The 72,089-nt window shown below is 32.6% G+C and overlaps 3 protein-coding genes and 1 long non-coding RNA gene across 7 annotated transcripts in view; 3 read left to right on the top strand and 1 right to left on the bottom strand.

Annotated features, from left to right (window-relative positions):
• LOC150032812 (uncharacterized) overlaps positions 1-600 on the top strand; it is a 1,709-nt gene extending 1,109 nt beyond the window's left edge. Inside the window, exon 2 of the long non-coding RNA XR_016524839.1 lies at positions 354-600. This is a non-coding gene — a long non-coding RNA (uncharacterized LOC150032812). The remainder of the gene's footprint in view (positions 1-353) is intronic.
• Positions 601-29,814: 29,214 nt separating this feature from the next.
• Positions 29,815-32,195, top strand: LOC120090453 (growth-regulating factor 3). Its single transcript, XM_039048127.2, has 4 exons — positions 29,815-30,059; positions 30,152-30,349; positions 30,799-31,150; positions 31,364-32,195. The coding sequence occupies exons 1-4, from the start codon at positions 29,855-29,857 to the stop codon at positions 31,857-31,859; spliced, it is 1,251 nt and encodes a 416-aa protein (XP_038904055.1). The 5' UTR covers positions 29,815-29,854; the 3' UTR covers positions 31,860-32,195.
• Positions 32,196-32,330: 135 nt separating this feature from the next.
• LOC120090452 (1,4-alpha-glucan-branching enzyme 2-2, chloroplastic/amyloplastic-like) lies at positions 32,331-59,384 on the bottom strand. 4 transcript variants are annotated; one of them, XR_005485545.2, is made up of 23 exons: positions 59,137-59,382; positions 58,637-58,797; positions 56,265-56,512; positions 53,583-53,681; positions 52,411-52,453; positions 49,237-49,296; positions 49,028-49,108; positions 47,091-47,207; positions 46,626-46,709; positions 45,750-45,871; positions 45,467-45,586; positions 44,482-44,611; positions 44,215-44,325; positions 43,778-43,906; positions 42,724-42,827; positions 42,422-42,566; positions 41,946-42,093; positions 41,717-41,817; positions 34,717-34,794; positions 33,984-34,139; positions 33,783-33,857; positions 33,428-33,700; positions 32,331-32,539 (listed from the first exon to the last, which is right to left on the bottom strand). XR_005485545.2 is itself a non-coding variant. In XM_039048125.2 (22 exons), the coding sequence occupies exons 1-22, from the start codon at positions 59,264-59,266 to the stop codon at positions 33,545-33,547; spliced, it is 2,598 nt and encodes an 865-aa protein (XP_038904053.1). In that variant the 5' UTR covers positions 59,267-59,384; the 3' UTR covers positions 33,162-33,544. The 4 variants fall into 4 exon arrangements, 2 of the variants coding, with proteins under 2 accessions (XP_038904053.1, XP_038904054.1); XR_016524436.1 differs by having other exon boundaries at positions 59,140-59,381; XM_039048125.2 differs by lacking the exon at positions 32,331-32,539 and having other exon boundaries at positions 33,162-33,700; positions 59,137-59,384.
• A 10,384-nt stretch (positions 59,385-69,768) lies between these two features.
• LOC150032811 (uncharacterized) lies at positions 69,769-70,389 on the top strand. Its single transcript, XM_090307030.1, has 2 exons — positions 69,769-70,021; positions 70,094-70,389. The coding sequence occupies exons 1-2, from the start codon at positions 69,769-69,771 to the stop codon at positions 70,387-70,389; spliced, it is 549 nt and encodes a 182-aa protein (XP_090163156.1).
• Positions 70,390-72,089: the final 1,700 nt, after the last annotated feature.

Raw genomic sequence — 72,089 nt, 5'->3', positions numbered from 1 at the left:
CTAATCTTTACCGGGCTTTTTTTAGCCACAATTCTATTAATGTTTTTTATCTTGACTTGATTGGAGCATTACCCTCTTTAGATTTTTAATATAACGTTTGTATTTTTGGTTGTTAATAGAGAGAATCAGCCCATATGCTATGATGACTACATAGCAAGATCGAGTTTGCACAAATCTTTTAATTGACATGTTTTAAATTTGGAAACACTTGCATGTTTAAATAGTTTATTTTCGAGTTTTCTTTAGGTAGACTTCAAAGATATGGTTTCCCTTGGTATAAATTTGTTTAATACTTAAAATCTTATCTTTTCCTATAAACAAATTTATTAATCTTTATCATTATTTATTTTCAGGATGATCTCCAAGAAATGATGGATCCAAGTCCATGAACTCAACCAAGCATCTTTCATATAATTTAGTATCTCCGTTGGTAGTTGTAAAGCAATGTAATATCTCAACAACTTAAATACTAATATTGTGTTTATGGTGTATATTTGAGATGACATTAGATATCTTATTTAAACATTCTTCTATTTGAATGCTTTTTGTATTTAAACTTTAAATATTATGGATACAATTTGGAGATATCCTTTTTTAGCATATATTTTGCATTACAAAACAATTATATATTTAATTTAATTTTGTGTAAAAAGTAATGGAATATATTAGCAATAATATTAAAAAAATTGATTCAGATAGCTTTGGAATCACTCCAAATGCCCGAGTAGATTGGAAGATCTTCTCGTTCAAAGTTGATACATTCCTCTAAACCCTCACTACCTTCTACTTTCTCTACGAAATTTATGATTTTTGTGTGATTTGAAAATGAAATCCCAACTTCCTATTTATAGGCGTTCAAATTGCTCGTAGGATTGACAGTACCTACTTAGTTGCATGGCTAAATGTTTAATCCTTCCTTTATCAACGTAAGCTGACTTCACCTTGGTTCAATGTGTTCTTCCAAAACACATCCAATACAATTACTTAGGGTTTAAGAATTTCTCTTAATCGGACACCTAAATTTTAATTGACGTTCGCCCTTACGTCTTTAAGCTTTGTTTGTATTCAAATTAGGGTTTCCAATGTATAATCTACAAGAACGCAGCCAAATTCAACGCATAAACACTTGCCTGGCCATTCGATGCATAGGCGAGGCATGGGCGTGACGTTCGAATTGGACAAAGCAAGGCTAATGCATAGGTGCTCTCGCTCTTTCCGCTCTCGGCAGTATCGTTCTCTCCTACTTTCTCGCTCAAAATCTTGCTCTCTCCAACCTTTTCTCCAACCTTCTCTCCTAGTTTCTCTTCAATCTCGGCAGTGTCGCTCTCTCCAACTTTCTCTCTCATTTTCTCTCCAATCTCGCTTTCTCCCAGTTTCTCTCCAACTTTTCTCTCCACTCTCGCTCTCTCCAACTTTTCTCTCCAATCTCGCTCTCTCCAGCTTTCTCTCCAACTTTCTCTCCAATCTCGCTCTCTTCAACTATCTTTCTTTTCAAATTTTCTTTCCAATCTCGCTCTCTCCATCTTTCTCTCCAACTTTTCTCTCCAATCTTTCTCTCCAAATTTTCTCTTCAATCTCGCTCTCTCCATCTTTCTCTCCAATTAAATCCTAAGTTAAGGGGAAGGAAATTTCTAAGTGTTAAGTAGATTTTCTTTGAATAAATTAAGTTGAGCTTTAATTGATAAAATTGTGATGAAATTTATATAATAAGTAGGATGATGAAACAGCTAGTATGGAATGGGGATTCGAAAAGAAAAATATGGAATTGAGTTGGGAAGTTGGGGAAAAATAATAAGTAGGTTGAGCTAGTGTGGAATAATATGGAAATTAAGTTTGAAAAATTTGGGGAAAATTCGGTTAAGTATGGAGAAATTAGGTGAAGTGCGTTATGGCTGAAGAACTGAGGAAAATATGGAAGTTATGTGAAATGCGTGTTGTGCACAAAGCACTGGAAAGCAAGTGACTAGTGGCACAATCGTGTAGAAATTGCACAGAGACAAACAATGTTCGCAGTAGCTAAGAGCGAGATCGTTGAGAGTGAGATCAGCGAGATCGTTGAGAGCGAGAACATTGAGAGCGAGAACATTGAGATCGAGACCAGCGAGATCATTGAGAGCAAGATTTTGAGCAAGAAAGATTGGAGAGAACAGTTGGAGAGAAAGATTGGAGAGAAAAGTTGGAGAGAAAGATGAAGAGAGCAAGATTGGAGAGAAAGTTTGGAGAGAAAGTTGGAGAGAGCGAGAGTGGAGAGAAAAGTTGGAGAGAAAGCTGGAGAAAGCGAGATTAAGGAGAAAATGGGAGAGAAAGTTGGAAAGAGCGACATTGTCGAGATTGAAGAGAAACTTGGAGAGAGCGAGATTTTGAGCGAGAAAGTGGGAGAGAGCGACACTGCCGAGAGTGGAGGGAGCGACACTGCCGAGAGCGGAAAGAGCGAGAGCACCTATGCGTTAGCCTTGCTTTGTTCGATTCAAACGTCACGCCCACGCCTCGCTTATGCATTGAACGGCCAAGCAAGCTTCTGGACGATGTATTTGGACGCGTTGGGATGAATTATGCATTTAAAAACCCTAATTTGAATACAAACAAAGCTTGAAGACGTAAAGGCAAACGTCAATTAAAATTTAGGTGTCCGATTAAGAGAAATTCTTAAACCCTAAGAAATTGTGTTAGATGCGTTTGGGAAGAACACATTGAACCAAGGTGAAGTCAGCTTACGTTGATAAAGAGAGGATTAAACATTTGGCCATGCAGCCAAGTAGGTGCTGTCAAATAACAATATATCTGTTGCAAATTATTTGAAAATTTGTTACTATAAATCTAAAAAGTGTTGCTATAGATTAAGATATTTGTTGTTATAAACCAACAAATTAAAAGTGCTACTATAGATTGAACCATTTGTTGTTATGAACCAAAAAAAATGTTGCAATAAATTAAAATGTTTGTTGCTACAAACAAAAAAAAAAAAAAAGTGTTGCTATAGACGAAGACATAGTAGCAGTTTACATTTTGATTCCAACACTTTTAAAAACCGTTGCAATTGAATTCTCAACACTACTTGTGAGACCATTGCTATAAATGTTGCAATGGTTATAAACCATTGCGATAGACTAAATAAACCGTTGCAATAGTTTGCTTTTCTTGTAGGGTTGGTGATCAATACAATATTTTATATTTTGTAGTATTTCCTATTCAATTCAAACATCATTTTTTTTATTTACATAAATATTCCAAAAGTGTTTATGACATAAAATAATAAAATAAAGAGAAAAAAATCAATTAGTGACTGAACTTGTCATGTTATATTGATGTCTATTCTATATTTTTAATTTCATCCAATAACACCATAGACTTGGCTACATATTATAATTTAAATCATCAATCCAATTATGCTAATTCGTTTGCTAATTTTAACAACAAAAATTTTGAGAATCAATGTAAACTTGCCGAGTTTGGTAGTATCAATTTTTTTTTTTTAACAAATTTAGATTTGGTTAATACATGAATTAACTATGTACTAACTTTTTCAGATTAAAATCTATGGAATTTAGAAGAAGAAAAAATAGCTTTAATGTTGTTTTCTTAGAAATATTATCAAGTTTGTATCATACGTGTGTTTTAAATTTTATTGAAAACACAAATACTTTCTTTATGAATTTTTAAATGAAAAATTTTTATGTAGGAAAAAGTTCCAAACATCATTTAAAGTTTAAGGTTAAGATGTTTTAATATACAATTTAACAAAATTAAAAGTTATTGATACAATTTAAGAAATGGATTTTATGTCTTGAAAATTCATGAGCCTAATAATATAATTGATCAAATTCCCTTAAAATAAATATGAAAAGGGAAAAAAAGTTCAAAGAAGATAAAAAAAGAAAATATAGTTACATTTACAAACTCATAAATAATAAGCGGACATGAATACAACTACAATAGTCAAGATATGTATTTTTTATGTATAGAAAAGGTCAAAAGCTATTAAAAAAAATCATGAATAAGAATTTTCTTTCCTGTGGTATTTAAAAAATTAATTATATAAAATTTGACCAATTATAAAGTGGAAAAGAAAAGAAAATGTGACAAAAAAAATGAACGGCCAAGATTAGGAGATGAAATTGAAAGCTGATCCCAGGAATCTCCTGGTGGGGCATAAAAACGGTTGTTGATTCTCAGCTTTAACGGCATGCGATTTGGTCATTATGATTTGATTATATCCATTTTTGGAAATTAATAATTATGCTTTTCTTTTTTTAGTACATTACTTTGAAATTTTGGTTAAACATACTTTGTATTATTTAAGTGAAATACGTACATTTTATCCAAGAAAAAAAAAAGGTGAAACTTACTTATTACATAAATATTTTTTTTTAAAAAAATAATTATGTCTGTAAAAACTTATTATTATCATGGTTGATAAAAGAAATTTAGGGTATATATGGATTGACCAGAGAAAAAAATATATTTTTTAAAAAAGTCATTTTTATTTAAACTCTTGTTTCAAAAGCTATTTTGAGAGGTAATCAAATATTTCATTTTAAAAAAAAAAAAAAAAGACTTATTTTCAAAACTAAACTTGTAAAGTTAAATCAAACACAACACTTGAAACATTAAACCATCCTTAGTTACTAAGGGTGAGATTGTAATGTTTGGGATGAATTGAATGAAGAGGATCAAGTCAGTAATAATTTTAGAGAGGTAAGAGAACAGAGAATTCATAGTGTTTTTAAGCATACCTCGAATGTCTTGAACCTTTATTATTATATAGAAACATAGTTTTGTAACAATCATTTGGCTAATTAATTAATTTGACCATTACTAAATTAATCTAATCGTTAAGAATTAATCAAAGCACATATAGTTGGCTTAATAGGCTAACACTTGATCATAATTTGTTTATAATGGGTTGACCTCTTTAAGATTCACGGCCGACTCTATGGGTCGACTTCCATAAGGCATTATTTCTCTCATGGTTGATCCTATGAATCGATCTTCATAAACTCTACCAGAGTAAACCTCTATGTCCTTAATTTCCATGGCCAATACTCTTATGATTGTTGTTGATCTTATGACGGGAATTGATCTCTCTGGCTCTAATGGTTGTATTTATGGGTCGGTCACCATACTTACCTAAATAAAATCCTTCTTTTGGAATGGTTTATTTGGTCATCCCTTATAGCTAAATACTTAGTCAAATTTTTTACCCACAACAATTGTTCCTAGCCTAAAATTTTTAGGTCCTTAATTGATGTTCCTTAATTCCTAAAATTTCCTTTTCTTCGTTTTGAAGACATTCCAAAGTCATTAGTATGGAGATTCGACCCTCTACCATCTAAAAAATAAAAACTAAAATTTTAAAATTGTTATAGTATTGAAAGCATCTTTTTAATATGAAATCATAAAACCAAAAAAAAAAAAAAAGTAAATTTTATCAATAAAAACTAGTAAACAAAATCATTATCAAAATGAATCTTAAAATACAAATGGCATCAACGTAATAATAGTTTTATTAATAGATGATGACCACTTAAGCAGATAAGAATAACACATATCAGAAAACATATTACGTTCAATAACACTAATTTTCACATGACATCAATGCAATAATAGTCTTTAAATTTTTTATTTTATGTCTAATAAATTTTTAAAATTTTTAATTTCATTTTTAATATGTACTTAAAAAGTTAAGACACAAGACTAAATGTTTAGATCCTATTTCACATAAATTTCAATTTAATTCTAAATAAAACTTATATTTGTTTTAAAAAATTGAATATGTAAAAAAATTATTAGATACTAAACTGAAAATTGGGAGTGTTACAAGATTTTTCTTAAGTTCATGAACATATACAAGATTAAAAGTTCAGACCCTTGTAGATAATTTTTAAAGTCCAATAACCTTTTTGACACAAGCTTGATAATTTTTTAAGTTTTATCGGTATATGCTTCTTCCTTTCTAATAGTACTTTCTATCAATCATTGACATCAAATCAATGCAATTTATTTTAGCAGGTACACCAGAACTTAGTATCTTTTATTTGAATATTATAGATTTGAAAACTTATTAGAAAAATATGGTTGTTTTAAAACAAGTAGAGAAATATGGTTGTTTGTCTGTTTGAGACTAGATGTCGAGGGTTGAGAATTCGACGAAGCTGGATGTCAAGGGTTGAGAACTCAATGAACTCGATGATGCTTTATTTGGAGACTTGTCGAATGTTGAACATTCGACCTACATAAGTCGAAAGTTCAACCCTCGACAAGCTGAGTCGTCCCATCTCTGCTGCTGACTGAATCTGGGCAGCTTTAATAAGTCTGTCATGCTGCCGTGCCTCTTCCCTAACCGCCGCTTTTAATTTCAACTTCCGTGGGTCGAGTGTTCAACACTCGATCTATGTCTTTTTAAACAGTCATTCTCATATCACATTTTCGTCTTCGCCTTTGCCCATTTTCGAAATCCTCTACCTTATTCCTCTACTAAATCCATCTCCTCCCATTTTTCTCACTTCTTTCCATTTCCATTTATTTCAAGCATATTTTATAATACTAAGTGGAGTAAAAATCCAAGTACGCACACGAGAAAATAAATAAATGGGCTGCAAGATCTAGTAAACATGAAGTACAATCATACGATTGGTATGAAGGTATGTTTCATGTGAAGACCGGACGTCATAGTCTCAATGCCAAAGAAGGAAACGTTCAAATATTGAGGCTAAACAGGTCCAAACGGTACTGTTCATATAACAAATGGCAAGCTTTTGGCATTCCATGCTCGCATTTTATAGCCGTTTGCTCACATTTTAACATGAACTACAAAGACTTTATTGATAACTACTATAAATTGTCAACTTATGCTGAATGTTACTCTCCTCAATTTCAACCTGTACCGCATGAAGATTACTGGATCACGTACCCTAATATGCCCGTCTTACATCCTAATCCATCGTTGTTGAAAAAACCTGATAGACCGAAAAGTTCACGTTATCACAACGAGATGGATTGGACAAAACCAGCCACTCGACGACGATGTGAATTTTGTAATCAATTATGCCATAATCGAAGGAAGTGTCCTTCGTTACTAAGACGGGCTCCAGATAGTTAGGGATTGAAAAATAAATATTTTATTATTATATATTCATTTTATTGTATATTCAATTTTTTTGTTATAATTTATTGTATATTCAATTTTTTTATTGTAATCTATAAAATTATACATTATTATTTTAATTGAGAAATAAATACTTCTTTTATCATATATATTTAATTAAGTGTACATACTTTTATTGTATATTCAATTTTTTTTTATTATAATTTATAAAGTTGTACATTATTCTTCTAATTGAGAAATAAATATTTTTTTTCTTTCAGATCATGGCTTTAAACCAGGACCTATTGATCCCAATGTTTTGTACGACCAGTCCATTTATCGATCATCTGTTGTATGGCGAGATCGTACTACTAGAGAAATATCTTGCAGACGTCAAGAGGCAGTTCTCCAGCGCACTATCCCACTCCACCCTCAAATACTACCGCTACTGCGCACATCTGGATTCTATGGGGTTGCCAAATTGGGATTTATTCAGTTGAACTAGCATCTGATCTCAGCCTTGGTCGAGAGATGGAGGTCTGAGACGCATACATTTCATATGTTTGTTGGAGAGTGCACTATCACTCTATAAGACATAGAAGTGTTGGTCATCGGAGTGATGTACGATGATTAGTCACAAGTTTGTCAACTGTACTTCGGTGTGACCCTATCTGCCGACAAAATTAAATTATCGAGGTTAAATTTGATATGGTTAGGAACAAAATTCCGGGAACTCACAGATGATGCAGACGAGGAAACCGTCATAAGATATGCGCGAGCATATATTCTACAAATGATGAGTGGAAGTATGTTTTCCGACAAATCAAGTCATTTTGTTTACTTGATGTTTCTACCACTATTAGCTAACCTCTATGATGCGGGGCGGTATTCGTGGGGTGGAGCATGTTTGGCATGATTATATAGACAACTATGCAAAGCAACAAGACCAGAGGTTCGAGAGATAGTTGGACCTCTCATATTTTTGCAACTATGGGCTTGGGAGCGATTTCCAACAATTGCTCCATAGCTACAATATGTTAATGATGCTCAGTTAGCTGGACGAGCTTACGGTTCTCGGTATGTTGTTTTAATTCAATTTAATTTTTATATCACTGATCTAGTTAATTTAGATTCTAAATTATCAATTTAAAAATTTAGGTGGAGAGACAAATTTTGTGTGACTAGGACAACCACACATGTAGTCAGCCAGTACAGATACATGTTTAAGTTGTTTCAACCTGATCAGTATATTACACTGAACCTAATTGATGATTTTATACACATTTTTATTGTATTTTTCTTTAATGTTCTCCAACATAATATTTTGTGTTTCAGGTTATTTGGGAGCCGTACAAAATTATTATGCATACTTTGCCCAATTTTTATACGAATGGTCAAAACATATGACGAACGATGAGTCCTCTCATATGTTTTCACATTGGTGGGTGGCATTTTCCTGACAGGGTGATGAGACAATTCGGTTTTGAGCAGGATGTCTCATCTCCTTGTAATATTGAACTCCGACTGCAGATATTGACTTAAGGACTGGAGATTGGTCCGAAAAAGTTACACATTTGATAGTGCGATGGTACTATCGTGCAAGGTTTATTGCAGTGAGGGTTTCTATTGAACAGTTTGACAGGGATGTTACTCGAGACTATATTCATTGGTATAATAATATCACTAGGCGCTACGTCACTCGTCTGGGAGCAGTTGTGGGTCATCTGGTAAATGAATGAATATAATCTAATTATTTTTAATTTAAATTTATTTTAAATATTATCTAATTATTTTATAATTCACAGATATCGAACAACAGACTCCGTGATGTTGAGAATGATCAAAACCAGGTTCTTGCTATATGTAGTAACAACCAAATCTATATGGAGGAGATACATTATATGTACGATATACCTATTGTTCCTCAACCAGCTTTTAGACGTAGAGGACCTGTACGAGAGGAGGATGAGTTTGATGAGGTTGCCCATATGTGGAAGAGTTTCCCCTGTGATGCAGACGCAGAGTCAACTGATTATGTTAGTCCGATGATGATGATGTCAGCATTTGGTTCAGGACATTATGCCTTAAAGGCTGGTCATTCGTCTTCATACGTGCATGGACATCGTCGGGGTCATGAAGAGCATAATGAGTCGACGACGACAACCAGCTCGAAATCGACGACGTCCGCCTTGTGGGACACATTGATTTTTGTAATTATTTTTATATAAATGAGATATTTTAATTTACACTTTTTTATTTTTATGAGATGTTATTATTTTTTAATTTATTCTTTTTAGAGTTTAAATAAAATAATAAAATATTTTTAGAAATTGTTTTTATAAAATGAAAATTTTTTTAAAAAAAAAAGAGAGAAAGAAAGAAAGAAAGAAGAAGGTCGAATGTCTAAAATATTAAAGGTCGAATTTTGAACACTCGACCTATTTAAAAAAAACAACAACAATATTTTTCTAAATAGTTTCAAAAGTACAATATTTTTCTAAATAGTTTTTAAAACTACCATATTTTTTTTAATTTTCCCCCACAACTAAACCCAAATAATAATAATAATTATTATTATTAATTAATTAATTAATTAATTGCACCATTTAAGGGTCATAAATATTAGCTTAAATGTTAGAATCATAGACTAAAAAAATCAAATGCATCCTTAGCTTAATAGTAATTAATCATTAATATAAGTTAAAATAAATTTAGTTAGATGGTAATTGACATGAATTCTTTTCTATGTCTTTACGGGACGGGCGTGTTTGAGACTTAGTCAAGGATCGGGCTGGGTGAAGCTCGGCAGAGAGTTCGAGAATAGTGTTGGATGTTCGATCTCTCATCTCCTCGATTACAAAAAAAAAAAATATCATATTGATATATATATGCTATCTCTTAAAGATGGAGGTTGATCTCTAAATTATAGTAAAAAATAATAATAAATAAAATGCTTAACCCAACAAATAGGCATTTGACTTATAGACAGAATGTTTGTTCAACCGAAAAAAAGTGATTGAAAATTAATTAACAAATATAGCACAAAAAGAAAAACCGAAAATGAATGAATAAATAAATAAATACAGCAACGTTTTAGTTCAACGGTAGGATTTGTTTGAGGCTAGAATCTCACCAATAAATTTTGTCCGTGTATCGTTCAACCGCCAAGACGTGTAACCGTGCAGCCTTTATTAAGTATGTTAAAAAATAATTAATCAATTCAACAAAAAAATAAAAATGCCGTCTCGGATGGGCCGTTGGGAAGTCAGATTGAACGGGCCAAGTGGGCCATACGGCCCATTATATGGTTCAGCTTTTTAGAACATAAATTGTCGTTGCACTTGTTTTCCAATAATACCCTCCTGCTTATATTATTTTCCCAATTATGCCCTTTCATTTGAACTTCAATTCTCCTTCCTTTTTTTTTCATAAAATATTAAATTAATAAATATGCCATATCATTTTTCGTTAGTCAACTAATGGTCCAAAGACCATTTATAACTATTTCTCAAGCCTCGGATTAATGGACTAAAATGTTTATTTTGAAAATAGACCAAATAGACATTAAGTGCAAACCTCATGGGGACCTAGTGGTGTTCAAATATACATATATTTATTTTTGTTTTATTTAATTTCATTAGTTTTTTTTTATATGATTTATTCTCCAGCAAATCTTAAAAATAATTTTTTAACACTTTGGAAAGAGAATTTACATTATATAAAATATGAAAATAGTTTAATCAAATTTTTATTTATTAACATTTTACTTCTTTTTAGAACAAAAATTTTAATAAATGACTCGAGTAACCCGAACCATCCCAACCCAAATGTTTCGCGGTTGGGTTGGGTTCATTCGAGGATTTTTTTAGGTTAAAAAAATTTACAATCTGAACAATTGTGGTTTGATCTAAAAAGTCATTCAACCTAATCCAACTTAGAACATCCTAATGGGATCAAAAGAATATTTTATCCTAAATTTAATGGTTGGAACGTGTGATATATCATTATCCAAAAAAATTTAATAAATTAGAATGTATATGAAAATAATTTTGGTAAACCCTAGCAGGTAACATATCTTTTTTAAATTATAAAAATTGTTCAAAATTAGAAAACAAAAGTTGTAAATAAGGGAGAAAAGTGACACATGAATTAATTGATGTCATAAAAAGATTATGAGACTTGTATAAGATGATACCGTCAAGGAATATTTGCATTAATTTATAGCCACCATTTGCATTTCTTTTTCTTATGGTCTATTTTAATCGAAACCTTAAGGTCAAATGTATTCGACTTGAGATAGTATTTCACAATTTTTTTGAAAATATGTGAAGAGGAAATAAAGCATTATAAATTATAAAACAGCCCACAACAAAGTTGGATCATGAATAGAATTAGTCTTGGGCCAATTTACTTTTTGATATGTTTAGAGATGTAGGAGTGTATAGCCGAAAAAAGGAATGTCAACTTACCGTAATTGTTTGTTTTCTTTTGGTAACTATTTTAGGCCCGTTTAATAACGTTCTCATTTTTTATTATGTTTTTTGTTTCCTCTTTTTCGGGAACAAGAAACATGAATATATTTGATAACTATTCATGTTTGAAAAAAAGAAACAAGAACAGAAATTCAAACTTACTTAGAAACAATAACAAAAACTTGTTTGATAAATATTTCTTATTTTACTTTTTTCTTTCTTCATATTTTATAGTTTAAATATAATCTATATATATATAGCATGCATTAAAATATAAAAAAAATATCAAATATTTAAATTATCATATACACATGAGTCCTGATGTAAAATTAATAACAATAATACAATTGTCTTATCATTCATATGTTGTTAGATTTTGGTTTACAATATTATTTCACATTCAAGTCATTTGTTTTAAATTTTGTCGTGGTTGTAAAAATATTAAAATGAATCTAAATGAATATCTTAGCAAACAAAATTTATGTATTGTACAATTATGACTGGGTTTCATATGTAAGAAAATTAGGGAAAATATATATATATATATATATATATATATATATGAAAATGCATGTCAAAAAATTTAAAATTTAAAATAAAAAACAAATATTTATATATATATTGAAAAGGAAAATTATTTTATATGACAAAACCGATGAAAATATTTACAAATAATAGCAAAATATCAAGTCTATCTACAATAGACTACTATATGTGTATCATGACACAAATAGACACTGATACTAGTCTATCGCAGTCTATCATAGATAGACAGTGAAATTTTGCTATGTCTTTAAATATTTTGGTTTAGTTTTCTATATTTGAAATAATTCTATTGAAATTTTAAATTTTAAAAAACAAGATAATATATAAATCCAAATATTTGAAATTCTAAATTCAAAATTAAATTTGCTATATTTGTAAATATTCTAGTTTATTAGATAAAAAAAAAATAAAGAAGAAAATATAAATAAAAGAAAGAAGACAGATATAAATAAAAGAAATATAAAAAAATTATAGAGAGAAATGAAATATAAAAGAAAGAAAGAAAAATAAAATAAGAAGTTTCACTAAAATTTCATCCCAAGACCATTAGATTAATGATTGTTTTAAGCATATGCTTGCTAACCAACTAACCAAGTCTACCTTTTGATACATTTTAGAAACAATTTTAAAAATAAAAATAAAATAGGAGAATATATTTTTTTGTAATTTCTCAATTTTGATCCAATTTTTATGAACGTTTCTCAAATTTTAGAAACAAGAAATAGAAATAGTTATCAAACATGTCAGCTTCTTAAAAAATGATAAACGGGAAATAAGAAATGAGAATGTTATCAAATGAGCCATTCATTTTTAGTTTTTGGTTTTTGAAAATTAAGCATATTTCCTTATTTCTTACCATAATCCACGTCTCTCTTAAGTACAATTGTTGAAATATTAATCAAATCTCAAAAACAAAAAGAAATTTTTAAAAGCTACTTAGTTTTCAAATTTTGGCTAGATTTTTTTTTTAAATCATAAGTAAAATGTAGATGACAAGAGAAGAAATTTCAAGATAAAGTAGTATTTATAAGCTCAAATTTCAAAAAACAAAAAATAATATGGTTAAAAAGTACGGCTTTAATTTTCCTTTTTCAATAAGTTTTTTCATGCTTATGGATCAAAAGATGTTGCTTTTGTTTCGGTTTGGATTTCACTCCAATAGATAAGCTTAATGTACAACGGAAGATGAGATAATAACAATTAGTATACCATCATTTTTTAATGCCTAATGTATTGGTGTCTATTGACTCTACATCAAAACATTTCACTGATCTTATTGCTTCAACTAATTAGATAATTAGTAGTTTAACTAATTAGCTCTTGAATTATCACGAGAAATATAGGGATTTGATAATAAGGATCTTAACTATACTTCTACCCTTAAATTTCTATGTTGTATAATCTACTTTCTCTTAATGGATTCAAAAACCAAATCATATTTTGAAAGCTATTTTTAGTTTTTAGATTTGTGTCTAAGAATTCAAATGTTGAGAAAAGTGAAAACCACGACAAAGAATTTGGGAAAAGATAAATATAAATTTTAAAATAGACCATTTTTAAAAATCCAACCTTCTTAAACAAGACTGTCCCTCTTTAAGAGGGTCAGAGGTTTTGGACTCGGCCCATTCTTCCCCGGGTTGTAAAGTTGGGCCAGCGAAAGCCCAATTTAATTGGGCCCAAAGCAGAATGGAAAATTGCTGCGTGGTCCAATCAGAAGCAGCCAGCTAAGTTGGTGTGAATGGAAGTGACTACAGAAAAGAGAAGCTCGAGCAGAATAGGCCTTAGGAGGAGCGTGAAAATAAAAATAAACAAAATAAACAACGTGAAGAAAAGTCACGTGGAGGCACGTGGATACCTCGCGTGCCGGCGTGCTTTTTATTTTTATTTTTTGGTCTCTCACATAAAAAATAAAATAAAATAAAAATAAAGGAAAAGGGAAAGGGACCCACGTGAGCAGCTGTGGGTTCTGACATGGTTTTTTGAATTTGTCTGAGCATTTTACTGACAGAATTTGACAGTGTCGTATGCCCCCTCTCTCCCTCATACATGTGACACCATCCCTTTCTATTTTTCTATTTACTTAGTGTTACATCTATTTCATCTCTCATTTTTTTAAATTCTATAATTTATATTTTCTTAAATCCGTTAATTTTAGGTTTGTGTCTACCAATTTCTTAACAAAATAAAATTGATAGAAATTGAAGGTATTAGATATATTCATAGTCAATTTTAGTTTGATTGAGGTCCAATTTGGTAACGATTTCTTTTTTATTTTTCTATTTTCGAAATTTTTGTTTCCACTTTCTCAATTTTTAATACTTGTAATCTTAGTCTAGCTCTTCAAAATAGAAAGTCCTCTTTTTTCTTTTTCAGTTTTAAAAACTTAGCTTGACATTTTTAAAATAATAGTAAAAATTCAATAACAAAACTTTTCTAAAGGAAAAATTGTAAAAATTACTCTTAAACCATGGTGATAGTTAGATTTATACTCTCAAACTTTTAATTGTAAAATTGAGTTTTCGAATTTATAACGTGTTAAAATTTGACCCTCAAACGAACATAATTGTAGAAATAAAAATCATTGTATTAATTAGAGCATACAACATTTGGGGCTCAATTTCTAACAATCGTAAGTTTGAGAGTCCAAATTTAATTTTGGTAGAAATTGGAAGCCCTGTTTTTTATAATTAAAAGTTTGAAGTTGTAGTTGCAATCATTAACATAATTCATGGCGATTTTTACAATTTATTTATAAAAGAGTTATAAATTAAAGTAATCAATAAGGGTGTTCACGAGCGAGGTTGAATTGGGTTGAAACATTTTTTAGACCTAATCCAACTTTCATTGAAACTTTATTCATCCCAAAATAACTCTTATTAAATAATAAACCCAACCCAACCCAACCATGAAATATATGGGTTGGGTTGTTTGGACTGCTCATGTCATTTATTTAAAAATTTATTCTAAAAATAACTCAAATGTTAATATATAAAAATATCACTTGAAAATAAGATTAAGAACCTAATCTCAATTTATATTATGAACTTTTTATCCGAAGTGCTAAAATTGATTTTTGGGAGTTGTTTTAGAATAAACTATCCAAAAATTATGAAATTAAGTCAAATTTAAAATTATCACAAGTAAAAAAAGACATACTTTTTAAAATTAATAATAAGTTTGAATTGATTCAAATTATTTTAAGTAAACCCATGAATCAATCTTTGATAAAAAATTTCATTTATTTAAATCGAACTCGATCCTAATAAATTTAGGAGCTAATTAAATCAACATTACAAATTAGATTAGGTTGATCGAATTTTTCAAACCAATTCCCAAACTTGGTTGGGGATTCATGAGAAGGAGAAAAATAATTTTGGATTCAGTAATGTGTGGGAGTGGGAAAAGAGAGGATAGAGACGAATTAGATGACGTGGAGGAAAATTGTGGGGCCCAATGAGGGATAGGGCTAGGGCCTACGGCATATAGGTGGGTGTGAAGAGCAGAGCAATGGATCCCAAGGTGTCTCTATGCTTCTAAGCCTCCCATTGGATTGCTTTACAACTTTTCGCCTTCACAAATATGCCCCTACAATTTACCATAATTCCCTTCTAAGTTCCCAACATTTTTTTTCTTTTTCTTTCAGACACAATTGGCTTCTTGAATTACAAGTTCTGCCCTTTGTCTTTAAAACAACTTTGTACTTTGTTTGACATTTATATCTATAATGTTTTTAACTTTAAAATGTCTACGGAATTTTAATTTTATGTAATTTGACATATTCAAAATTTTTAAAAATTAAATCATATATTGTTAGTTATAAAATTAATTTTTATGTATAATGCCACTAACAAATTTACTTTTTCGTAGGTCTGTAAGAAATATGTCATTATCTAGCATAAAATTGAAAGAATAAGAATCAATTAAATTCTTTCTTTTTCTTTCTTTCTTACTTTCTTTTTTTTTTTTTTTTTTTTTTTTAACAAATTCTATCCATTATAATTTATAGCAATAACTATACATATTTTTTTTTTCAACAAGAAAAACAAGAAAAACTATTTTATTTTGATTCACCATATTTCTAATGGATTGTTTTCCAGCTCCAACTTTCTTAAATATTTTGTTTTAATCTATGAATTTCAATTTTTTATTAGCTATTTTTTTTTAATAAAAAAAGGTAAAAATTGAAAGATTAAATCACAAGTTTAGCTATCTTAACTCTGAAGTTTTAGATTTATATTTGGTCTCTAAACTTCTAAAGTGTAATCATTTTTTAACTTTTAATTTTATGTCTTATTTGAATTTTATAAATTGCCTAATAGATTCGTAAAATTTCAATTTTATGTTCATTAAAGTCTTGTTGGGTAATCATTTTGCTTTTTTTTTTTTTTTTTTTTTTGAAAATTAAGTCTATTTCATCTATATTTCTTATAATGATTTGCATCTTTTTTAAGTACATAGTTAAATTCTTAGCCAAATTAGAAATTTCAAAAATAATTTTTTGGAAGCTACTTTTTTTAGTTCTAAAAAATTGGCTTGGCTTTTTAAACTATTTGTGAAAAATTAGATAACAAAGGAATAATTTTGGAGGTAAAAGTGGTGTACATATGCTTAATTTTCAAAACAAAAACAAAAAACAAAATGATTACCAAAGTATAAGTTGTTGATATTTAGAAAGAGTCTAATAAATCATTAAATTTTCAATTTTATGTTTAGTAGATCTCTATAATTTTAAATTTTGTATACAAAAAATTCTTGACGTATTAAACAAATTTTTTTAAATTCATGTATGTAAACATAAAATTAAAAATTTAGAATTCTAGTAGAAATAAAATTCACTTCTATATTTAATAGATCAATTATATATTTTTTTAACATATACTTAATTTGAACAAATGAGAGACCAATTAGATAAAAAAATTGAAAGTCTCGGTCCCTATTAAATACAAAATTTAAAGTTTAGGTGGATAATCTAAAAAGTTTATAGAAGTCAAATAGACATAAATTTAAAAGTTGAAAGACTAAACTTATAATAATTTTAATCAAATTGATTTTTTTTATAAAGTGGAAAATTAATAGCTAAAATAGACCTTTAAAAATTCGAGAACAAAAATGGAATAATAAAAGTTATGGTACCAAAATGAAATTTAAAATCAATAATGAAGGGTACTCGGTAGCATTTTGCAAATTTGCAATGAAGTTTACTGAGAAATGTCTTTTCCCCTTCATTTTTCCCTCTGATTTCCTCTATTGTATTTTGCTTTTGAAAATTATTATTATTATTGTTAGAGAATAAGTTAATATCAAATTCTAAAACAAGAGATAAATTAAAACCAGAAACTGATCTAACTGTAACCAAAATTGGGACTTAAATATCGTCAAACATCTACAATAGATTAATGGTAATAATGTTGCAACTTTTTAAAATACAGAAATAATTGCTAAACAAATTATAAAATTCATGAGTACTTTTGTAATTTAGTCTAAAAATATTGCAAAGCAAAAATTGAAAAATAATGTATAATTGTAAACGCAATATGATATGAATAGTTACAGAAATGGTATGATCGGTGAAATGACATATGCAAATATTGTCAAATAATTAGGAAGTAAAAATAAATTAAAACAACTTTTGTTTTGTATAATCAATAATATTCTACTTTTTGAAATATATATCTAATGAGTTCAAGATATTGAACTTTTAAGTTTGTGTGTAATAGATTCATGGAATTTATTTTTTAGTAGTTTGATATTCTAGTAATACACTAATTTGAATGTTCAATAACTTAATTATTAAATATAAAATAAACTAAATTTATTATTTAACAAAAAAAAAAATCAACAAAAGGAAAGTTAATCAAGTCCAACATAGAGGCGTAGAAATTTAAACAATCGTTCCTAAAAATAGATGTTAATTAGAGCTTAATTATACTATTTTAGTCATTTTCAATATAATTTAGGAGAAAATAGCCATCAAGAATTTAAAGTGTTTAAGATAGTTCTAGAATGATTTTAAAGTTAAACCATAAAGATGTTTTCTAAAAGAATCGACATAAAAAAAAATAAAATAAAAAATAAAAAACCACTTTTGAAAAGTTAGATTGATTTAATTTTTTTAATTACTTTTAAAATTTATTTTTCAACAAACATTTAAGAGAGATATTATGTATAAATGACTTAAAAAGGCATCAACTCTTTTTTTTTTCTCCAAAATTTATAGTGAGAAATATTTATAATTAATGGAAATCATATACTATAGTACATAAAAGTTATTGTTTAAAGCATCTTCTTATATATAAAAGATTTAAAAAATATTTTAAACAGATTAGGCTAATGATTTCAATCCATGTACAAGTTAAGTTTAGCACATGATTTTTTATATTATTGATGACAAAGAAACTTCATTGATTTTCATGATGTAAAATTATATGTTTTAATTTTGTAATTATTTAGTTCCAGTTTATTATTTTCATCAACGCACAAGTTGAGTCTACATCAAGTGTGACTACTAACATGAAAATAATTCACTCGTCAAAGACATTATTTTTCTCGATAATGGTAGAGAAATTATTGAACAAAAAATAAATAATGATAATTTATAGTTAAAATAGATAGCCAAGTTTTTCAGGGTTTTTTATTTAATTTAAATTTTTAAAAAAGAAAAATATTTTATTTTTGTAAAATTAGAAAACCAAAACGACACAATGATTGGAGTTGTTCTAATAAAGAAGGCAACAGATTCAGAAACTAAAATAATACAACAATGTACAAAAAAAAAACACACACACACAGAGTGACACACAACATAGAGAGAGAAAAATAGGTGGGTTTTATGTAATCTGAGTATTACTCTTCAAAACTTTATTTCTTTCCATTGGGGTTTGGACCCTGCATCAAAATACAAACCTTTTTTTTGCCCTTTTAAAATCTTTAATAATTTTCTATTAAACAAATGATATATTATTATATTTGGCAAGTTAAAGAGAATATCTCGATTCTTTTAAAATAATATATATATATATATAGACACGAACATTGGTATATAATTCATGCATTTAAAGAGAAATTAAATGTCAAAATAAGCATTTGAGAGTGGTAACAATCCTGAGTCATGAACAAATTAGCATAATTCAAAAGACACAATATTTATATTATCAAATTTTTAGTTTCAATTCTCACTCCATTTATTATTATATAAAAAGAGATTATATGGATGGAGTCAAATTGGTAAAATTGATTTTACCAAATTGATTTGATTAATTACTCTCTATTTATTTAACTTTGTGTAACTTTAAGTTGAAAAAAAAAATGTAGATTTGATTCGTTTGTGTTTTTGGGAAGCCAACATATTCTTGATGAGAACAATAATATTAGGGTGATCAATGATCGGTCCAAATTGATATTGTAGTGGCCAAGTCGATTTCAATGAGATAGGAAACTAATATTTATTTAAAGTATAACGAAGATCGAACTATTGAAAAAAAAACCTCTTATTACTATTGTACGGAAATAATTGAGAAATTAAAAAACAACAAAGTTAGGAAACACAATAATTTACCTAGAAAATTCAAAATTCGGATAAAAACTACCGGCCACAAGAAATAAATCTAATATGTGAAAAATTGTTAATCACACAAAATAATTTTTCCTCAATCTTAATTTCAAGAATGTTCTCTCAAAACTTTTGTATTATTCTCACAATATTTGATCCAATTATCAAACTAAAGAATACAGAAGAGAATTTAACTAGAGTTGATACAACCAAACTTTGTTACAAATTGAAATCAATTTGAAATTAAAACTATAGATTCCTTATATAGTGTTTGGAGTTCATTTATTTTCTCGAACATTTTCAAAATTCGACATGAAGCACCGTTAACTTGGTTAGTACCCTTTTCATTTTTTTAAATATTTTAAAAATAATAATAAATTCTGTTTTAAGTTTAAATGTATATAAACAATTAAAGATAAGTTGGTCGGTTCGATTGTTAGATCCCTTTCTAAGGCTTTCCCAACGATCAATCTCATATTGAAATGTCATAAAATCAGATAAATCAAAGTTGCTTCGACTGGTTTTGGTCAATCAACTCATTATTACTGGCTGTATTGGTGTTTGAATTGGGTTTTAAATCAATTTACAAGGAAATATATAATATATAGTATTTAAAAGGAGTTACGGGAGATAAACATTTGATTTTCCTTCTTAGTCAATGGTCATTGGGACATCTAATGTATATTCACGTTTAAATAAAAAAAAATCTCATTTTATTTCTAATATCTATTTTTTTAAAAAAGAAAAAAAATTAATTCTTTAATATCTAATTCAAGATTTTTTAAACTACATTTTATATTTAATAATTTTTACTTCCCTATAAATGAAGGATTTTTTTAAAAAAAGTATATATATATATATATATATATATATATATATATATATATATTATCCTCAAATATCTTATTCACCATTTTTTTTTATAAAAAAAATACATTTTATATGCAATATCGATAAATAAAAATAAAGAAAATTAAAACAAATCACATTATATTTTATTCTCGAATATCTTGCACATTGATAGAAGTCTATTCAGTATCTATCAACGTCTATAAATAATTCTAAAATTTTGTTATATCTTGTAAATATTTTCAACAATTTTACGATTTGAAATAATTTTCACACATTTTATCTCTAATAATCTCCACTTCACATTAAATAAAAGGAATCTTTAGAAAAAAAAATCAAACTATGATTTGATATCTAATTTTTTTTTTTTATAAATAACTCATTTCAACCTCTCATTTTCATCAGGTATCTTTATTTTTTTTTTTCATTTGGTTAACCGAGTCCTTTTTAAATTTTTTTTTTTTTTTTTTTTTTTTTTATAGAAATTTTCTCGTAGGCCTCTCTCTCACACTCTTTTTTTTATAATTTCGTTAATAACAACATGTTTTTCGATGTTTCTTTTCCTTCTTAGAAGTTTACTTTTTTTATTTTATTGTATTTTATTTTTAAGTAACTATTCTATTTTCTATAGAAAGATATCATTTTTTTTTTATTTAACATATGTCATCTTTTTCAATTTTGTAAAAACACATAGAATTACTCAATGTGACTTTTTTTTTATACGGTTTCATAGTTTTTTCTATACACGTAGTAGATTCACCTACACATTGAACATCGTGGAGAAAATGGAGAAAATACCTTGCTTTTAAGGTTCAAGAAATTTCTCAGAGTTCAAGTAATTTAGAGGTCGACAAAGTGATTGTTTTAATGCTTTTGTAGTTTCTTCAGGTTTTAATTTTTATAAATGCATATCAATGAGTTTAGGGTTTATAATACTTTTTACTGTTTTTTATATTTTTTTTCTCTTTACAAATTTGTTGTAAGTATCACACCAATTCATAAAAAATTGAAATAAAGTTTCAAATCAAGAAAAAGATCATTGCAAATAAAAAGAAATTAAGTTTTTAGGATTTTTGTTGCATAGAAAAAATTATATTCTTGTTGAAATTAAAATTAGGAGGATAATCAAATCATAAAAAATCAATGAAAATTTTAATCTGATACAATTATAACGAAAATAACAATAATATTTTGGTCTAAATTAAGATTATAAATTAGGAGAATAATCAAATCATCCAATCCAAAATAAATAAAATATTAGAAAAAGATTTAAGTTTAATTTAAAGTTTAGATTTAGGAGACTAATCAAATCATCCCATAAAAACAATAACTTTTTTAATTAAATAAGAAAAATGATCATGATATATATATTTGTTAAATCTTAGTTTAAATTAAAGTTTAAAATTAACGAGATAATCAAATGAGAATACAAAAAACTAACTTAGAGAATGTTATCATAGAATTTTATAAAAATAAAAAATAATTATTTTGGTTTAATTTGAAGTTTAAAAGTAAGATTCAAATCATCCAATAAAAAGTTTATTTTTTTAAAAAAAAAAGAATTATCAAAAAATCAAAAAAATCAAAATTTGAAATTAAGATGATAATCAAATAATCAAAATTAAAATTAAAAAAAATAATGAAGAGATAATTATCATAAAATTTACGAAGAAGTAGTACAAAATTAAGAGGATAACCAAAGAACCCAAATCCAAATATAAAATATATATTTTTTTATTAAGCGACCACAAATATTTTAAATAAATAATAATAATATTTTTGTTCATATTGACGCTCGAAATTAGGAAGATAATCAAATCATCCAGATTAAAATAAAACAAATCTTTTTACTCAAATGATAATTATCACATTTTTAAAATAGTGGTAAATATTTTAGTTCACATATTCTTTTATACATGTTTAATTTATATTTTCTTCTATAATATGAAAATAATATTTTAAATGAGAAAACTATTAAAAAATATTCACAAATAATCGCAAAATATCACCGTCTATTTGCGATAGACAAAAAATTTTGCTAAATATTTTAATTCGTTTTCCTATATTTGGAAACAACCCTATACTCAATTTAAAATAACCATTATTTTTTTCTTTTCTAATTTTCAAAACTTTTATAGATATTTTTTAGGAGTCTTTTTAAATATATAAAAAATATAAAAATATTTACACTTTATAGCAAAAGTTTCAAAAGTACAAGCACTGTTGAAATTTTTTATTATAAAATGTAAATATTTTTTAGACTTTTCTATTTGTAAGAATTTTCCTATTTTTTATGACTTATTTGATTGCTTTTGATCACGTAATAGGCCACAATCACATAGTAATTTGATTACTTTTGATCACGTTTATTTATAATTATGAATCTGTCACATTTTTCACTATCGTTACCGTTTAAATGGTAACAGCAAATGTAACGATATTGGTTAGTGAATCTAATGTAATTTTCCAATGCAGTCAAATAGATCACCATCTACACCTCAATTAGATTGCATTCTTCAATTACAGACTTGAGAGTGGGTCTCACATTTCATTACTATTACAAAACACTAATAAACAACCACAAATGTAATTAAATAGGATTCACTTTTCATATTACCATTAATTTATTACGTTTTCTTTGAAGTAAACGTGACCTAAAATAAAAATTCAAGAGAGTAGGGTGTAGAAGAACTAAAATTCCAAAAAGAGTAATTGAATTCAACAAAGCCATAATAATATATAATAGAGCTAATAGTATATATCTAAATTCAAGTGGAACTTTTATTTAAATATTGTAAATTGGAAAAGTATTAAGTAAAATAGGATAGTTTGAAAAGTATTTAGAAATTTATGGCAGTTTCAAAATTCCAAGGTGGAAAAAAAAACTTGTTGAGGGTTGAAATCTCGATATAGAGGAAAACAAGACGACCTAAATAAATATAAAAACTTGTCAAGGGTTCAAAACTCGACCTACATAGGTCGAGATTTCAACCCTCGACAACCATCTTGACTTGTCACTTCATGCCTTGCCGTTCCGGCCGTTTCCCATGCCCTGTCGCTTCCCCATGCCAGCCTTGACCGAATTTGAACGTCTGGCGGCAGTTTTATGAATTTCGCCCTTGGGTCGAGTTTTGGACACTCAACCTATGGTTTTAAAACTCCCTCTCCACTCCTTATTTTCATATCACAATTTTTTTGCTTGCTCTCTGTCATTCTTCATGCTCTCTTCCCCTTCGCGTTTCTTGTTGTCGTTCTCTTCTACTATTTCTTGCTCTGTGCCTTACTCTCTTCCTCTATTTCGTGTGGATGCTTTCTCCCAACACTTCACCCTTATCTGATCACAAACTATACAGATTTAATTAACTCTACTAGATTTATATTTTTTAAGAAAAAAATTATAAAATTTGTTTCTGTTCCTATATTATTATTATTTTTTATATATATAGTTTTTATTATTGTTCGAGAAACAGAAATTAAAAAAGAGTATATGATCGATCAACCGAAGTACTATCTTTTTATTAAAATTATAAGTTATAGGTTCTAGTATTATTTTATTATTATTATTATTATTATTTTATTTTTGTAGTTGTTGTTGTTGGATAACAAATAACAAAAAAAGAAAAAAAGAAAAAAAAAAAGAAAAAAGAAAAAAAGAAAAGTGAGCGTTATCACTTTGAAGGAAAAAAAAAAACTATTATTGGATTTGTGAGTTGAATTTCAACTTTTATTTTTTACTAGTTTTTTGGTTTTAATATTTGTTTATGCTAAATATATCATTTTAATTCCTTATATATTGGTGTTAATAATTTTTTTAATATTAGTTATATATTGATATTACGTTGAATTGAATAATATTTTAGATCACAATATTTTAGATCTATCATGTTTATGTTAGTATATCATGTTAATATTTTAGATCTACCATGTTAGTCTCAATTCAATAATAGTTTTTTAATAGTCTGAGCTCCCTAATATTGATATAATAATGTTAATAGTATATATATATTGAATAAGCAATGAACTTGATGTTCTCAATCATGATGTCACTCTCCAATCAGTGTGCATTTATATGTTAATGTGAGAAGGATAGGGTTGGATATAAACTCGAATGCACATTTTAGTCAATTTGAAGATCTGACTCGATGTATTGATCCTGATCCAAAATCAGTTCTACCACCATGTGATGATGAAAATAAATCAATATAAAGATTTTAGAACAGAAACGGACGACGAATTTAAAGAGTTGAATTTTGATGGCCGTGAACATAAGTTACCTTCAGATACATTCAACGATTCAAGTATGAATGTAAAGATAACATTCGTGAATACGACCCAATTGTAGCTCTTGTGGATGTTAACAATACCCAATTGTATAAGGAGATGATTTCTCAAAACAAAGAAATACTACAACACTCGGTCAGATGTTTTGCTATTAAGTGTCACGCACCATATGAGGTTGTGAAATTGACACCGACAATTTGGGCAATTCGTTGTAAAAAGTGGGAAGAAGGTTGCAAATGAAGACTTCGTGCAACAAAGAAAAAGTCACATGGCTTGTTTGAGATCACTAAGTATGTTTATCAACATATATGTTTTTACTCAAAACTTAGTCAAAGTCATGTGCAGTTAAATTCATCGATGATTGTACCATAGTTTTGTGATGCCGTAAAGAGAAAAACTATCTATCAATGTGACACAACCGCAATCTGACATAAAACAAAATTTGGATATCACGTTTTTTATCATAAGGTATGGTAAGACAAAAGAAAGGTGTAGGCTAAAGTGTTCGGTGACTGGGACGAGTCATATAAATTTTTACCTAGGTGGTTGTATATGGTTAAGCAGACCAATCTTGGAACATGTGTAGAGTGGAGACTGAAAGAAACGCTTACTAAAGGACATGTTATCCTAACTTCTGTATTTTAAGCATTTGGTTCTTGTATAGAAGCTTTTAATAGATGTCGGCCGGTAATTCTGATAGACAGTACCCAATTGTATGAAAAATATCGAGGAAAGTTATTGATTGCTACATCAGTTGATTCAAACGGGCATCTTCTTCCACTTGCATTCGCCGTTGCAGATGAGGAGTCTGCAGACTTATGGGGATAGTTCTTGAAACACTTGAAAGAAATTGTTACACAGGGAGAGATCGACATGCTAGCATTATCTTAGTCTAGCAAATGAATGGACGGGACCAAAACGTCACCATCGATTCTACTTACGACATATCGTCAACAACTTCAATAAAAAATACAAATTTAACACATTAAAGAATTACGTTTATCGTGTTGGATGTCAATTTCAAATTCAAAAGTTAGATAAAGCCATTGAGGACATCAAAGGAATAAATTGGAGTTGTCTAAGTTTTTTTTTTACAACATTGGTATAGAGCAATTGACTCAAGCACATAATGGAGAGTTTAGATACGAGTGGATGACGAAAAATCTATCAGAGTGCATAAATGACGTTTCAAAGGAGCTCGAATGTTGCCGATAAATGCTCTTGCTCAAATAACATACTTCAAATGCGTAAATTGTTTTGAAAAAAGAAGAGAAGAAGTAATAGTTGCTTTTGAGCGTCAAGATAAATACATCCAGTAATATTATTTTTTTTTATATATAATTAACAATTTGTTTCAAGTATATTTAAGAGTAAAAATTCAGATAAGCGCACGAAAAAATTAATAAATAGGCTGCAAGATCTAGTAAACATGAAGTACAGTCAAACGATTGATATGAAAGTGTGTTTCATGTGAAGATCAGACGTCACATCCTCGATGCTAAAGGAGGAAATGTTCAAATATTGAGACTAAATGGGTCCGAGTGGTACTGTTCATGTAACAAGTAACAAGCGTTTGACATTCCATACTTGCATTTTATGGCAGTTTTCTCATATTTCAATATGAACTACGAAGATTTTATTGAGAACTATTATAAACTCTCAATGTATGTTGCATGTTACTCTTCTCAATTTCATCCTATACTGCAGGAAGATTATTGAATCACGCACCATAATATGCATGTTTTACATGCTGGTCCATCGTTGTTGAGGAAACATGGTAGACCAAAGAGTTCACGATACTATAATGAGATGGATTAGGCATAACCAAGCGCTCGACTGTGATGTGGGTTTTTTAATCAGTTAGGTCATAATCGAAGGAAGTGTCATTCGTTACGAAGATAGGCTCCAGATAATTAGGGATTTTTATTATTAACATTTTTATCTTGTAAAACTATTTTTATTGTGTAAATAATATTGTTATCTTGTGAATACTATTTTTTTTGTGCAAATAATATTTTTTATTATAATTTATTAAGTTGTACATTAATTTTTTTTAAGTTGTACATTATTTACTCGAGAAATAAATATTTTTTTTCTTTTAGATCATGGCTTTAATTCCAGGACCTATTGATCTTGATGTTTTGTACGACCAATCGTTTCATCGATCATCAGTTGTATGGCAAGATCGTACTACTGGCGATATATCCTGTAGACGTCGAGAGGAAGTTGTACATCGTACTATTCCACTCCATCCTCGAATACTACCATTACTTCGTACGTTTTGATTTTATAAAGTTTCCAGATTGGGATTCATTGAGCTAGATTGGCATCTCATCACAACACTGGTCGAGAGATGGGGACTTGAGACACATACATTTTATATGCCTACCTGAAGAGTGTATTATCACTCTATATGACATAGAACTGTTGTTCGGATTACCTGTTGGCGGTAAGCCTGTCTCTAGAGTGATGTACGATGACTGGTTGCATATTTTTCAACTGTACCTTGGTGTGACCCCACCTATTGATAAAATTAAAGGATCGAGGTTAAGTTTGATATGATTAGGGACACGGTTCCATGAGCTCGTTGATGATGCCAACGAGGAAACCGTCATGAGATATACGCGAGCATATATACCGCAGATGATGGGTAAATGTTTATTTTCTGACAAATCAAGTCATATTGTTTACTTGATGTTCCTACCATTGTTAGCTAACCTCTATGATTTTAGACAATATTTTTGGAGTAGAGCATTTTTGGCATGATTGTATTGACAGATGTGCAAAGCAACAAAAACCTGAAGTTTGCGACATCATTGGGCCTCTAATACTTTTGCAGCTATGAGCTTGAGAATGATTTTCGACAATGTCTCCATAGCTCCAACATGTAAATGACGCTCAATTAGCTGGACGGGCCTATGATTCTCAATATGTTATTTTAATTAAATTTAATTTTTAAATGACTAATCTAGTTAATTCAAAATCTAATTTATTAATTTAAAAATTTAGGTGGAGAGACAATTTTTTTTGTGACTAGGATAACCACACATATACTTAGTCAGTACAGATACATGTTCGATCTGCTTTGATCAGATACATTAATACTGGACCAAATTGAATTTTTTATACAATTTTTTATTGTATTTGTCTTTAATATATTTTAATATAATATTTTGTGTTTCATATTATTTGTGAGCCTTACAAGTTTTTATGGACACTTTGCCCACTTTATGTAGAAACGGTCAAAACATATGACGGGCGATAAGTCCTTGTTTTGTCATATGTTTTCATATTGGTGAGTGGCATCTTCTTGAAAGTGTAATAAGACAATTCGGTTTTCACCAGGATGTCCCATCGTCTTGTAATACTGAACCCCTACTACATGACGTCAACTTAAGAACAGGAGATTGGTCCGAAAAAGTTGCACATTTGGTAGTGTGATACTATCGTGAAAGGTTTATTGCAAACAGGGTTTCTATTAGGCAGTTTGATAGGGATGTCACTCAAAACTACATCAACTGGTATAATAATATTACAAAGCACTAAGTTACTCGTTTGGGATCAGTTGTGGGTCATCTGGTACATAAATAAACATCGTTTAATTATTTTTAATTGAAATTTATTTTAAATATTATCTAATTGTTTTATAATTCACATAGATTGACAATAGTAGACTCCGTGATGTTGCAAATGATTCGAACTAGGTTTTTGTTATATGCAATAACAACAGAGCTATATGAAGGAGATATATTATATGTACGATATACCTATTTTTCCTTCATCAGTTCCTAGACATAGGAGACTTGTTCGAAAAGAAAAATATGAGTTGGTTGAGGTTGCCTACAATGTGGAAGAATTGCCCCCTACGATGCAGACGTATACCCAAACTGATTATGTTAGTCTGATGATGATGATACCAGCATTTGATTTAGGATATTATGATTCAGAGGCTGGTCCATCGTCTTCATATGTGCATGGGCAAGGTCACGATCGTAGAGAGCATAATGAATATTTATACTATGGTACGAGAGTAACATCAAGAGGAACCAGAACAACCTTAAGTTCGAAGTTGACGACGACAATTGGCTCGAAATTGACAACGTCCGCCTTGTGAGGCACATTGATTTTTTAAAATTATTTTTAAATGAATGAGATAATAGTTATATTAATATGAATACTTTAATTTACATTTTATTATTTTTAAATTATGAAAAAAAATGTGAATGAGATATTATTTTTCTATGATATTTCTTAGAATTAAGCTAATGGTTGAAGGTAATATATTATTATTAAAAACTAAGAAAATGAAAATAATAACATATGAAGGTTGGATATAATAATAATAAAATAAAAAAGTTGAGTGTTCAACACTCAATTTACCCTTGTCGAGTTTTGAACACTCGAATTCCTTTTATTGAGTTTTAAAAACTCGACATACTGAAAAAAAAAAAAAATAAAGTACTTTTTAAAATTGTTTTCATACTATAATATTTTTATAAAATAGTTTTAAAAACAACTATATTAGTCTAAATTTACTAATTCACCTCATCTTTCCCTTATCTCAAAAGAACAAAATATTCATTATGAATTACTATTAAGAAATGGATTTCCCAAAGCAAAACAAAGAGACAGAAAGACTGCACCTTCTTTCCTCTCGCTCTGTTTTGTTTCGGAGTTTATTACTTCTAAGTCCTAAAATCCTAATATTTTTATTTTTATATTTACTTTTTTTATTTTTATTTTTATTTGGTTCTCCTTTTTCTCTCAACTGTCTTGTCTGACTATCTTTTTCTCAAGTGCCCTAAACCCTAACCCCTTCCCTCCCTCCTCAAACAAACTTTGCAGCTTTCATTGTCAGGAACCTAACCCTTTATTATTATTATTTATTTTTTACATACTGCCAAAAAAAAAAAAAAAAACACATAATAGTCCACACAAGTCACTGGCAAAAGCTTTTCTTTTTCTGAAAATACCCAATGAAAAAATGAACCCACCAATATATATTAAAAACCCAAGAGAAGCACATACAGAGAGTAAAAATTGAAAATAATCTCTGGTTATTTGTTCTGTCAAATGGACTTTGATCTGAAGCAATGTAGAAAACAGAGGGAGTCAGAGGAACAACAACATTCTGCTAAGATTTCTAAGTTTTTTGTTGAACAGCCCCATCATCATCATCCTTCTTCTTCTGTTCTTCCTTTGTTTGTACCTGCTGATTCCTCCAAAACTTCCAACATCTTGTCAGCATTTCCTGATTCAACTTCTTCTACGTTACCCAGTGAGCCTTTTCACTTCTTTACTTCTCTGAATTAAATCATATTCTCTCAACCAGTTTCTCCTGATATATTTGTTTGTTTGATTATATTATAGGGATGTTGGGTTATTTCAGTGTGGCTCAAAGGCAAGAACTCGAGCTTCAAGCTCTCATTTTCCGGTATATGTTGGCCGGTGCCGCCGTCCCGCCGGAGCTTCTCCACCCTATTAAGAAAAGCCTTCTCTCTTCCTCTTCTACCACTCCTTTCTTTCTTCATCATCCTCTTCAACATTTCACTCACTACCCTACTTCTCGTAAGTTCCATTTATCACTTTGAGATTTTCTTAACCGTTCTATGTTTTGCTTCTAAACTCTTTTATTTATTTAATCTTTTCGTTTTTTTTTTTTTTTTTTTGCAAATACAGAGCAACCCATTTGAGAAAAATGAAAACTTGATTCTTGTGGCATGTTTGGAGTTGGAGTTTTGAAAGGGTTATAAATTAATTTACTTTTGCTCTTTTGATTAATTGAAATAAACTTTTATGATTAATTCAAAATGTGAGATGAAAGATTAGAATCATGTTTAATCATTGCTCTTTTCTCCGTTTCGTTCTGTTCTCTATATTGAACATTTTTTAAGAGTTCGATCAAGACTGAGATTATAATACATTAATCAATTGAACTATTTTTTTTAACTTTTTAATTATTTTTTTGGTTATGATTAAAGTGGTTTAGTTTAAAATGACTATGGATATTTATTCAGTGTTACAAGCAGGGTATTGGGGCAGAGCCGCCATGGATCCGGAGCCTGGCCGGTGCCGGAGAACCGACGGCAAAAAATGGCGTTGCTCAAGAGATGTGGTCGCCGGCCAGAAATACTGTGAGCGCCACATGCACCGTGGCCGTAACCGTTCAAGAAAGCCTGTGGAAACTACCACAACTAACCCCACCACTACCGCTTGCAGCGGCGGCGGCGGTGGGGGTGGCGGTTGTTCTCTTAGTTCCAACGCCGGCCGTGTTAATGGTGGTCGGCCTTTTTTGACTGTGGAAAGTGGAAATTATTTCTCTTTGTGTGGACAAACCCCATCCGTTGATCTCCTCCATCTCAATCAAGGGTCAGATTTCATTTGGGTCCCACTTCATAATTTTGTCTGTTTTAGCCTTTTTGATTCTTTGTTCGTACACACAACTATTTCCCCAACCATTAACTTTCTGCCTAATAATGCTTTCATTTCAATTTATTGTCCCTTTTTTTTTTTCCTTTTTCTCTAACTTTATTTATTCCTTTTTTTTATGCTGATAAAATGTTAATTCTTAATTCTTTGCAGTTCCTGCTCTAATTCCTTATTAGAGAACAAAAATTTCTATGAATCCCACAAAGAGCCTTCCGCCGGAGATGCTAAATCTGAGGGCCACATTTTGAGGCATTTTTTCGATGATTGGCCGCGGTCCGAAAACGGTGGCTGTGGGAATGACAACGACAATGTCAACCAACGAATGAACTCCACATCCGCTTCTGCAACATCCCTTTCGATTTCGATGCCCGGGAACCCTCCATCATCGTCTTCTGATGTGTCGTTGAAATTATCAACAGGAGGAAGTTTTGATCAAGGCAATGATCACCACATTCACCAAAATGGCAACGTTGACCGAGAGCATGTGCAGTTGAATTGGGCTACTGGATGGGCCGCAACGCAGATGGCGTCAATGGGTGGACCGCTGGCGGAGGCGCTGCGGTCAGCAAATAACAACTCGTTGCCGACCAGTGTGCTGCATCAGTTGCAAAGAACAACCAACTCGGAAGCTAGCTTTATTAGCACTTGAAAAATGAAGTTTGCCTCTAATTTGCATTTACAATGATCTCTAACACTATAGTAGTTTGTTTCAATGCTTCTAATTTGGTTGCTTGGATAGTTAATGTATGTTACTATCTGTAAAAGAAAAAAAAAAGTCAAAGATGACCAAACTTTAATGTTTCCAGCCCCACTTTCTTCCTACCTGTTTTGAATGTGGTAGGTTGAAAAATGTTTGTCATTGATTTTTTTTTTTTTTTTTTGGTTCTTGTTATATTTATTGTTTTACCATACCAAACATGTTCTACTAACTATGATCTTCATTACAAACATGATAACAAGTATAATATAAATTAATTCAATACTATTTTTTAACTTATTTCAATTCAATTCCTATAATTTTCAAGTTTTGAGCTAGCCAATAAAATTTATTCCATAATACCTACCTCAATTTTTTTTACATATCTGTTTATATCATCGCAATTCAATCATACACATGATATCACACATTTAATATCGTAAAAATTATGTTTAAAACCAATTTAACATTTGCAATATAGACATAACAAACTCCTGTCAATATTTGATATTCAATATTTAAAAACGATATGTAGAGGGTGGTACTCCAAAATCCAAATTAATTAATTAAAAGAAAATCTTCGGGCAAATTTTCCGGCAGAGACCACACAGCCACATGGAAGGATATCTTTACTGAAATACGAAGTGTCAGAGCAATAATTAATTCCTTTACTGAAGAATCACGTGGGGGTTAAATGCCCTAACTTTGTACCAACGAATATAATCAAAACATTACCTTTCCTCTACCACACAACTAAAATGGTATCTAAATTAAATTAACAGTTAAATCACTATTTACAAGTTTAGTTCATACATTTTAAATTGTCTAATACACACAGAAATTTAAAAAAAAAATGTTTAATGGTTCTTCAAAATTTAATTTTGTATCTACTAAACCCTTGAATTATCAGTTTTGTATCTACTAAACATTTAACCTTGAGTTTAAAAAACAATGATTAATGTATTGAATACAAAAATTAATGAATCTGTGAATTCTAGAAAAGAAATGAGATAAGTTAGATACCTATTTGATTTCATTTGAGAGCGCATATGACACAAATTGAAGGTTGAAACAACCTATTGAACATAATTAAACTTTAAAAACCAATTAAAAACAGATTCGAAGTTAAAAGTCTCATTTGAAAAAGAAAATATTGCTTGTTTTTTTTCCAAATTCATCGAAAACATCCCTAAGAATTGAATAACAAAACAAGAAAATAGGGTACAAAATTAAGGAAAATACGACCTTCAGTGATTAGAGTCGTTACTGAAACCAATCAATTAAAAGAAAGGAAAGAAGATTATTACAAGCTTGAGAAAAGGTGAAGTGCACAACGTATTTCCTTATAAATTAAACATGACTTGGAAAGGGTTTTATTTAATTGCCAAGAATTAAATATAATTGCCAAAGAAAAGAAAAGTTAAATAAAACTATACAAAGAAAACATCTACTACTCATCCTCTGAACTTGTCTTTACTTTATGCATATGAAATTCGTTGCATCGAATAAGAGATTATTACCTTGTTAGCTGTGTATCCAATTTAGCTACCAGAATTGTCTCCCATGCCCAAGAAGATTGGGTATCGGTTCGATGTCACTAGAATTGTTGAACCATCTTCTTCATCACATCAGAAACTCTACTCCATTGAAGTTTCAGTTTCAGGTTCAGGTTCAGTTTTGGTTTCTTCACCCTGCACAAGCTCAGAATCATCTGGTGCAAGCGCATAAACCACAGCCGTCCTGGAAGGAGCATATACGAGGAAGGAACGAGGTCTGTTATCATAGTTTCCCTCCTGCAGAAGCAAAACAAACTATATGAATCCAAAGCCTATTCATGGATTCAATCTATTTAAAAACAGATGTTAAGAGTCTCACAAATGAGAAGTATTCGGCAGAATGATCGAGGCGATTGAACCCCCCGAACAATGCTTCGTCCGAGTCCAAGACAATCTACAACAATGCAAAACAAATGCCTCCTTATTTATAGAATTTGAACAGATAAAAAGGAATTAACTTTCAGGAAAATCATGGGGCCAATGTATTTGTTTAATACTACACAATACATCAATACAATACCTTGTATTTTCCAGGCTTTAGGCAACCCACTCGGTAGTCGTAATAGCTGTTACTCCAATGGAAATTGAAAACGAAAACCAGATCCCCCCTCTCGAACACAATGATTTTATCACTGTCGTCTTTTCGAGAAACATATTGGTGTCCAGATGTCATGAACTGCAACCACCGGTTAATGTTTATTATGCATATTTAAAAAATTTGAAGCCAAGTACGATGGGTTATTACAGATTTCCAGGCATATGAAAGTCGGAGACAGAAAACAAGCCAATTTCGAACCTCTAATAAAAAGATATTTTTTAGACAATTTAAGCAGATAAGAAAGTGATTATTCAACCCAATAAACTTTTCCCAACTCTGGTGACAGAAACGTAAAGTTTAGGTAAAATAACAATTTATATACCGGTTGTATCAAATAAAACTCTAAACTAATAATTGCATCAATTCAAACTTCGTAAGTATATCAATTTACACCTACCTTTAAATTTCGTTTAAATGCCTAAAGTAGTATCATAAAGTAATCTAATTAGACCATTTTATTAATATTACTTTTGAAATTGTCAATGCATCAATTTTTATACGTATGTAGACCTCTTCAAATGTTGGATTAACAAAATGTATCTAAAAAATATAAAACCTTTCAACAAGATGACTGGTCAATTATTGGATGGGATTTGAATTTTACAACCCAGAAAGGAATATTAAAACATAGGCTTTATAAAACTGAAAAACTTACGCCAAATGATTCTTCAAGATGCTGCATGGCCCGGTCAAATTCTTGCATACCACGGTATCTTAAATAATCTGCATCTCCCTGCACGTATAGAGTTTAATGTCAGTATAAACATGTTTGTGAAAAATATACATTCAACTGGTGAATTCTTCTTAACTGGAGCACATTTGGTGACTATGATTAGGATGCATCTCCCCCAAAGTTTTATTAGATATGCATACAACGCTTTGCCTCGATACAAAATATATTAAAAATGGAAAAAAGAGAGAACATTTAAAGAATATCAGACGACTGTATTTACATGTAATATATCCACAGGAAAATGTAATTACTGTTTTTTTTCCATGAGTCCACAAGCATTTGATAAAATAATGTAATTACTCAAAAAAACAGTAGTAGATTAAATAATAATGTTTTCAATGCAAAATCATCATTTAAAATAAAAGAAATATTGTTCTTAAAAAAAAAAAAAAACCATGTGAAATTTTTTAAAGAAAATGAAAGCTAAAATGATATTGAAATAACATTCCAATGTTCATGAAAAAAAATAAAAGCAATTTGCACGGAGGCATCAAGAAAGCTTTAGATGTTTGGGAATGAGAATGTGAAATTCCACAAAACAATATAAATGATACTTGACAAAAAGAAAAGGAAACCTTGGACCCTAACAGAATTTAAGAGAATTTCAAGAAATCAAAATTTGTAGGCCACATTTATTACACACGAGAAGTTAGAGAGCACAATCAACTTGAGAATCATTTAGAGAATAGAACCTGGAATTGGAAATAAGATTTCTAAATTTTGGTTTTAACTAAATATTAAGGATCAGGATCAACATGAGTTAAAATTTAATTTAATTACTAGAAACCTAAAAGCATGGAATGCATGTCTTAGAGTAGGCATAATTCTTTAAAATATAAAATTTACTTTAAACTTAAAGTTGAAACGAACACAACTTTAATTAATTATTAAAGTATTTTTAAGCAAGTTATTAGTTCAATAATGGATATTTCTTCCCTCAATAATAATTAAGGTTATAGTTCTATTGTTAGGGTTTTCCATTATTGTAAATATCTTGTTATTTTTTCCTTTTCTATGCTTTGTACATTTGTATATATTCATATCTTTGGTGAATGAATAGAGTATTTTGATTCTCTCCCAAACCTAAGAGTTTTACATGGTATCAGAGCCCTCTAAACAAACTTAGGGTTTTCTGAACCTTACGGTTTGAGAATTTAGAACCCGTTTGTGTTACATCAAGGGTTGTGTGGAGGAGTGAGTTTACACTTTTGCTCACAGTCGCCGACATTAGAAAAAAAGGGTAGGACACCGCCCAGTCCGTCAAGGAGCCCAACTGCCGACATACAGAACCCCAAAGTCCGGATTCCATCTGACCAACGCATGAGGCTCACACGCCACTTTTCCCTTCTGCCGTCGCGTGTGCACCATCTGTTTCAGTTCGTCTTATGTGGGTTTCTTTGGTTTTGTTGGCTTTTCTTGGTGGCGCGTTTGTTTGGGCTATATACTCACTATTTGTAAAGATATCTCTTTGATAAATTAGGGTTTGATTCTCCTCTGTCCAATATTTATTTTTTTGAGGTAATGACTGATAAGAAACCAATAGTCATGTCTGAGATGGTTCCTATGGTGCCAAAAGTAACTGAACACAAGTTGAATGGATCCAACTACTATTCATGGAGATCAAATGTTCGCCACTTTATTAAGAGCATGGAGATGGATGATCACATCACAGAAGACCCACCGATTGATGCTAATAAAAAGATTTGGTGGCAGGACAATTCAAGAATGCTTCTACAAATCAAGAATTCTATTGATCGTGAAATCGTTGAACTAGTAAATTGCTACAAATCAGTCAAGGAACTATTAGAATATTTGGATTTCCTCTATTATGGGAAAGAGAATATTAATAGAGTGTTTGATGTTTGTAAGACTCTATATCAACCTGGTCAAGGAGAACAATCTCTTACAAGCTACTTTATGGAAGTTAAAAAAACATGTGCGAAATTCAATGCCTTGATGCCAATCAGCACAGATCCAAAAGTTCTAATGGCTCAACGTGAAAAGTTGTTTATCATGAGTTTTTTAGTAGGCTTTGCACCTAAATATGAGATGGCCAAAGATCAAGTGTTGTTAAGCTCAAATATCTCATCGTTGGAAGAAGCTTATACTCGAATTCTTCGTACAGAGGAGACACAAGCAGTTATGTCATCTAATTCTAATAGTGCTTTGATTAGGCGCACAAATGATTATAGAGGTAATAAGAGGATTGAATCATATAGCTTCAAAGGTCGAGGAGACACAAGCAGTTATGTCATCTGATTCTAATAGTGCTTTGATTGGGCGCACAAAAGATTATAGAGGTAATAAGAGGGTTGAATCAAATAGCTTCAAAGGTCATCCCTATAACCAAAGATCATTTTCTGCAGAGGAGTTTGCTAAATTTCAACAGTATCAAAAGTCATTGAGGACATCATCTTCTACTCCCATTACGGCCATCGCAGAGATAGGTCACATTTCTAAATGCCTTCTTTCCTCCACGTCAAAATGGGTCATTGACTATGGCGTTACAGACCATATGATAGGTAACCCTAGTTTATTCTCTAACCTTTGTACATCTACCTCTTCACCTAATGTCACCATAGTTGATGGAACCTCCACTCCTGTTTTAGGATCAGAAACCGTCCATCTTACTGAATCAATTTCTTTGTCATCAGTTTTAAATTTACCACATTTCTCATTTAATTTGATCTTGGTCAGTAAACTCACTCGTGATCTTCATTGTCTCTCATTTTTTCCTAGTTATTGCTTATTTCAGGATCTTACGACGAAGCAGACTATTGGTAAAGGGCGTGAATTTGGAGGTCTTTACATCTTTGAACCACAAACACCTACAACCATCGCATGCTTTAGCATGTCGTCTCCCCCTTTGAAGAGCATTGTCGTTTTGGGTCATCCGTCTATCTATGTGTTGAAGAGTCTTCATCCACAACTTCAACATTTGTCTTTTTTGGATTCTGAGTCATGTCAGTTTGCTAAATTTCATCGTTTGAGTTTATATCCTCGAGTCAATAAACGAGCTAGTGCTCCTTTTGAATTAGTCCATTCTGATGTTTAGGGCCATGTCCTACTGAGTCCAAAGGAAGGTTTAGGTATTTTGTTACATTTGTCGATAACTATTCTCGTGTTACGTGGTTATATTTAATGAAAAATCGTTCTGAGTTACTTTCTTATTTTCGTAACTTCCATGTTGAAATTCGAACTCAGTTTAGTGGTGCTCTTAAAATCCTACGGAGCGATAATGCTAAGGAATATCTCTCATGCACTCAAGTCTTATTTAGATGCCCATGGAATTCTTCATCAATCTTCTTGTGTCGATACTCCATCTCAAAATGGCGTTGCAGAACGAAAGAACCGTCATCTCCTTGAGACAGACAGAGGTTTGATGTTTCAGATGCATGTTCCAAAATCCTTTTGGGCTGATGCTGTCTCCACAACTTGTTTCTTAATAAACCGCATGCCCTCTTCCATTCTTAAAGGTGAGATATCTTTTCGTACTTTATGTTCCAAGCAACATTTGTTTCCCATTCCACCCAAGATATTTGGTTGTACTTGCTTTGTTCAGGATGTTCGGCCTCAACATACCAAGCTAGATCTAAAGTCCTTAAAATGTATTTTCCTTGGTTATTCCCATGTTCAAGAGGGGTATCGGTGTTATTATCCTAGTCTAAATAAATATTTCGTCTTTCCTGATGTCACTATTTTTTTAACATTCCTCATTTTTTTCATCGCTGTCTTTCTCTTCGAATAAGAGTCATGGGTAGCATAAGGAATTAGAGGATGATTTCCTTGTTTACACAGTTATTTCTCCTTCCAATCCTCTTCCTGATTCATATCTACCTGTGACTACCTTTACTCTTCCACCCATCGTTAAGGTCTATACTCGACGACAACCTCTTTTAGTTCCATGCCCTGTACCAAAGACTTCTTTGTCTCCTTCGGTTCCATGCCCTATACCAGAGTCTTCTTCGCCATTGGATCAAAAAACGAGTGATGATCTTATTGCTCTTCATAAAGGTAAACGTACATGTGGTCATCTTATTTCCTCTTTTGTTTCATATAACAATTTGTCGTCTTCCACATGTTCATTCATTGCATCTTTAGAGTCTGTATCCATCCATAAAATTGTTTATGAAGCTTTGTCTCGTCCCGATTGGTGTGCCGTAATGGTGGAGGAGATGACTGCCTTAGATGATAATTGTACTTGGGATTTAGTTTTTCTCCCTGCAGGAAAGAAGACTTATCAATTGCAAATGGGTGCTTGCGGTTAAAGTCGATCCTAATGGTTCTTTTGCTCAGTTAAAAGCGCGCCTTGTAGCGAAAGGCTACGCACAAAATTATGGCGTTGACTATGTTGATACTTCTTCTCCTATAGCAAAAATGACATCGACAAGGTTGTTTATTTCATTAGCTTCAATTAATCATTGGCCTTTACATCTTCTTGATATTAAAAATGCATTTCTTCATGGTGATCTTCAAGAAGAGGTGTATATGGAGCAACCATCAGGGTTTGTTGCTCAGGGGGAGAATGGAAGGGAGTGTCGTCTTCGTAAATCTTTGTATGGATTATAGCAAAGTCAGTCAGGTGATTGAAAGCTTTGGAATGCGGAAGAGCATGTTCGATCATTCGATCTTTTTAAAGAGATCTGAGGGTGATGTCATCTCGTTAGTCGTATATGTAGATGATATTCTGATTACTGGTAATGATACTTTAGGTATCTAGTCCCTAAAGACCTTTCTTCATAGTCAATTCCATATAAAAGATTTGGGCATGTTGAAATATTTCTTAGGAATTGAGATAATAAGAAGCAAGAAAGGAATACTATTATCACAGGAAAAAAATGTGTACTCGACTTGTTGACTGAAACAAAGAAGCTAGGGACTAAGTTTATTACCCCAACGATGCCCAACTTACCGCTCACAAAAGATGGAGAATTGCTAAAAGATCCTGAAAGATATAGGAGGTTAGTGGGAAAACTTAAATACCTTACAGTAACTCTATTCAATGAGTATTGTGAGTCAATGCATGTCGTGCCCTACAGTTGATCATTGGGCTGCATTGGAACAAATTATGTATTTTCTGAAGGTTGCTTCTAGGCGTGCTTTATTATATAAGGATTATGGTCATATTAATATTGAATGTTTCTCAGACACCGATTAGGCAGGATCTAAAAAAGACAGAAGATCAATATCAAGGTATTGTGTTTTTGTTGATGGTAATTTGATTTCTTGGAAGAGTAAGAAGCAAAATGTGGTGTCACGTTCAAGTGCAGAATTAGAATATAGAGCAATGGCACAGCCTGGTGTGTGAATTGATTTAGATATATCAACTCCTTGTTGAGTTGGGATTTGAAATCACTACCGACAAAGTTGTTGTGTGATAATCAAGCAACATTTCATATTGCGTCTAATCCAATATTTCATGAAAGGACTAAACATATTGAAGTTGATTGCCATTTTGTACGTGAGAAAATTCAACAAGGATTGGTATCTACAGGATATGTGAAGACTGGAGAACAATTAGAAGATATCTTCACGAAGGCATTGAATGGAACAAGTATAGATTATCTATGTAACAAGTTGGACATGATTAACATATATGCTCCAACTTGAAGGGGAGTGTTACAGTTCTATTGTTAGGATTTTCCATTATTGTAAATATCTGGTTATTTTTTCCTTTTCTATGCTTTGTACACTTGTATATATTCATATCTTTGGCGAATGAATAGAGTATTCTGATTCTCTCCCAAACCTAAGATTTTTACATATTGTAATTACTATATTACATAGAGGAGAAAGGAAAAAGGAAAGTCTAGCCTTACTCAGTAAAATATAAATTATTTAATCATTCCATGGCATGGTCAAGAATATAATTAAAATACACACTATATGATAATTAAAAATATTTGAACTCTTCCTCCCAATCATATTGCAAAACCAATTATATTCATACGTGACTTAAGCGGTTTAATCCTTCTGTTTCAACTTTATTTATAATCAAGAAACTTGCTAGACATTAGAATTATCATCCAGCTATTTGATAACTTTTTTTTTTTTTTTTTTGGTTTTTGAAAATAAACTTATAAATACTTCCACCTATTGATATTTTTGTTATCTACTTCTTAAGAATATTTCAAACTTTGAGCCAAATCCTGAAAACTAATTAAAGTAGTTTTAAAAAACCTTTTTTTTTCAATGTTGGAATTTACTTAAAACTCTAATATTTACTTAGGAAGACAAAAACCATGATAAAAGAATTCGGATAAAACAAACACAATTTTAAAAAACCAAAACAAAAAATCCCATAGTTACAAGTGGAGCTTCATAATTTGAGTTCTAACATTTTTGCACTACCAACTATCAAATTTGGGAATTCAAGGCATCTCAAAACCAATTGGCAATTAGAGGAGTAACTCATGTATCTTATAAAGATTGTGAGGTCCCTATCTTTCCAATTAAGATCCTCAACATGACCACTTAAGTTTACCATTTTTGCACTACTAACTATCAAATTTGGGAATTTGAGGCATCTCAAAACCAATTGGCAATTAGAGGAGTAACTCATGTATCTTATAAAGATTGTGAGGTCCCTATCTTTCCAATTAAGATCCTCAACATGACCACTTAAGATGATGCATCTTTGAGTTTACCATTCTTGGGTTGAATCCCTTTTTTTTCTTTGGATCCAAGACCTTTGGACTTCCTAGATTCAAATACCATTATAAACATGAGGTTCCATCCTTAAACTAATTGGTAATAAGGGAGCAACTCATGTATCTTACAAAGATTGTGAGATCTCCCTATATTTCCAACGTTTGATTCTCAACATAACCTATGTATGAGACTTGAAACACATCATAATCACACTCTTCAATAAAATATCATCTTAAATTACAGAAGAAAATATGAGTTGGCAATCACTCACCAAATCAAATCTACGCCGACATTTATCATAACTAAAGTTGTTTCCAGGAATTACTGCACCACCAGGAAGATGCTGATCGCCCCTTGGAAAATCAATCCACTCTGAAAGGATGATATTTGACAATGATTTTCCAGAGGAGATAATAGAGTTACACGTTGATCAAACATGATACTGCCAGATAGTGAATGATTTATATGAAATATAAAGACCGAGCATGGGAGCATCTTACCAGGATGTCCAAATTCATTCCCCATGAAATTCAGATATCCTTCTCCACCCAATCCCATGGTAATAAGCCTTATCATTTTATGCAATGCTATTCCACGATCAATTGCAGGAGTTGATGGTCTGTCCAAAGCCATGGAGTCATACATGTCCTGGAAAACATGAATATAAGAGACTAAGCAGCAGAAACAGAATAACACAATGTCTTTTCTAAGACTCTTCATCAATATCAATATGCAAAACTTCTGACTTCTGAACTAAGAGATTCTTTTCCTTGAGAGGATTTCTATCATTTAAACTCAATTAACACGATTTAACCCCCAAGGGCATGCACATGAAAAGAAAATGATGAAATAAAAAAACTTGAACATGCCATAGGAAACCAATAATACTAAACCAACAGGTTTAAATTTCAAGTTAGCATGCCCATCAATATTAGACATGCTCACAACATAGGAGTTCAGGACGATGTTTATCGACCTTGTCCATCAACCAAAATGCAACTGTTTTATCACCAACAAGAGCTTGATCATGACTTTCAGCATATGCAACGCACTTCTCTAACCACCTTCTGTTAACAAGCATGTGAACAATATCACCCATTTCCCAGTCTTCATCGCTTTTCCTACACCATACATAGAACTGGTTAAAGTAGAGCATCTCATAAGCTTTTTATGTAAATTTAGGGAAACTGCTTTTTCATTGTACTCGTAATCAAGAAGAAAATTTCAACGTGTGTTTTTAGCAAATTAAAAAAAAGTATGAGGAAGAAAACAACATACTTGAGAAGCTCAATCCATTTATCAGCAATGGCCATGTGCAGTCGGTAATCAAATCCCATTCCACCGTCTTGGATAGGAATGCAAAAGGTAGGCATTCCACTGACCTGCAAAATTAAAATTTGGCCTTATATGACAGGAGTACTTTTACCGCTTTAGTGGTCAAACCAAGTGTTAAGAATCTAGGTTATCTTTTAATAAAACAATTACTAATTCCTTTCCAAAAAAAAAGGGAAATTATTTCAAATGGTAAAACTATTGAAAATATTTAATACAATTTTAAAACTATCAATGATAGATGTTGATAGACACTGATAGACTTCTATCAGTCTCTATCAATGTCACGGATAGACACTGATAGAAGTCTATCAGTCTCTATCAATGTCACGGATAGACACTGATAGAAGTCCATCAGTGTCTATCAGCATCTATCATTGATAGGATAATTCTAAAATTTTGCTATATTTGTAAATATTTTGATTCATTTTTCTATATTTAAAAACAACCCAAAAAATTTTCTTTCAAAAAATAAAATAATTACTAATAAAATTTTTTAAATTTTGCATATAGAATCAGCAAAATTTTACCATGTAACATGAATATTTGAGATATTCAAAAAATATGAATATGTAATGATTGGCAGCGCAGTTTTCTCTCGGTTCAATCTAACGTCAGTTAAAGGGCACCCATGGAACATGCGAGGTCTACTCCTCTCACAAAACTACCCCTTGATATTGCTTACCTGATGCCTACGACCCCTCTGTTTAACTAACCTGATTTTCCCCGCTTACCCCCTTCTTACAAATTTGACCTATTAAAGGCCCATCATTACTAGCAAAATATCTTGTCCTAGTAGAACTCAATAAATCTCTCTCTCATCATTACCAAGCCTTGGAATGTGTTCGGCCTTGGTGAGCCGCCTTGGTAATGGCTCAGTGAGTATATCCACCGGGTAGCACATATTTGAATTGAACCATTTCATCATCTGACTGAAAAGGTTTTAAAAAATGCTCTAGATACATACATGGTTACTTTATGATGAATTCAAAAAACATACATCTTCACCAATTGTGACAGCCTCGGGATAAAGCCCATGAATCATATCATTCACCAGCATCAAATACACAACAGCATCTACATCTGTAGCAAATCCAAAGTACTCACTGTAGTTTCCAGTAAACCCTACCTGAAGCACCCACAAAGAAAGAGAGAGCATCCTTGTCGTAAGCCAAAGCATAAACGTAATATTTTACAAATCCTGACACGGTAAGCAATAGTAGCCAAATAGACTGCAACGGTTTGCCATATCAAGAATAAGAGGTGCGAGAGCTGCAGATATATAGACAAGGACTCTTAATCCCTTTTTTTTTTTTTTACTTTTGAACAGGAGAATGCTATTCATAAGCTGTTATAACCAGCTTTCTCAAGGAAAGAAAGCCTTGCAACTCGCCCATCTTGTGAGATAAGTTCCCTGACCCTCATCGAATAAAGTACCTCCAAGCCATGATGAGTGTACATCATTGAGGTCACACCATCAAATCTGAACCCGTCAAACTTGTATTCTTCGAGCCACCATCTTGCATTTGATAGTAGAAACCTCAGTACCTAAATCAACGATACAGATGGATGAAACCTTAGGTTATGTAGAGACATGACTTAAATATAAAGGGCGTAAGCCAAGTCTACCCACATGTACAGTGATACCCACTCGATCATTTATAATTCCAAAGAGAGAGAGAGAGAGAGAGAGAAATATCTTACTTCCCAGCTTCCGTAATTAAAAAGTCGAGAATCCCACATCCAATGATAACCACGTGACCCAGAATGGAAGTAATGGCCATCAGTGCCATCAAACATGTTTAGTCCATCCAACACATTCTTTGACGCATGACTGTATTTGTATCAGATACGCATCAATAAGAAATTGTGGTTTTTTTTAATAAAAAATTTGAATAAAGAGGGAAAAAAGAACTTGAAAGAATATTCATCATCAAGGACGTAAAACAAAGAATGAGATAATGGATTTAAATATATAGCCAAAGATCTAAAAACTATGGTCAGACTAAATGTGTCTTGAAAGTTTTACATATATTGAAGTACGAGGAGATACAGAAAACAAGCTCAAACAAAAGGACACCAAAACTAATTCAAAAAAGGGACAACAGTACAGTAAAAAAGCCATAATTTCAAAAAGGCCAAGCAACCAAAGCCCAAACAGAGACATTAATCCTGGCCACCTCTAAGCCTCTTTACCCAATCTCTCTACTTCTCAAAAACTTACATTATTCCTTTCCAACCAAGTATCCCAAAAACCATTGGAGTTTTTATTTTATTATGATCTTTTTATAACTCCAGGATCCTTTGCTGTACATTCTATTCTATCAATGAATGAATTGTCATCTTGCCTATTAAAAGAAAAATTCCATAGTAAACCACAAGATCAATTGATTAGACCCTGCCTGCATAAACTGGCGGGAGTTATAGTTGATGAAATTAATTTTTCCCAGTTCTTTTGCATGTCATCGCATCATTTTAGAAGAAAAGTGGCCAGAATTACCTGACGCATGCACACATTCCCAAGTGATACAAAAAGAACTATTTGATCCTAAAAGACTAGGTAACAAATACTAAAGAATCTAAAAACAAAAGAAAAAAAAGAGAGAAATACTCTGAAAATGTAATGTACTAAAAATAAAACAGAGTTTCTAGTTCTTTTCATAATCGTAGTCTCTTTTACTTCGTTTACCTATGAACAATATCCATGAGAACAAGCAACCCGAGCTCATGAGCTCTATCAATCAATGATTTAAGTTCTTCAGGGGTTCCACAACGACTGCTAGGAGCAAAAAAGTTGGTGACATGGTACCTACATTAAAATACCCAAGTTAGCAAATTGAACCCAGGGAGATACAATACGAGGTGATGGCAATAGATCTGAAAATGCTGCATATCATTTATTAACAAAATTGTACCTAAAAAGAACTCCAGTATAATTTAGAAACATTAGCATATAATAAACATGAACTAACCCAAAGCTAGCATAATAAGAATGCTCTTGTATAGCCATGATCTGGACAGCATTGTATCCAAGCTTCTTAATGCGAGGAAGGACATCATCTCGAAAGTTTGCATATGTATTTATAATCGGTTCCTACAATTCAAGGTTGAGCATATCAAGACGTGAATGAAGAATGTTGTACAGTGGCAAAACATAAGGTCAAACGTAAATGAATATGTAAACATCCATTTTTATTCTAGTATTTGCCAAATTAATCATGAAGCAATCCTCAGGTAGCTCCATCTTTCTTTCTCCATTCACTCCCTTCTTTGACCTTTTCCAAGTTCTTAGGGTATTCCCCCCTCAAAAAAAAAAAAGAAAAGAAAAGAAAAGAAAAGAAAAGAAATATATATATATATACTAATACTAACAATGACAACGACAACGACAACGACAACAACAACAACAACAATTTAAAAGAGGTCATGCTTAGAGGTCTTTTGAAGGCACTATCTATTAACTCCAGTGGCATGTGGTTTGTTGCATTAGTCTGGACCTTTTTCAGTTGAACCAGCCTGTTACTAAGCTCAGTTGCAAGGTGAAGTTTCTATCCATATCTTAGCATGCCCCTTGGAGGTAATCCAAAATGATGGATGGAAGAGATGTCAATTATCTAGGGGTGGGAGATTGAATCTCAGAAATTCTGTGCTTTCCGGTGTTACTATCTTTTTTCTTTTCTTTTTTTTTTTTTTTTTAATAAAAGATTCACAATTTTGATTCTTGGAGGATTACTCCCCGAGCCTACTAGGCTACATCAAGAACAAAAAAAGACAGAAAGGGATAATAAGCATTTAAACAGAACACAGAAACTAGAAAGTATCGATCAGAGGGAACAAAAGATGCTTACCGTACTACTCATACCAACATGGCTCTCATAAATTCTAAGTGATATTGGCTTTTTTGGCTGAGGATGTTGAAATACGTACTTTTCCTACAATGACAGTACAGTTTAGTAACATAAAGCAGTTTGCAGCCTAGATGTAGAAAGTCATACAGTAAAAACTATCTAATGCGCAAACAACTCTCACTAAATAATGATGTTCTAGTTAAGAGGATTTTCTGAGATATGATTTCACTAAACAAGTGAAAAATTTAAGCTACGAATTTTATTCCGCTTTGATAGAATATCACTAAACTATAAAATATATTATTAGCCATTCATTTTGGAACACTCCCATGGTTTACAAGGTATAATCTAATGTCAGTTGTATATTTTCCCCAATATTTATCAATATCGGCAGAAATGTGGTTCCAAAAGGTTTTCTATACTTGCCTGAACGATTATAAGATGTGGTAAATTTATGAACCATACCTCTTCTGGTGGATCATAGTATATGCCATTGTACGGTATTTCACCTGGAGCCTGTACTGAAAACTTGATCCAAGCAGGAATCGAATCTTTGATGCCAGAAGGAGTATCCATTCGAATCTACAAGCAGCAAATATCAAGTCATGAAACAACGAGAACAAAGTTGTTAATAAAGGTTGTACGGTAAGACGATTCATTTGCACATTTCTACATCAGCAAAAGCTAATTCGATTGGCCCATTGTGTTGCATCCTGTGCAGCCTGTAGGAGGGTAGCAGAGTCCTTTTCTTTGGAGTGGTGATCGTAGTTTGGGATTGAGTTTTTTGAGGAGCTTGGTCTTGACTTGGCTAGACACAAGGGTTGCAGAGAGATGATCAAAGAATTACTCCACCTCCCTCAAATAAAAGGAAGCTTTTTGTGGCAAGTCGGGTATTCATTGTTTTGTGGAGTCTTTGGGGAAGAGAAGAATAATAGCACTTTCGAGACCTTGAACCTTCTCTAAGCGATACCAGGTCCCTTGTTAAATTTATAGTTTCTTTGTGGGCTTCGGTGACAGTTTTTTATAATTGCCCGTTAGGTCATTTTTTAATTATTACTTTCTTTTTTATTGGAGGCCCTTTTTGTAGTTGGCCGTCGTAGATAAGTAGATAATAATTAATAATTCTGCGTACTATTTGACATGAGGGTTGAGGTCCAGAACAATCTCCATTCCTGGAATGAAACTAAGAGAATTTCCCCCCCCCATGCATATTTTCTTTTCGGAGGTCAAATCCCATCAGAAAAATAGTCATTCCTAAACTGACAATAACACGTCCATAAGAAAGAAAAATAAAAATATGCTAAGGGGGTGTCAACCTAGTTGAGATGCGCGGGTGCATCTCCTGATCCCGTATCTTGTATCGATCCTATTCAAGTACACATCTCTTGTACTTTCTTTTTATGAATTAATAAAAAGTTTATTTCCTTTTCAAAAAATAAAATAAAATAAAATAAAAATAATAATCAGTAAAAAAAACTCAAGCTAATGCTCAAGAGAAGGAAAGACTAAAATATAACTGATGTCGGGAAATTAGTGTTGTGGCTGTATTTTTTGTTTTTCATCCCATTTTTTTTATTAGTTTTCTATTAAGGGCCTTTAGCTGTTTCTACATCAAGTGTGGGACAACGGCAAACTATGCTACAGATGAATGTTTCAACCATGGGATTGGTTAGCTTTAGGTGCATCTTCCCTTAATTGTTGAAAAGATTATTGAACATCAATATTTGATAATTGCTGGCTCTGAATTGCCCAATTAAGAAAGGCAATTCAGCAAGTTGTTTTCAACTATTTTAAACTCATGGAAATTCAGCAAGAGGAGAGGTACACATGACAAGCCCCAAAATAGGATGCCACATCTCTTCTCATTGGTGTTCCATCTGCAAGAATAGTTCTGAATCACAAAGACAGTTTCTCATATCATGTGAATATGCAATTCTTCTCTTTTCCTCCTCTGGATGGTTGATGGCTCTTGCTTATTGCATCACACCATCTCTCCTAGGTTTTACCGGGACATCCCATTTAAAAAAGGAAAATAAGCTTTTCTGGATGCACAGGGCTTTTATATGGCCAACTGGCACGAAAGGAATTCAAAAAGATATTTAAAGAGAAGGAGCTTCCTTTTGATATGCTTTCTGATGCTAGTCTTTTGGTTATTACTTGGTGTAAATGCTCCCTCTTTTCTATCGCTACAGCTCTCTTCTCTCTCATAGAATTGGAGATTCTTTTTTATAACTCCTTTGGAGTGGGTTCTCCCCCTTTCTTCGGTAATTTCATACCTTCGATGAACTTGAGTTTTATTGGGAAAAATTACATTTGATTTAATTAAATAAACGTCTCCTAGAGGCTAAAATTCACTTATTATTTTCCTTACATAGTTTATAAACCATCTTGAGAATACATACCTTCACGCGAGAACCATGGGGAATGGCTGGGGAACCGTCCGCATTATTGGGCAAAAAAATTTCCCAGACACCAAACTCATTCTGCACATACAAAAAACATAATTGTAAATAGCATTCTAAATCCAAAGAGTACTAAAATATGCAGTAAGGAGAGAGAGAGAGAGAGAGAGCATGATAAGTAGTTGGAATTTGCAACAAAGATTGCATACCCGGCTCATAATATCTGCATTAGGATTCCAATTGTTGAAGTCTCCAATCAACGCAGCTGACTAAAAGAGCATAACAAAATTTATTTTCCTTGAAGTTCATCAAAAACATATATGCTCAGAAAAACGACATTGAAAATGACCAGAAAATTGCTCCAAACAACCATCAAGACGTACTGTTTTCAAATTAAATGAAATTTGTTTGGGTGTAACTGGGAAATAGTCTTCTGCTTTCAGAATAAAAATTCAGTAAATACATGTTTTCACGACTGTTTACATAAAGTTGCTTTTCCATGGTTTATTTTCATCGATAACTTGTCTTCTGAAGTATATTGGAGTTATTTTCCTTCCAAAGTAATGTAATAGGTTTTCTAAGTGCAAATTTTTTAAGGAGCTTCTCAGAACTTCCTAAAGAGCCGAAAATGAAAGGGGGCAATTGGTTAAGAAAGCTGTCTCCCAAAATCACCGTTGGAATTTTGAAGATTTTGTTGATTCAACTGTTCTAAGGAGGTTCCCATTACCAACGCAACCTGAACCAAAGATTTTAAGGTTCCCACGCAAAGTCATTGGCATTGCAGTAGAGGAAGAAACAAACGACGAAACTTGTGTGTTATGTGTATAGACAAATAAGTCAAGAAATAAGAAACCGGAACTCCAAATCCGACCCTTGTGATGAGTCTTCTTCCCAAACCCCACAGGACTCTACCCGTAACCAACTCCCTTCATTTTGGCCCCATGACCAGCACAACCAGACCAAACTTTGGTTTTCTTCATATTATTTTTCCTTTATCCAACCATGCCCAATTTTCAAACCAACCAAGCCCAATCTTTTAACACAATAAACTCGGCCCATTTCCAAATTTGAACTGACGGGAGCCTCATTTGTTCAATTGGGCAGTTTCTCCTCAAGGGAGGATTAAATTTTCATTGGGAGCTTAGTCATGGAAGCATTTGAACTGTGATTCCAAAAAAAGCTCATTGGATTGCTACTTCTCCAAATTGGTGTGTTCTTTGCCAAAATGACAATGAAACCCAGCTCCATCTCTTCATTTGCCCTTTGGCAGACTGCGGTTTCTTTTTGGAAGTCTATGCTCATGGCTATCAATTGCCACCTAGCTCTTCCGGGAAATATGACCACTCTTCTAGAAGTGGTCCTCATGGCCATCCTTTCAGCAATGAAAAAGAAATTTTACACAATTGCTTCATCAAAGCTTTCTTTTGGCACATGGCTTGGACACAATCATTGCATTTTGGGGATAAAGCCACCACCTTTGATGAATTGTTTTATCATCTTACCTATATTGCTCTCTTAGTGTAAATTACACTCTCTTTTTAGATCATACAATCTCACTTCTCTTATTGTCTTTGAAGTGTTTTTTATACTTCCTTTGACCCTTTGTTTGCCCTCTTTTGTAATTTCACCTCATCAAATGAATTTGTTTTTTTTATAGGAAACAGAAGTGTATATTCCACCAAAAAAACAAGAGAGTACAACCAAAAGGCAAAGGTTGAGACGATCCCCCAAAAAAACAAAAAATTATCGAAAAAGAGCCTTCCAGTTTAAAATCATGGAAAGACTGTAATTACAAAAGAATTTGATATAATTTGTACTCCACCACGAGGCTGAATGTTGAACAACCAACCAAAAAGAATTAAAGGAGACTATTTATCTTCAAAAACTTTGTTGTTTCTTTCATTCCAAATGCACCAAAGGAGCAAACGAGAGGCACATCTCCAAAGCACTCTACCCCTACCACCATAGGCAAAGCTATCCAAGCCTTCAAGCATCCAGTCGTCAACCTGATTAGGAAGGCAGCCAGCCAACCCAAAAATCTCAAACAGAAGGGAGCACCGCTTCTTGGCAAACTCGCAATGAAGGAATAAATGATCAAGAGTTTCTGCATCTTTCCAACACAAGCAGCAGAAGGAAGGACAACAGGAAGCTGTCTTAAGCTTCCTTTGAAGCTTTTCTTGAGTATTTAAGCTCCGATAAGCGAGGACCAAAGAAATAACTTCACTTTTTTGGGTATTTTGTTCTTCCACACAAGGTTAACCAAAGGAAGGGCAGAAGAAGAGGTCCTCTTGGCACTATTCAGAAAGGCAGATTTCGTAGTGAACTTCCCCGAGGCATCAAGCTTGCATTTGAGACAGTCAGGATGATCAAGAGGCATCCAAGAGTTTAAGACTTCCAGAATAGCCACCATGTCACCCAACTCTCTATCGAAAACCCCTCTTCTAAGCCCCAAATTCCAAGAAAGGCTGGAGGCACACCAGCAATCAGCAATCACAGCCTCCTTTTTAAGAGACCAAGCATTTATCAAGGAACTTCATCGCGAGGGGAAGAGGATCACACCGTCCTCCTAAAATCTGACCGAGTTCCCTGTTTCCCACAATAAAATCGGTGAATTTAAAAAACTGATCTCTATACTTTAAAATGGTAGCCCAAATTCTAGACTTCTTTCCATTCCTCGGCTGCTTAGAAGACCATCCGAAAGGGTCAACTCCATAAATAGCATCAACAACACTCCTCCAAAGCGCATTCTCTTCTTGACCATAACGCCAAAGCCACTTCATAAGGAGGGCAGCATTCTTTTGGAGAAGGGAGCCAATGCCAAGACCACCAAAGATGATGGGGGAGGAGGCCAAGCTCCAATTCACAAGGTGCGGAGTAGGCTTACACAGACCTCCAGTCCAAACGAAATCTCTAATGATCTTCTCCGGGCGGATAATGACACTGATTACGGCTTACAAAAGGGAGAAGAAATAGCAAGGGATAGTGTTGATGACCGATTGAACTAACGTAAGTCTTCGGGAGAGAGACCCCTCGCCTTCTTTTGAACTTGTCCTCTATAGCTATCAAGCTTCCTTGGCAGAATGTTTCCCATCAAGAGGGAATCCCAAGTAATTTTTTTAGTACAACAAGAGGGAATCCCAAATAATTGAAAGGGAGAGTTTCCACCTTACAAACTTGGTGGCAAAAACCCCACATCGTCAATAGCAAGATTTAAACCAAATGAAATGAAGGTTGATGTTTCTCACTAATAATAATAATCATCATCATCATCATAATAATAATAATAATAAATATTAAAAATTAAAAACTAAAAATTTTAAATTTTAAATTTTAAAATTTTAAAAATCTAAAATTAAAAAAGGGTAAGGAAAAACGAAACTAACCATGGCTCCTGGTGCCCATTCCCTGTACGTGATACCTGTGGCACTGAAAAAACCAATTGAGAACAAATTTAGGAACCATATAAGAAATTTATCATGTATGGTTCTTTACATAACAATGAATAGGAAAAACGAGGTGATGGTCCTGCTATTATTATTATTAACATATAAAACTACAGAAAGAGGGGGAACTAGTGGATAAGAAGTGTGAGTGGGGGGCCCTTTTATTAGCTAACTAGTAGGTGGGAAGGGGTGGGGACCTAGTGGCTATTTGGATAGCTGATGTAAAGGAGAGATACTCTCTCAGGTGATAACCTAACAAATGGGAGAGAAGGCGAAGTCTCTAATTTTCCCATAGGCTTGAACTTCTATGTACTTTATTAAACTCTATCACAATGACAAGGTATATATGAATGAACTTGTTAAAGATACATTAAAGTAAAATAGATTAAATGATATTAATGATAAAATGTAATGATAATAAAACGATATTTACCAAGAGCAAATATGACGAAATTATATTAGGAAATATGAAGTAAATATATGATGAATGAGTCAAAAAATAAGCTTCACCAAAAATGACAAAAAGAGTCTTAGCTATAATAGCCTTCACATGACCCTAGGTTTATGGAATAAGTTTTTTTTTTAAATAACAAACAATGTCATTGATGAATGAAAAATAATCCAGAATAATACAAAAGAGCCCTATCGAAGGGAGTACAAAACACGGTTTTTGAAATAAGTAGATTTATAGAAATTTTTTATTTGATCTAAAAAACACCACTTCACAATACTCAACAATGACTCTCATGCAACTGCTGATTGGAAGCACAATATACTGAAAATAGGAGATGACACTCTATAATTTTTTCCTTTATTTATTGTTCATAAGTTATTTCTCATATTTCTGCATACTTGCCTACTTGGTCTGCTTATTTCCCTGAGACTGCTGAAATATCTATATGCCTCTTGCAATACTTTATTTTTTGTGTATAAATATATTCTCCATACAGCAGCAGTAAAAGAGTAGATAAAAAATTATTGTTCTAAGAATCCAGAGTTTATTACATATAAAAATTATGCCAAACATAAGGAGTTCTCAGTTCAGAATAACTCACACTTCAAGTGCTGGTGAGAGAGACACACAGACAGCACATAGAAACCAAGAAAGTTACCTGCGTGTGAAACCAAACTTTTCATAGCCACGAGAGAATGCCTCTAAACCACCTTCATTCTGGTCAATAGCCTCCCTCATCCTTCTGTACTGTTCATATCTAAATATATATAGAAATGGTTAAACTTTATCCAGCATGCTATGACTATGAGAACACACCCTAGTATATACATTACAAGAAGTGCCAACCTAGGCGAAAAATGGGCAGTTAAGGGGAAAAAATAGGAATGGGATGATGCATATAAGGAGGGGAGAATACCTACTATAAAACCAAATAGATTACAGATCACATACCTTAACTAAACCTTTGGCATTAGATCTTCAAAATGGACTCTAGGAAGGTTCCTATTATAGAGAACTCTAGGAAGGTTCCTATTATAGAGATCTGCAGTCCATAGTCTTGATGGTTTATAAACGATTATGATCAGTCTCAATCCTCTTCCATAATGAAGTCAAAGTTGATCTTACGAAACAAGAACGCTCATAGCTACTTGATTATTATAGAACATTTTCATATGACCTATGAACAACTTTAATTCTACTATTGCTTTATTTAATCACTATCATAACACTAAATCCAGCTTGTGTACTGAAAATTCTCATGGTGTGAATGTAGTATTTCTCCATGTTACCAATTGACATGGGTACGGCCCTACTTATAATACTACATGTAAAGATTACAAGAAAACAGTAGAGAAGGAAAGAAAGAATACCCATAAAGTATTTACATAAATGAATTTAATGAATAGTTAATAACTCCATTACTTGGCTGGCCCAATTATAGGAAAGCGAAGTAGTTAATAACTCAATTACTTGAAACCGCACATTATTTCTTATTATGTTAGAGAGCAATATGTGTTTAAATACCTAATTTTTTTAAAACAGCCTCCATGTATTTTGTTGGCATGTTTTCTACTTTATTTTTTATCTACATATTTGCCCAATGCATTGCTAGTCTTGAGTATTACCAAATTTTTTATATACATATTTGTCCAATACATTGTTGGCAACCACATCCATCGTTTCCCTATTGGAAAGGGCACGACGGAACTCGAAGGAGAATGAGCAAGAGCTCCCTGTCTAAATGAGAAAATCTATCACAAAATGATTTTTAAAAGAAAAATGATACAACCAGGGGAAATAACCACAAAGAGGTCTCTCCCCTACCAGTGATCTTCCCAGAAATACGTCTCTCTCCCATCCCCCGCCACACAACAGACCCAAGGAACAAAAGCAGGGAGCTCTTTCGAAATATCTTTCCAAAGATTCTAGTAACTGTCATTAATCCCTTTAGCCACATCCAATCAACTCTGCGCAGCTTTTAATCTTATCTTCCTTGCTATTGATACCCATGACACAACAGTTACCCTTGTTTATCTTCAAGCCCGACATCTCCTCAAAGAAAGCAAGAACATGATTCAGCATTGAGAAGGAATTAACACTTCCCGAGCAGAAAAAAGGGTGTCATCCGCAAATTGAAGATGGGAGAGGGGAACCTTATCCTTACCCATCTCAAAGGACTCAATTAGGTTACCCTCGACACACTTAGTCACCAATCTGCTAAGCACATCCACAACAAGGATGAAAAGACAAGGGGAGAGGGTCTCCCTGCCTCAGACCTCTCCACGTCGTCACATTACATCTAGGGCTCCCATTGATAAGAAAGGAGTAGCTCACATTCCTCAGGCAACTCCACTCCACATACGCCACTTATAACCAAAGCCTTTCCTATCTAAAACCTTATCCATAAAGTTCCAATCCACATGGTCATAAGCTTTTTCAAAATCGATCTTAAACAACACCCCTTCTTTCTTTCTAGGTCTATAGTCCTCAATCGTCTCATTGGCAACAAGGGCTTGATCCAGATTTTGCCTCCCTGCCACAAAGGCCCCTTTTAGAGATCTTTGGAAAGACATTTCTTTTTATCTCCCATCCCTTCTTATTTGATCCAGCATTCTACGGTTGATGGGGGGAACATACTTTTAGGAGGATAAGTGGGTAGAGGTCAACATACTTTTAGGAGGATAAGTAGGTAGCGGTCTCTACATTTCTCTGCCAATAACATTTGTTCTCTATGAAAAATTGTTTGGTGGCTAGCATTCTAGTTACTTACGAAAAAGTTTGCTTATTAGTTTGGTGTTTGTTGGTAATTTGACTTTACATTGTGAGTATGTTAGTTGACACCGTAAGTAAAGGGGCAGGGGGCATTACATGTTGATGTTGCTTCTCCCCTCACGTGTGCTACCTTTGTGAGAGGGAAGGGAGGATCAAACCCATTTATCAATGCACTGTTGTGTCGCTGCTTCAAGAATTTTGGGCTTCACCTAAGAATGCTTCTTCCAACCCTGAACCAATCATGAGAGATCATCCTTTCCAATGAAATGTGAAGTCCTTTAGAAAAATGCAACTAAGGGGATTATTTAGAAAAGTTTCCAAGAGAGAAACTATACTTTTCGAGGATACTTCTAAAGAAAGTGAAGGAACTAGGGTATATATAACCCAAAGTCTCTTCCAGGTTCCTTTTCAAGATACTTTCTGTAAGTATAATTTTTCTTTTATTTAATAACAGGTGGATGAATTTTTAGAATCCACTTGGTTTCGTTCAGGATTATGCATTATTGCGTGTTGTACTCATTCAGGTCTAATAGAAGTGTTTCCTACCAAGGATGACAAACAAACTTACCGGTAATCAAGATGTCCTCTGTGACTCAACAAATATGGATCTATATCATAGATTCTCTGTCCACTGCCAGGTGGAGGAATGGACCTCATGGTGGTTTCAGCCTTGTTATTTTTTGAAGGAATTGATATCTCCAGTGCTCCTTGATCACCATCAGTATTATCTACTGGCAATGATTGAAGATCTTGATCTGTTTCTTCCTCTGTCTTCTCATCAGCTTCTATTGTTTGACTATCTACATCATGAAGCACCTGAAACAAAGTTACAGACAGAATGAGGATAACTTATTGAGAAAAGAACAGAAGTGATAACGGAAGTAAACACGAGTATAAAAACAAAAATACAGACATGAATTCAAAACAACTAACAGACAGAGGACATGTTTGAGGAATGATTTTAGAACGGTTAAAATCACTTTTGTCATTTTTAAAACCACTCCGTAACATGCTTTGATTGATCTGAAAAATGGTACGAGAATCGTGTTTAAAAGTGTACATCAAATATTAAAAAAGTTTTGAATGATCAAAAGACGTATGTTTGGAGGGATTTTGAAGATAAAAGTGATTTTAACCATTTCAAAACCACTCTCATACAAGCCCAAAAGCTATCCTAATGAATGTCCTTAGAGTTGAAACTACAAGACCAGCTGGCTGTTTTCAGCATTTTTGTTTCCTTTTTTCAGAAGAAAGGCCAAAAGTAAGTAATTGAATGGGCCTATATAATAGATAAATTAACCAACAGTACTAATACAGGGCAAGGATGGCTAGATGGCCGAGTAGTAGGACTAATTCTAAAAAGGCTTGAGGAATTGAGATTCTAAATACACCCTTATAGATTTAAAACTGCTCACCTATAGTTAGAATCATATCATACAATTCCAAGAAGTTAACAAAAAATCTAATTGCCTATGATCCTTACGATTAATATTTGATTGTAGACTTTTTTAATAATATTTTATTGATGTGAAGGACAAATACAAAAAACTTCAAAGGTTTAAAAAACAGCCCTCTAACTGGAAGCAATCAAGAAGGAAAGTGTTGGGCATCCAAAGTGATCTCACCTGCAAAACACACGAGAAAGTACACTACACAGAGAGATGATGCAACCAAACACTTTTATGGTATAGTTCTTCAATATGCAGTGGGTTATTTCAGCCGATGAACACCATAAGACACAGGGTGATATCAGTCACAACCTACCTGCTATTTGAGAGAGTTGGACCTCTCCACACAACAAAACCCTCAAAATATTCTACACCAACAAATGGCAGTCCAAACCCCTACAAAAATGCTCCACACAATAGACGACTAGACCGTACATCCTTGCACAACACTCACGCACAATCCACATTCTCTGCCTCACAAGCTAACCATTTCTCCACGAATTGCCTTTCCTACCTTCCACGCACATGTGTGCACAATTAGAGGTCTCACAGAAAGTGGAAAGAAAAAGCTTTGGAAGAAGAGCTCCAATAATCAGACAACAGACTCCAAAATCCTAACCTCATCTTGAAAGGTCCTTCCATCCCTCACAAAAGTGCGCACATAGACACTAACAATAGCTTTAACCACATAAATACTTGGAGGGTGAAAAGATATTAGATCTATTTTTCGGGGTATGTCCAAATTAATAAGACCAAATGACCAAAACTTTCTTGTTGAGTTGAGACTGGTGAGACCACAAATGAGAGAACTCGAGGTTCCGGTGATTGATTGAGGGAGAGGCACGTCAATATTGAAAAATTCAATCAAAAGAGATTCCACCAAAGAATTGAGAGAGACACCACTTCAAAAACAAGCGGACAGCAGTCATGGCAAGAATTGCTATGAATGTACATATTATGTAGTAGGTAGCAATTAAGATATCTCTCTTGAACTTTGTCATGAATGTTAAGCCTCCCTTGGCGATAGTACAAACAAATACTTTAATTATCTCTTAGTACCGGCACTTTCAAACTTATAGCTAATTAATTAGATACCAATGGAAGATACCTATGGCCACAGTCACTCAATTTTTTATTTAGGATGGACGACCATCCGAAGAAGGTCCAACTTCAATCTCGTAATTGAATTTCTACTATTGGAATGCAAATTAATACATCCACCAAAACAAAAAATAAACTTCCTGCTTATTTCACCCATTTCATACCTCCATAATACCATGTAAGCTTCTTTCATAGCATACCATCACATGTCCATGCAATATCCCCGTCAATCAACAATGTGCACAATACCTATGAGTGACTATAAGGCCGTGGCTTCTTAACAGCAATTTGGCCCCCAATATCGTAAATGGTTTAAAATCTAAATATCAGTTTAAATTACACTTAAAGCTGTAACAATCTCAATAAAACGAATAACATAAATATCGCTAACCTGAGGATCCTCGGAGACTGCACCGGAAGTTTCAGACTGCCCGGCCAAAGTCGAAGATCCATCGCTTCCACTCCCAGGAACTAAGGCCTTGTCAGAAGCAGCAGTTGCAGTCGACAACACCGAATCAGAATTATAAGTAGGCTTGGTTACAAAAATCTTCCCTGCAAACAAAAAATCGCTTCAACTCCATGCAGAGAATAACAAATCTTATGAAACAACGTAATTAATTTCGCAAATACGAACTGAAGTTCATTAATCACTCAATAGCTTGCTATACACCCCGTAGTGATAATTGATAACCAATCCGCAAAATCTAAACATTTAACATACACATACAGCCGACGCCAGTGATCCAATCCCAACCTTACAACGCACATAGACAACATTTCGCAGCAAAAGCAAGCAAACAAGAAAACAAAAGTGGAGCTCGGGAGTCTACATCTCAGAAAAGTGTATAAAAGAAATAATAGGAATGAAAAGGCAAAAAGTGAGGCGTGTACTACTAGCAGAGGAGTCCTTCCTCATGAAGAGAGACAGCGGCACCCTCCTGTCGCCATTGAAGGTGGAGTCGGAGCACTTGCACAGCGGCAGAACTGCATGGAACCGAATCCCTGAGATCGTATAAACCATTTTTTGCCGACGAGAGAGGAAAAATTGAATGAGAGGAAGGTGATGATGATAGATAGAGCGTGAAGAGAGTTAAGGGGGAAAAAAAATGTACTAGTATTCAGTCGCTCATAAAAATCGGAAGGAAAGGGAAATGAACGGCGTGAGAGAAAAAGGAAGATGGAAGGAGGACACGTGGATAGTCACGTCACGTGGGTCCCACATCATAGTCTCTTTTTTTTTTTTTTTACTACTATCGATGATTTTGCGCTACTTCAAGTTCCAAGTTTCAGGTTCAACTCCGTTCCGTGAAAAAAAATTAATAAATAAATAAATAAAATCAAATTGATTTTTTTAGGGGCTATTTTTAAATATATGAAAATTAGCTAGTTGATTTATAAATGTAAGAAAATGTCACCGTCTATTATTAACAGATAATAACATTTTGTTATATTTAAAAATATTTTTAACATATTTTATCAATTAAAATAATTATAATAACTCATCAATTTTTTAAAAAAATAGTAATTAAAAGTTAATTTTGACTAAAATAGGTGAAATATAGACAATCATTACAACAAAAAGATAGTAGGATGTGTTTATAAGACATTTTCAAATGCTTAATTTAAAAAATAAGTTATATTGAAATAAATTGGTGTGTTTGACGACTAGTCAAATAGTTTTTTTAATGTATTTTAATCAATTTTTTATTAAAAAATAAATAAAAATTAGTTTTTTGAAAATTATTTTCTCCTAAGTCAATCAAACGGGCTCTTAAGATATCATTTTTCTAAAATTCATGAAAAATAAGATTAATATTGTTAAAATGAACATAGTTCAATCAATATTATTAATCCTAAAGCCAAAAATTCTATCTTTATCCCATAAAATGAAAGAGGCGAAGAGTTATTAGTATTATTAATTTAAAATTAATAAAAATAAATTAAAATTACAAGAATTAAATTAGATCTTTAAAATATACAATTTTTTTTTATCATTTTAAAATTACATTCTAAATTGATAATTTCATTAAGATATAAAAATTCTATCCATTTATCAATATTGTTTATAACTTCAACGTTGACATAAAAGGTTATTGTCAAAATGGATGAAAATAAGAAAATAAAATAAAATATCATTAATATAAATATAAATATCTTAACAAATTTATAGAGTGTTTTAAAAAATATAAAGATATGTTTGACATTTAAAAGTTCAATAAACTATATTTTATTCAAAACTTTACGAAACTAACGAATGAAATAGGTGAATTGTTTGTATGGATGTATTTGGCATGTTATTCGTATTAACTCTCTCTTTTTTAATATTCATTGAATCAAATGAATTGAATTAATTAATTTTTAAACTGTTTTTTCAATTTAATAATTCGAACAATACCTAAAAATAACTTGGTTGTGTTCTTTTTTTTCTTTTTTTCTTAACGTGAATAACATGGTGATGTTTTCAGTGATTTTAGATATCAGATTTGATATTAAAAATTCATATTTACATTGAAAAAGGAAACATTATGATAAATATCTATTTTAAATTTTCAAATTAACCGTATATGTATCACAATTTATTGTAACTTAATGATTATACCAATTTTATAACATCAAATATGTTAATTAATTACAATAATTAAATATTTAGTCCGATATTAGTATCTTCTATGTTGTTGTTTCTAAATATATCTCAACTACAAAGACTAGCAACCCTAAAGACTAGCAACAAGAAACAAAATATAATCAATTCTATATTTAACGCCCTCTCTTAAACTAAAACTATGCAATTTAGTATTTAGTTTAAATTAGTAGAGGAAACCACCCCAAGTAAGCTTCGAATCTTCACAAATGTTGCTAATTTGAGAGGCTTAGTTAAAATATCTGCCACTTGATCTTCACTTTTATAGTAACTCAGATTGATAATTCCATCATTTGTAAGATCCCTCAAGTAATGGTATCTTACATAAATTTGTTTACTTCGTCCATGCAAGACAAGATTCCTTGAGAGCTTGATTGTTGATGTGTTATCACAATGAATGATAGATGCTTCTTCTTGCTTATAATGCAAACTCTCAAGAATGTTCCTCAACCAAATGGCTTAACATGCACATGATGTGAAGGATCTCATACCGAGAGTTCCATGAGCATGTTCAGATCGCTCCGATCTCACCGTGACTGAAATATAACAATATACATTCATCACATACAGTTATGCAAATAAATCTAATTATCGACATACTAAGAACAAACAAAAACATAAGGGAAAGAGTTCCATACCAGTTGAAGACTATCGCAGCAGAAAACCCTCCAAGAGATCTACCAACACCCGGCGGAAACGTCGACTGCAACAACACGATCAACGCGAACACGAACACCGCAACAGGGACGAAACCACCACTAATGAGCCCCGGGTATTCTCGGAGTGAAAATCCAAAGGGTGGGCTTTTGGTGAATTTGGTAGAGGACGGAGGACAAACAAGTCGTGTAGGCGATAAGCAAGTGGGGAGAAAACAGTGCTATCGTATAGCAGAAGTGTTTATCGAATAGAGGAGTTACACGATCGTGTAAGAAATGCTGAACGACTATTTAGGAAAAACCTATACGATCGTTTAGATAAATCGCGAGGTAGACGATCGTTTAGACGGAGAAGCAACTATCGTATAGGTTCTCAGGCGATCGTTTCACGAAATCTTTTGAGCGGTAGAAGAAATATTGAATGCACCATTCAAAATGAAAACTCCTTTCATTTTTAACCCATCGGTTACCATAACCAATGTTGCCCACTACCCACGTCCGAACGTGGAAAAATGATTGATTATCATATAATTAATCAATAAATATAATCGTATTATATTTATATCCTATAGTTTGATATCACATATCTACTATAGTATTTTTCCTCTACTTGATATAAATCATATTTATATCTAATTTCCTCCAAAATAATGTATCTCATACATTTAGCCAATTATATCATATATAATTAACAAGTCCAATTATATCATATATAATTGAACTTCCTCTTGTCAATTTGAACATTTCAAATTAACCCAAATATTGGTTCTCGACTTTATCCAAGCTACCCAGGGGACCTAATGGACCTGTGGCTTGAAGCTCCAACAGTACGTGAATAGCTGACTAAACTTTCTAGCCACAAGATCCACCATCTGTTTAACTGTCAGTGATTCCACTAAAGACCAACAGTTGAACTCTTCTTACCATATATATATTTCAGTGTCCATCGGATATAACCAATCATGAGTATGATGACCCTTCACAGATGCTCGTAAGTACAATTGGGCCAATTTACCGTTTTGCCCATGTAGTTACATCTCACTCCTTAAGTACCACTGATTCCTCTAATGAACAATACAACATAGTCCAACTATGTGTACACACTTCTCAGGGCAAGCGTCACATCGTTCAAGCCCCGGAATCAGCCTTTAAAGGAACCATCTATCTACTTACCCCTCCCTCGGGGAAGAAGTGAATTTCATCCTGTGTAGCTGAGTTCCTAGCTCCCAAATCAGACGAATTCCCGAAATGGTAGGTTTGAATTGACAACCTGGCCACTCGCACCCATACAAATCAAAGAACCTCCCTCGATGGCAGGAGTTCCCAACCCACTCAGGATTGAGGTCATGTTACCTATGGTCATCCTAATGAAGTGAAGTCTCTGTCATGAACGGTGTTATATAACGAGACGTTAACACTTCGTGGTCATGTCCTATACAAACTCTTTGTATAGGACGCCTCCGCTCGCATGTCCCTAACACGAATGATCAGGATCAGACCATTTGTGATAAGTCACAACACTTGTGACCATTCCACAAAGCAGGTCGCGTCTGTAGCGTTACCAGGATAAGGTTTCCTTCATTTATCCATATACTATAGACCATTTTGGTTATCACTCAAGACATGATCTACCTGTATGTCACCATATACATGCTTGAGTCACATACATATAACCAGGGATTTTATGTTTATTGGTTTGTGGTAAAGCAAATAAAACAATTAACCGAGAAAAATACAAGATGTGAAGTAAATATCATATATTAACAACACAAGCGCTTGTACATACTGTTTACAAACTACAGGACACGAGACTTTAGGGCATCAACCCCAACACGATGTTGCTGCTACAAGTTCAGCTTCAGTGGTAGATAATGTGATAATTGGCTGTTTCTTGGAAGACCATGAGATAGCTCCTGAACCAAGCATGAAAATATACCCTGGAGTACTCTTTCGATCATTTAAATCTCCTACATAATCACTATCGCTAAAACCAACGAGGTTTAGTTTTTCTCCTTTTTGATAAAGTATGCCAAGACCAGGAGTCCCTTTTAAGTAACGTAAGATTCTTTTGGCAGCAAGAAAATGAAGCTCAGTTGGAGATTCCATAAACCTACTAATTAAACTTACAGCATACATAATATCAGGCCTTGTAGTTGTTAAGTACATCAAGCTTCCAACCATTTGCTTATAAATAGTACTGTTGACCTTTTTTCCTTCATGGTCCTTTGTGAGCTTCAAATTGGGTTCAACTGGAGTCGTGGCTGAGTTGCAATTCTCCATTTGAAACCTGTCCAAGATCTCCAGTGCATATTTCTCTGATTGATGAAAATTCCCGCTACTGATTGTATTACTTCAATGCCGAGAAAATAATGCATCATCCCTAAATCTGTCATTTCAAACTCTGCCATCATGGACTGCTTGAATTCTTCAAACATAATCAAGTCATTTCCTGTGTAAATCAAATCATCTTTCTTGCATTATTTTGTTGAACATGCCCAGGGGGTTGATCTATGTAAACTTTTTCATTCAAGTTCCATGTAGAAAGGCTGATTTCACGTCCATTTGAAGAATTTTCCAATTGCTTTTGTGCTGCCAATGCTAACACCATTCAAATCGTATCATGTTTTGCAATCGGAGCAAAAACTTTATTGTAGTCAATGACAATTTGTTGCTTGTACCCCTTTGCAATAAGATGAGGCTTGCATTTGTCTACTTGGTCATCTTTATTTAGCTTCATCTTGTAAACTCATTTAACACCAGTGGATTTTTGCCCTTTAGGGAGTTCTGATAGCTTCCAAGTGTTGTTTTTCTCAATCGACTTAATCTTTTCATCCATGGCCTACTTCCATTTTATATCTTTGACAGCTTCTTAAAAAATTAATGGATCACATTTTGATAATAAAGCATCATGGATAAATGCCTCATCAGAAAGATCACCACTAACCTCATAATCTTCCATCCATGTTGGTCTCCTTCTAACTCGTTGTGATCTTAAAGAACTTGCACATCCTGTTTGAGAATCAGTAGCCTCAAGCTCAACTGATTGTTATACTAGATTTTCAAGTTGAGGTGTAAAGATTCATCACTGTCTTCAAAATTCACAGGTATTATTTGTTGCTCCAGAGTATCTTCTGCCTAATTCCAAGTGTTTAGTTCATCAAATATAACATCTCGGCTAATTACAATTTTACCTGTGATTGGATTGAACAGTTTGTAAGCCTTTGATTGCTCACTAATGCCAAGAAAGACACATTTTTTACCTTTGTCATTTAGCTTCCTTCTCTTCTCGTCAGGAATGTGTGCATATACAATGCACTCGAACACTTTAAAGTGATCAACTGACGGTTTATGCCCATCCCAAGCTTCTTGAGGAGTCATGTTTTTCACCGAAAAAGTTGGACTTTGATTCAAAACATGAACACCCCAATTTACTGCTTCTGGCCAGAATTTCTTTGGAACTCTCCCATTTGCAATCATACTTCGAACCATGTTGAGGATAGTACGATTTTTTCTTTCGGTAACACTATTTTGTTGAGGTGTGTAGGCTGCTGTCAACTGGTGCCGAATTCCATGCTGAGCACAAAACTTTACAAATTCTTGTGACATGTATTCTCCTCCACGATTCGTTCGAAAGGTTTTGATCTTTCTCCCAATTTCATTTTCAACTACCGCTTTAAAGCTCTTGAAAATTGAGAATGCTTCAGACTTTTCCTGCAAAAAATAAACCCAAGTTTTTTTGGAAAAATTGTCAATGAAAGAAATAAAGTATTTTTTCTTCCCATTTAATACTGGGTTTAATGGGCCACATATGTCAAAATGAATCAACTCCAGGGATTTACGTGCTCTCCATGCTTTACGTTTTGGAAAGCTCTCACGATGTTGTTTGCCAACAACATAATCTTCACATACTTTTATGGGAGGACAAATTTAGGGAAGACCAACCACCATTTGCTTTTGAGAAAGGACTTGCAAACCTTTAAAATTCAAGTGGGCATATCGCAAATGCCAAAGCCATATGGGGTCTTGAATTAGTCTTGAAACATAACTCTAAACCTTCTAGTTTAAGTGGGAATAACCTGTTCGAGGCCATTTCAACACGAGCTATCAATCCTCTTCTTGGATTATATATCTCACAGGCACCTTCTTTGATAGTTGTGACATAACCCTTCTCTTGTAGCTATCCAACACTCAGTAAATTGCTTCTCAAATCAGGAATATAAAACACATTTGATATGGTTTCAACATTGCCTTTTTTTTTATTTATCTTAATTTGAATATTTTCTTTACCCACAACATTTACTTTAGAATTATCACTAAATGTCACAGTAGAATGATAACTTTCATCCAAATGAGAAAAGAGAGACTTGTTACTACATATATGATTGCTGCAACCAGTATCTATATACCATATGTTAGTTCCAAGCTCCTCGTTGTAGTGGCACGACATCAATAGAGTTTCTTGCTCCTTTTCCTCTATATAATTGGATTGCTCTCCTTTTTCATGGTTGAAGTTGGTTGTGCATTCAAACTTGTAATGATCAAACTTATGACAATGATAACATTGAATGTTTGACTTACCAAGTCTCGAGTTGTTATTGGATGTTTGCTTGTGTGGATCATGTCCACCACCTCGTCCTCTTCCTTACCACCTTCTACATCCTCTATTTGATCCTCTCCCTGCAGAGTTTTCACCATGAATTGAAGTTTTCAGAGCTTGTTCTTTGGTTGGACCTATATTTGACGTCATTCTCTACTCATGCACAAGTAAAGAACTTTGTAATTCATTAATTGATAATGTATCAATATCTTTTGATTCTTCAATTGAACAAACCACATATGTAAATTTAGAATCCATCGACCGAAGAATCTTCTCAAGCACAACTACATCTTCAATCCTCTCCATGGATACGCATCTTGTTTGCTACAGCCAAGGTCCGTGAGAAATACCCATCCATGGACTCACCTTACTTCATTTTAAGAATCTTGAACTCTTTGCGAAGAGCTTAGAGCTGCTATCTTTTCACCCTCATTGTGCCCTGATACTTTTTCTTCATGGAATCCCAAATTTGCTTGCATGTATCCTCTTGCAAAACGGTCTCCAAGATGGCACGATCAATGGCTTGGAATAAATAATTCTTTGCCTTGAGATCCTTCAATTTTCGTTCCTCTAGCTTCTTTTGGTCAGCTTCTGACAAGACAACTCTAGCAGCTGGTTCATTCACTCATGTTTCAACAATAGTCCAGTACTCTTTGGACCATAATCCCCATCAACATGCTCCAATGATCATAATGACCATCAAAGCGGGGAATTGCTGGTTACACATAGTTGTCCGAGGCCATTGTCTATGCTTGTTAGCTATTGTAAAAGATAAAGGAATGAGAGTTGGTTTAATAGCTAGGAAAAAGATGTCACGACCAGGTTCTGATACCACTGATAGAAAAAAATGGAGAGAACCAGTAAAAGAGAGGAAGTGATATAAAACTCCAGTTCATGAATTTCATTCCAATTAGGCCTTATATAAGCTCAAAATACACCATAAATAACAAACTAACCACCCAAAACAAATAGCACAAGACTAGCACAAAGAATAGCACCCCTAAAGGCTAGCAACAAGAAACTAAATATAATCAATTCTATTTTTAACAAGTATTCATATCTCGATAATGAAAACATAACCATCTATTAAACAGATTTTTATGTTCGATGTTTCATAGGTTTTTCACACAGTAGCAAAATTTTATATTTAATGGAAGCCTTTTAAAATAATAATAAGAATAATAATGGAAGCAAATGAAATAGTAAAATTCAATGTATGTTCAATAATATTCTCATTTTTAGTTTATGCTTTTAAAGTACTTTTGTTTGTTCGTTTCAACCCTTGTGCTGTTCTTCTTTTAAATATATATATTTTTTTTTTGTCAGAGTTTAAAAAATAGTAACAGGTTTTTTTTTTTTTTTTGTTTCCTTAAAAAAAAAATTAAACAACATAAAATAAATAAATTTATAAATAGTATATTCATGTTACTTAAAACCAAATAGATATCAAATACTTAAAATATTATGCCACCATTTGATTTTTCGTTTTTTAGTTAAGCTTATATAAATTACTCCAACTTGTAAGCATATTCATCTCGTTAACCACTTTCTACCAACGTTTTTAAAAACCAGAAAAAATATGATATTTTTTAATTATTATTATTCTATTTTTGGAATGTGTTGAAATATTTGAATGTTTATCTAAAAACGTAGAAACCACATTGAAATTTTTAAGAGAAAAAAAATTATAAATAAAGAAATAAAAAGAAAGTTCTTTGTTTTTTGTTTTTAAAAATTACTAAATTATTGATTTGTTATTTATTTGTTATTGTTTGATTTCAACTTGTATTTAAGAAATATGCAAATCATTATAAGAAAATGAGATAAAGTATACTTAATTTTAAAAAACAAAAAAATGAAAAAGAAAAATAGTTACCAACAAGGCTATGGTTTTTACTTTTTACTTTTTAAAAATCAAGTCTATAAATGTTATTTTCAGCTCTAAATTTATTATTATATCTTATACTTTTTACCAATATTTTAAAAAGCAAAACTAAGTTTGCAAACTAATATATATATATATATATATATATATATATATGTTATAGTGTTTATCTTTTTAAAAAATGATAAATAATTCAATTAAATGTAAATAATGGTAAGAAAGTGAGAAAGAAAAAACTTATTTACTTTTCAAAAACTAAAAACAAAAATGATTACCAACCAGGGTTTTTGTTGTTGGTTTTAGTTTTTTAAGATTAAGCCTATAAACATCATTTCTAGATTTATATTTATTGTTTTATTATTTATTTTTTACAGATTGTTTAATAAATTAAAATGAGTTTTGAAAACTAAAAAGAATAAGGAAAATTACCTTTTTAGCCTCTGATTTTGAAGAATACGTGCATTTGGTCACTGGGTTTTCAAAACATACTTTTTTAGTCCTCGAGTTCTTTAGAATTGGTTCATTTGGTCCCTGGATTTTCAAAATATATCTTTGTAGTCCTTTGTTTTTTTTTAAAGGTTTAAAAAGCTCATGCATTAATTTACTATTATTATTTTAAATCAAATATATATCTTTAAAGATTACCTCTTCTCTCTAAAATTATTTTGTAGACATATTTTTGTGATTCGGAATTTCATATGATTATATAAAGTGAAAATAAAAAAAATAGTTCGTGGATCTTTTAAATATATTCTTAAAAATTTAGGGACTAAACAGGTACATTTTAAAAAACCAATGACTAGATTTACATATTATTCGAAATCCAATAACTAAAAAGATAGTTGGATTTTTTGTACGGAGGGCCTCGTTTGGGAGGCTCAAATGAAAAATGGCAAGAAAGTACGGAGGGCCACGTCATTCACATGTGATTTTACTACTTTGCCCTGAGATGCACCCCGCGCGTCTGGGCTTACCAAGGAACTCGATCCTTGATTACTCGTCACACGATCCTCGATGCACGTTCACACGATATCTGAATGCATGGTCACTCGATACATATGCAATCGACACGTGTATACTCGATCATAGTCACATTATACTTGATACTCAATTAATTTATACTTGATCATTTTGAACTTTTTGAATTCTAAAACCCGTTTGAAGTCCATTATTTCACCACTTCAACTCGTTTCTCAAACTATTCTCTCTCGTCTTCCAATTTTATATCCCTCGACAATTGCACCTCTACACTCGAAACTCTCTCAATTCTCTTTGCATCAGGTAACACTATTCTCTTTAGTTATATTTTGGCATTATTTGCCTTTTTGTTTGTTATATTTTGTCATCATGCACTTGCATGTTCCTCAATGCTCGATCGATACGATTTTCATTTCGGTTTTCATATCTTGCATGTTTGGTTGGAGCTTGAATTTTTTTCATTTCAATTTTCATATTTCTGGCATTTCAGACCGTTTAGACTTTAAGGTTTGAGTAGGATAAGTCATGAAGGTGGAAAATCAAACTGAATGCTTGATAACAAACCATTTAGTCACATGTAATGTAGCGAGTAAGGGACACTATGTAGCATGTAGCATGTAGCATGTATCTAGTATCGAACAATCGTGTATTGTGTATCATGTATCGAGTATCGAGTGTCATGTATCGTGCATCAAGTATCGTATATTGAATATCGAGTATTGAACAGAATGCTCAATTTCTGGTATTTTTTGTTATTTTGTGCAGTATGGCTAGACAATTCAAGATTCCTCCCCATGATCATTTCCCAGGCCAAACGAGCAACCTATCATCTCACATTGAAATGGCTAACAAGAATGTGAAAGAGAAGCTTACTCTCACTCTGCTTGCCCTCTTCAAGAAGACAATATTTGGGCGATTCATGAACATGGACATTATCTTCAACGGTCCATTGGTCCACTACATTCTATTAAAAGAGGTTGTAAACGATAGGAAGGATGCAACAACCTTTAATTTGAATGGTACGATTGTTATATTCTCCAAAGAAGATTTCCTGTTAGTGATGGGATTGTGACGGTCACCTAATCCAACAGTTGTGAGGAGGGATAAAGCACTTGGACCATTACATAGTAAGTACTTCAAGAATAATTTTGCGGGGGACAATCACATTGATACCTTAGAGACAGTGTACAAAGAGATGAAGTTTGATAACAACATGGATATTGTGAAGATTACGTTGGTCTATTACACTAAATTGGGTATGATGGGGAGGGAGATGATGAGAATCAATGTTGACAAGACATTATTAATTGACATGGAGAATTTAGATTACTTTAATTCCATGGATTGGGGAAACGTGTTATGGGAGAGGACATTACTTGGACTATAAAGAGGATTGAGTGGTAAGACAGACAACTATTTTTTTTTTAAAAAAAAAGGTCCAAGAACAATAAGAGCTACATTGTGAAGTACAACCTACCAAGATTTCCTCATGCATTTCAGGTAATATCCACTTATTGATCATATGAGATCTACTTATTTTAGTTGCAATATGACTTACTATTTATTCTTATTTTGTAATCGTTTATGAATTATGGTAGATGTGGGCATACGAGACTATATCAATGATCGTCGAAAAAGTTACAACCCAACTGAGTAGATATGTCGTACCTCGATTTCTGAGGTGGAAGTGTACAAACTCACCGTCGACCAAAACAATACGGCGAGACTTGTTTCAGTCCAATAAGGTTAGTGTATTACATCAATATTTACTTGGATTTAAGGTGAATGTCATATATAACTAACAAATTCTTCGTTGTTTTGTACAGACACATATCACACCCACACCACTGATCATGTCAGATAGGGAAAGGCGGTATAGGGACACGGGTTAATGAACGACCCGTATACGAGCGCATTGATGCGGAGACGAGCTCCTCAGAAGACACATAGATCACATCATGATGAGGATGCCCATAGTCACTCCAGTGACTACAAGAGTCACAAGCATTAGTTCCACCAACCAGAACTTGATGAGCATTAGTCTCACGAGCTCCCTACTGGCCAGTGTGAGACTCACCCTCCTCATAATGAATCTCACGAGCTCTCTACTTACGAGCACATGCCCCCAATTGAAGAGCAAGTGTTGCCTCGGTCTAATACATCTCGTTCGAAGCCCATGAGGGATGTGGCTGTTCATACATCACTCTGTGACATAGATCAAAAAGTGTCTATGATGGAGCATAAATTGGACAATGTGCAGTCAGATTTGAAAGATGTGAAGTATGACTTGAATGTCCTTCAAGCTGACATACAAACAATCACCAGCTTACCGTGGCCCTTGTATCAGGTACGTAATACTATATTGAACTTGTTCTAATGTAAATATATAAGATGTAGCATTTGACCTAATGTATTTTGTAAAAAATGTAGGGTTTAAGCATGGATTCCACCGAGACTAGTGACTCCGTTCTTCCACCATCCACCAAGTCCCGTGACCCCATCCATCGACTATCCATAGAGTTCATTGACCCTATCCATACATCATTCACTGAGGCCATTGATCCCATCCCTTCACCTTCCACCGAGACTAGTTACCCCATCCCTACACCCTCCACACAGAGTCACGTGACCCCATCCTTCCACCTTTCATTGAGACCAGTGATTCAATCCCTACACCCTCTATAGAGTCTAGTGACCCCATCCCCCCACCCTCCACAAAGTCTAGTGACCACATGCATCTACCACCATATCTAGTGACCCCATCCCTTTACCATCCACCTAGCCCATCCTCTCCATTGTTACAATATCCATTGCTCTCCTCGAGATTCCACATCTTTCTATGTTGCTTCCCAAGATACCACCCTTTCCCCTATTGACAATACCATATTCTGAATTGCCTCTGAAAAATCCCATTGAAAGGTCTTCATGCAGAAGCGAGATCGTCTTAACATTCCAAATTTTACAAAATAAAATTTTACAAAAGAATATACATAAATCATACATTTAATTCAAGACAATACAACATGCTAAAAAAAACAATAAATTAGGGTTTCAGAAACCCTAACCTTTGAAAAACTCAAACCTTCA

Source organism: Benincasa hispida, chromosome 11 (genome assembly GCF_027475165.1).
Source record: "Benincasa hispida cultivar pf3 chromosome 11, pf3_genome.v1.1, whole genome shotgun sequence".
NCBI lineage: Eukaryota > Viridiplantae > Streptophyta > Magnoliopsida > Cucurbitales > Cucurbitaceae > Benincasa > Benincasa hispida.
Note: the sequence above shows the minus strand (reverse complement) of the source record. Positions and strands in the feature narration are given on the sequence as shown.

Excerpts from the sequence above, each read along its gene's own strand:
- LOC120090453 (XM_039048127.2), top strand. The coding sequence starts at position 29,855 with ATGGACTTTGATCTGAAGCAATGTAGAAAACAGAGGGAGTCAGAGGAA. Across the intron at positions 30,060-30,151 it reads AACTTCTTCTACGTTACCCA|GGATGTTGGGTTATTTCAGT; the intron begins GTGAGCCTTTTC and ends ATTATATTATAG. Across the intron at positions 30,350-30,798 it reads CACTCACTACCCTACTTCTC|TGTTACAAGCAGGGTATTGG; the intron begins GTAAGTTCCATT and ends ATATTTATTCAG.
- LOC120090452 (XM_039048125.2), bottom strand. The coding sequence starts at position 59,266 with ATGGTTTATACGATCTCAGGGATTCGGTTCCATGCAGTTCTGCCGCTG. Across the intron at positions 47,208-49,027 it reads CCCATGGTTCTCGCGTGAAG|ATTCGAATGGATACTCCTTC; the intron begins GTATGTATTCTC and ends TGCTGCTTGTAG. Across the intron at positions 45,587-45,749 it reads TCTTATTATGCTAGCTTTGG|GTACCATGTCACCAACTTTT; the intron begins GTTAGTTCATGT and ends ATTTTAATGTAG.
- LOC150032811 (XM_090307030.1), top strand. The coding sequence starts at position 69,769 with ATGGCTAGACAATTCAAGATTCCTCCCCATGATCATTTCCCAGGCCAA. Across the intron at positions 70,022-70,093 it reads AACAACCTTTAATTTGAATG|TTGTGAGGAGGGATAAAGCA; the intron begins GTACGATTGTTA and ends CTAATCCAACAG.